At 38.5% G+C, this 72,089-nt stretch overlaps 1 long non-coding RNA gene and 1 other non-coding gene across 4 annotated transcripts; both read left to right on the plus strand.

Annotated features, from left to right (window-relative positions):
- The first annotated feature begins 22,130 nt into the window (after nt 1-22,130).
- On the plus strand, nt 22,131-26,172 carry LOC112790751 (uncharacterized). Of its 3 annotated transcripts, XR_011879964.1 has the most exons (6): nt 22,258-22,545; nt 22,635-23,171; nt 24,187-24,324; nt 25,168-25,190; nt 25,488-25,615; nt 25,715-26,172. It is a non-coding gene; the product is annotated as an uncharacterized lncRNA (long non-coding RNA). The 3 variants fall into 3 exon arrangements; XR_011879965.1 differs by lacking the exon at nt 25,168-25,190 and having other exon boundaries at nt 22,404-22,545; XR_011879966.1 differs by lacking the exons at nt 24,187-24,324; nt 25,168-25,190; nt 25,488-25,615; nt 25,715-26,172 and adding an exon at nt 23,387-23,849 and having other exon boundaries at nt 22,131-22,545.
- A 21,328-nt stretch (nt 26,173-47,500) lies between these two features.
- Nucleotides 47,501-47,608, plus strand: LOC112793769 (small nucleolar RNA R71). Its single transcript, XR_003198465.1, has one exon. It is a non-coding gene; the product is annotated as a small nucleolar RNA R71 (small nucleolar RNA).
- The last annotated feature ends 24,481 nt before the right edge of the window (nt 47,609-72,089 follow it).

Raw genomic sequence — 72,089 nt, forward strand, 5'->3', positions numbered from 1 at the left:
ATCAAGTGGCACGCCCTTGGTCATGTTTCCTCGGCGTGCCATGCCTAAAATCCAAAGTGGCACGCCCGTTGATCTTCTTCCTTGAAAATTTGTGCTGGCGTCACACGCCTTCGATCTCAAGTGGCACGCCCTTGTTGGGGTTGCATTCTTCTACACTGGACCAGTGAACTGGCATGCGACACCTTCGATCTCAAGTTGCACGCCCATTTTGGTGTTGAGCTCTTCAAGCTTGGCATGCCACGCCTAGAACTCAAGTGGCATTCCCAGAATATGAACAAGTTTGGCGTTCCACGCTCCGAACATCAAAGGGCACGCCTATTGTGTTGAACCTTCCACTCCCCTCTGCTTAATTGAACGGGCATGCCACGCCTTCCATTTGGCATGCCACGCCCCTTGTAAATGATAGGGTTGGCGTGCCACGCCCAGCCTGGCATGCCACGCCCCTTGTGGGTCTTTAAGGATGCTCTCTGGAATGTATAGTTGGTGTGCCATGCCTGGCTCTGGCGTGCTATGCCCATAGTAAAGCTTGTTGTCCCTTCTCTGGAGTTTATAGTTGGCGTGCCACGCCTGGCCTTGGCATGCCACGCCCATTATGCTTCATCTCCTTGGCGTTCCATGCCCATTGAAAGCTTCATATACTCTCCTCTAGAATTGTTAATTGGCATGCCACGCCCTGTAGCTGGCGTGCCACGCCCATATAAACTCTTTCACTTTGCTCTCTGGACTTGTTAACTGGCGTGCCACCCCCATTGAAAGCTTTATGGACTCTCCTCTGGAATTGTTAACTCACGTGTGATGCCCTGTAGCTGGCGTGCCACGCCCATAAAAACTCTTTCACTTTGCTCTCTGGACTTTTTAACTAGTGTGCCATGCCCATTAGCTTGAATTGAATGGATTTCATCATATAAACTCACACTTATTCACTAAAAATAGCATACTTTTGTGTTTGATCCCTAAATTGAACCTAAATGTGAAAACATACATTTTTGTGCTAAAATTGAGCAATTTAATCCCACTTTTATTCCATTCGATACCGTGATATGTTTGTTGAGTGATTTCAGGTCCTAGAGGCAAGAATGGTTTGGTAGAAGTGGAATAAACCATGCAAAAAGGGAGAAAGCATGAAGAAAACAAATGAGAAAAGCTCAGCCATGCGTGCGTACACACAAGAAGGATTTAGCTAGTATGCGTGCACACAACCCACTGTGCATACGCACAGGATGATATTTAGCAAAGTGTGCGTACGCACAGGTACCAGTACGTGCCTTCATTAAAAATGCACGTGCACTCGCGTTTTGGGGCTCTTTTTGGCCCATTTTTGATGGCTTGAGGCTGAAATCAAAGGCTATATCAAGGGGGCAACATCTCATATGAAGGCATTAGCTTAGAGAGCCATCTTAGATTAGGAAAAACACATAGTAGGAGTAGGAGTAGTGTAGTATAGTTTTAGGTTTTCTCTCTTAGGGTTCTTAATTAGGGTTTTGTAGAATTTTATACTTCAAGTTGATTTTAGATTCTAGCAATTTCATTGTAAGTATTCCTTTAATTTCTCTTTCAATTACACTACTTGTTCTACACTTTCATATATTTTACTCTCTTTTGTCAACATTTACATTGTCTTGCAATTTTGATTTCTAGTTGTTTACTTTGATGTTTGATGGCTTTTATATGTTTGTTTGAGTTGCCTTTATTGGTTTTGATCATTTATGGTTCATAGCTTTTACCATTTTCCCAATTTTGCCATGTTTTATGTTTATGCCCTCTATGTGTTTGATAAAATGACAATCTTAGTTATGGGGTAATTTCCACCCATTAGCTTGTGAAAAATGAGTTTATGGATTACTAGAGCCATAATGTCCAACATTTAGTGATAACTCTTGGGTTGTTAGTTGTTATTGTTTCCACTAATGCTAGCTTTTTACTAAGGTAATTAGTAAGTTAGCTAGGACTTGTGGATTGATAACAATTATGCTCACTTGACTTACTCTCCGATGTGAGGGTTGACTTAGTGAGATTAATCCATCATAATTATCATAGTTGTGGTTATGGCAAGGAAGGAATTCCGTTACTCATCCTAAGTCAAGGTTTCTTTTATGTTTTGAACCACCTCTTTCATCACTTTATAGCTTTACTTGTCCATATTACATACTTAGTTCTTTTATTCCTTTATTAGTTTATTAATTGCAGTTTTGCCTTATTCTTTATTCTCTTTATTGTTTACTTTCTTACCATTCAAAACACCCCCTTTGCTTCCTTCACAACCAAAATTGTGCCCTTGTTGGCATTAGTTCCTAGGGAAGACGACCAAGGAGTTGAAATACTCTCGGTTTATATTTGCTTTGGATGTGACAATTTTTATAGTTTGATTAGGATCAATTGTCGGGTTAGGACTATACTTACAATGCCAATCCTATTTTGATGGAAAATTCCTAACTTATGCAATTTGGTCTTTGTCAAATTTTGGCGCCGTTGCTGGGGAGCTAGCGTCATGAGTGCTATATTTTGGTTGTTGTAAATATGTCCATAGTGTGAATCAATACTTTTTGGATTGTTTGCTTGTTTTTTCTTGTTTTGTTTATTAATGTCTTTAGTTTTTATTTTGTATTTTTCTTTATGAGTTATCACCCTCTTGGTTTGGAGTTTGGTTGTGATCATTTTGTAGGGTTTGATAACTTCAATTGTAGATTGCATCATGGGTTTGGAGCATCATTTTTGGGAGGAGAAACCTCCTCCATATTACAATGAACCATACCCTCCCCAATATGCATACCCAAACCAAGGATATGGTGGATTTTACTATGACTATACACCTCCACCACCATATACCTATGACCTCTACCCTCAACACAACCATCAATCACCATATTTTCAATCACTACACCACCACCACCATACACCTTCTTGCACACCACCTCAAGATACTCATCAACATGAACTACCTCCCACATATACAACCTTCCTCCCAAACAATGAACCTCATTTTTCACCATAATGTGAAGCTTTCCCACCCTTGACTCAAGACCTTCAAGCCTTTATGCAAGAGCAAGAAGGATTTCAAAAGACGCAAGGGTAATTCATGGCTACCATAGCCGAAGCAGTGAACCGCCTAGTCTTACTTCGCTCATTCGATCAAGACACTTCTCTTAAGGAATGTGAGGGATCAACTAAAGCTTGTATTAAAGAGGAGGGCAATGAGCCACAAGGGGAAGAAGAATGGTTAGAGCTTGAAGTGCAACAAGATGGAGAAAGTGAAGTATGTGAATCGGAGGAGGGAAAGGAAGATATGAGGGAGATTGATCAAGATGAGGATTCCATCATAAATGATATTTTGTCCTCCTTGAACAATCCCCTTAATGATCCTCATGAGCCTTCCCCCATTGATTTTGAGAGAAACATTGAGGTAGACTTCTCACAACCTCCTTGTTATGATTTGAGTGATGGGGAAGAGGAAGTTGGTGAGGAAGCAATTCCGGTCCAAGAACATATTGAGTGGGTGGCAATTTCACCAATGAACTTCATTGGCCCCCATCAATATGCTATTTTGGAGACAGATTACCAACTCAAGGTCTTTCTTGGGTTGGTACATGGTGGAGAAAGAGGTATTGGTTTCCAAAAGAATCCAAGGCTCTTCAAGAAGTCTAATTTAAGCTTTGGGATTCAAGCATGGTGTGAAGGACAATTGGGTGATTTCTGGAGAATGTTAGGTTGCTACAAGGGTCATTTGAATGCTTGTCCATCTGTCTTGGAGCATAGAAATCCACAAGAAGGTGAGCGTATACCTATAATATGGGATCCCAGAGGAGCCTCTAAGTGCAAGCTTGGATGGAGGTTCAAGGAGGAGTGGAAGCGCAAGCCACCCTAATGAGAATATCCTCAACAAGTCCAACTTAAGGACTATAAATCGAAGTGCTAGGTGGGAGACACCCCGCCATGGTAACATCTTTCTTATCCTTTCTCTTTGTTTATAGTCTTGGTTTATTACATTTTTGTTTATCTTGGTTAGCTTAAGTTTAGTTTAATTTTGAGTTTAGATAGGTTGAATTGCAAATGGATCATGATTTTGTGATGTTTTAAATGTTTTGGGGTTGAAATATTGATTGAGCTAAGGCATAACACCTTAGAGCTAATGTTTTGGGGGCATTCTGCAATTTAGATTTCTTGCACTTAAAATTCTGTTATTCAATTTCCACCCAAATCATCAAATATTCGCTTGACTATACTAATCACCATACTAAAGTTGCTTGATCCATCAATCCCTGTGGGATCGACCTCACTCCGGTGAGTTTTACTACTTTATGCGACCCGGTAAACTTGCCAGTTAGTTTGTGTGGAATCGATTTTCACTCATCAAGTTTTTGGCGCCGTTGCTGGCGATTGATTTAGATTGACAATGATTAAGTAGGTGATAATCTAGATTAAGCATTTTTCTTTGTTTTTGTTTAGCCTGTTAACTATTTGTGATTTTGTTTCTGCTAACTCTAATTTTACTCTAGCAAAAGAGTGCTCCGTTTTGGTTTTTGGTTTGTTTGTGTTGTATGCGAGGAGGGAAAAGAGGTGCATCCACCTCTTTTGATTCTGAACCAGAGAGAACCTTCTTGAGATTGAAAAGAGAAGCAAGAGGGAAGGGAGTGATTGGAGAAGAAAAATCAAAAGAGGAAGATCAAAAGATGGAGGGTAACCTCCCTAATCTACCAGAGGATGTAGCTAACAACAATGGCCAGTCTCAAAGGAGAATTTTAGCCTTTTATACTTTTCCCAATCCAAGAAACTGTGGTAGTAGTATCGTTACCCCAAATGTTCATGCAAATAACTTTGAGTTGAAGCCTCAACTCATTACTTTGGTGCAAAATAACTATTCTTATGGAGGAGGTCCTCTTGAAGACCTAAATTAACACCTATCAGTCTTCCTAAGGATGTGTGAGACAGTTAAGACCAATGGTGTGCACCCAGATACTTACAAGTTGCTGCTATTTCCATTCTCTTTAAGGGACAAGGCATCCCAATGCTGGAGATATTTCTGAAGGAGAGCATCAACAATTGGAAAGATTTAGTGAGTAAATTCCTAGCCAAATTCTACCCACCTCAGAGGATCATTAGGTTGAAAACAGAAGTGCAGACTTTCACCCAAATAGATGGAAAGTCACTTTATGAGTCATGGGAGAGATACAAAACCCTAATTAGAAAATGTCCTCCTGAAATGTTTAGTGAATGGGACAGACTTCAAAATTTCTATAAAGGCTTGACTCTAAAAGCTCAAAAGGCCTTGGATTACTCTGCTGGAGGTTTACTACAGCTAATGAAGACAGCTGAAGAGGCTCAAAATCTAATAGACACAGTGACCAACAACCAATACTTCTATGCTCATCAAAGGCAACGCCAACAAGCTCCAAAGAGAGGTGTACTAGAACTTGAAGGTGTGGACACTATCTTGGCACAAAATAAGGTGATGCACCAACAAATCCAACAGCAAATGGAAATGATGGCAAAGAGGATAGATGGCCTTCAACTAGCTGCAGTCTGTGATGACTGCGCATCATGTACCCTTTTTCTTATCTAAAAGAACCATAAAAAGAGCATAATTTCATTGAATCAATGCAATTTCATGAACCAAATGATATATATTATGGTATATTGCTTTGAAATGGGTTTGTGCTGAAATTTAGGTGAAAAGAGCAACAAAAGGGAAAGGAAATAACAAATAAAGCTGAGCATGTGAAGCTGAGCGTGCCACTTCAAGCTTTGGGCGTGGCATGCCAATCTTTTGAACCAACTCTCAACAATGGGCATGCCACTTGAAGCTCTGAGCGCGGCACGCCAGGCCAACATTCCAGCAAAGAAGGTTGAAGAATTTTACATGGGCGTGCCACTTGGTGCTATAGACGTGGCATGCCAAGCTTGTGAAGCCAAGATTTCAAAGAGGGAGTGCCACTTAGTGTCTTGGGCGTGGCACGCCATGCTTAAGTTCCAGAGGAGTTATTTTGAGCCCCACTATGGGCGTGGCACACCAAGAAGTGGCGTGGCACACCAAGGCATATGCCAGCCTAACCTCCTCTCATTAAAATGAAGATATCTTGAGCTACACAACTCCAAATGAAGTGATTCTAGTTCCATTAGAAAGTTGACATCCAAGGCTTTTCAACCATATATAATATTGCATAGTGGACATTCATTTTGAGGCCCAACAAACTCCATACTTTCAATGTTGCAAAGTGGGTCATACTCCAAAGGGCAAAATCAAGTGGGAATGGCACTTAGAACCACACGCCAACTTCTTCTTGCAGCCCCTAACCTTCAACCAAGCCCACTCCAACTCCCATTCAAGCCACAATTGTCAACCAATCAAGGCCACAAGAAGCATCTAGAATATTTTATTTTCATTTCATTGTAATTTACTTTTAATTTCATTTAAGTTTGTAATTTAGGAGAGCCTATATAAATGCCTTAGTTTCATAGAATTAGAGAGCTATCTATTAGGCTGGACATATTTGGTGGAGCGAGTCTTCGGGCCCTCCTTCCCACCATTCTCTTCTCCTCTTCCATCTTCTTACTTGTAAATATTTTAGTTATGAATTACTAACTCTTTTCATTGGGAAAGAGAGCTCTATTATTTTTCAATAGATTGATTGTTTTTATTCTTCTTCTTCTCTTCATCTCTCTTTGATTTACTAGAAGGGATTTCGTTATTCATTCTAGCATTCAATTATCTAGGAAAAGAGATTAAATGTATTTGGGTTTTATGGGAACCTTGGAAGAGGAATCATAAAACCATGCCTGAAATCCTTTCTCACACTTGAGTAGGATCTGGGTTTTGGTGTTTGGATATGGTGACATATAATCCTCCCTCTACTTGGACGTATGAGGATGTGTGGTATAATCAGGGACCAAGCATATCTCTCTTTATGAACAATTAGACCAAAGAATTGGCTATTGATCAAGATTTGAGAAATTGAGTCACCAAGGGATTGGGGCTCAATCAATCATGATTGCCAAGAGGTCGATGAGTTACATGATTGAAGAAGATATAAGCTGGAATTGATCCAAAGAGACAACATCTCATGATCTCAATGAATTTTCCAGTTCTTATTTACCACTTTCTTTATAGCTTGCTTTTACATTCTACAATTCCCGATTTCCATTTACAATTAAGTCATTTATGATTTTGCATTTTACATTCTGCCATTTCTGTTTACGCACTTTATTGCTTTCCTTTACAGTTAGCTGTTTACATTTCTGCCATTTATAAATCTACAATTACAATCTATCTGTCCCGCTTAACTAATTCATCAATTGATTAAAACTGTTCAAATTTACCAATTTCTGTGGATATGATCCCACTCCACTGTGGGTTATTACGTGACGATAATTTTGGTGCGCTTGCCAAAAGAGTGGATTCATAATCAAAAATTTTATCGGGTGTGAATCCAAAACTCCATCAAGTTTTATGGTGCCGTTGCCGGGGATTAATTGTGATTAACAAACTACCGGTTGGTTGATTATCTATATTAGACACTTTTCTTTTGTTTTTGTTCATTTAAGTTCTTTTAATTTTCTATTTTCTTTTACTACTAAGGTGTTTGTGTTATTGCCTCACTAAGAATCCCTCATCTGTGACAATGGGGATTTCAATTTCTTTTGGTGACTATTGTTTGAGACAGAGCATGTTGCAAGTAAAAATGGAGTTTACCTCATCTTTTGATCAATCATATCATATGGGATATTTCCCACCACCATAAAATGATTCAAGTCATTATCCTAATGGAGGCTGGGAATTACACCAAGAAATAGTAAATTATAAGCAATCCACCCAATTGGGATATGCTCCAGGACCACAAAATGATCAATCAAATTTCATGGGAAACTTTCCACCACCACAGAATGACTCACGTTATTATGCTCATGGTTGGTGGAAGTATCAAGAACATGAAATGGGGTGCTTCCCAGAGCATAAATTGGTCCATATTTTGATCACTACTCAACTTGTGGCTGGGGAAGGAAATTTAATGCTGCATGCCCCATTCATCAAGAACCATCACCCAGTAATTGTCTAACCTATGCACCTCCATAAACTTATCAAAAACCTTCTCTAGCATTTGTATTAGAACAACTTTTCCAAACTCAAGCCTTAATTGTCCATCTCATTGAGTCCTTAATGGATAAGTTCTTAAGGGAAAAGAATAGAGAAAGGATTAGATATATGAAAATCTCAAGGAGAAATCAAGAAGAGTACGTGAGACAAATGGCACAACAATTTGTTGATGAACCAACCAATGTCTTCCCTTGGCCAGGGGAAGAATATCATGCCATTAGCTCAAGGAGTGGAGAAGTGCTTAATGAGGGTGAAAAAGAGGAATTAGTAGAGCAAGAGAAAGATATCCTTATACCAAGTAAGCCACCATTCCAAAAGGTTCATGAAGAAGAGGACACTCCAACCATCCCACAATACCCAAGTGTTAAAATCAAAGAACTGAAGGCAATCAATAAAAGCACCAAAAAGAGGATTGTGAGCAAGGAACAAAGGACTATATGCATGAAGAACAAAAGGTCAACTACAAACAATCTAACCCCAACTCCAACAAGCAAAGCAAATCAAGAAAACAACAAAAGAAGGCTTGCTAGGAGGCACTCAAAACAGGGGAACTCAACTTGCTCTTCTCTTCCCTTGAGGTCATTCCTCTTAATAAACTGGAAGAAGAGGAAGAAAGTTGAGAACAACATGTCAAGCTAATGACATTAAAAGAGCGCTTGTTGGGAGGCAACCCAACCATAGGCAATATTTTCTTTCTTTACTTAGTTTACTTTCAATAATTTGACATATGATTGCATTCTAAGTTTGGTGTTGCCATGCAACAATTTGAATTTTAATCTTCACTGGGTACTTGCTTCATTCTAGAATGAAAGTGTCATGCTAAGTTTGGTGTTGCCACTTACCTTTCATGCAAAGTACCATGCATACACCACTTATTAATGTAATTATATTATCTTTGTTTTACTTCTTGTGCCCTTATTGTATCCTTAACTCTGCTTGTTTGAGCACATGCATCACTCATATTTCATTGTTAAAGACACTCATGAACCATCAGAAACCCTATCACCACTATTTTAATTGTTGCTTGAGGACAAGCAATCATTCTAAGTTTGGTGTGGGAAGGGAAAGAATATGAGGAAATGACAACAATAATGAAGATGAACTACAAGGTGGTAAAGTTCCTTTTCCTCTTATTTGTTTCCAGTATTGTAAATTACATGATTGTCTTCTATTTCCTTGTATGCATGTGTGATTTCTCCTTTCAATAAGCATAGCTTGATTGTTGAATTGTAACATGTGCTATGACACTATGACTACCATCTTGAGTCTTGTGAGTTCAAAAGCAAATAAGTTTCATGATCATAAACAAACAAGGTAATTAAAGAAGAAGTTAGCATGAGCTTATAAGTATTGGGAAGCTAGCATGACTATTGTTGCTCAATTGCATTTGAATTTGTTTAGTTGAATTTTTCATCTAGGACATTTTATGAAATTTTTGAAATCATGAAAACCTTGAAGAAGCAAAATACAAATGAGGCAAGAAAAAGAAAAGGGAAAGAATGAGAAAGCTGAAGGCTCTGAGTACCAATGACAATTCATTTGTTAAGTACTTGTGGTGTTTATGTATCAAGCAAAAAACTTGAAATTAAAACACTTAGAGTCAAGGCTAGGCTCAAGTTCAAAGCACTTCCTCAAAGCTCAAGGCTCTGAGCATCAATGATTAGAGAGTAAAGAAAAGAAACAAATGAGCAAAATAAGTCCTCTAATTAAATGCTTGTGGTGCTTATGTATCAAGTGGTAATACTTGAAAACAAAGCATTTAGAGTCGTAGCTTTCAACACATGGTGCAAAGCACCCAAGAAGCTAAGCTAAGAAAAAAATGAAAAGCTTGTTTCAAGGAAGGAACATAAAGAAAAAGATTTCATAAAATGAGCTTGATAGAAGCATCAATCATTTGAATCTATTTTGTGATTGTAGCATGCATAAGAAACTAGCCAACCATGAACATAAAAATTGCTACTCTTCTCACCTTGGTTTGTCAAACTTTATTGCATGATTCTTTATTTGCTTGAGGACAAGCAAAGTTAAGTTTGGTGTTGTGATGACTGCGCATCATGTACCCTTTTTCTTATCTAAAAGGACCATAAAAAGAGCATAATCTCATTGAATCAATGCAATTTCATGAACCAAATGATATATATTATGGTACATTGCTTTGAAATGGGTTTGTGCTGAATTTTAGGTGAAAAGAGCAACAAAAGAGAAAGAAAATAACAAATAAAGCTGGGCGTGTGAAGCTAGGCGTGCCACTTGAAGCTTTAGGCGTGGCACGCCAAGCTTTTGAACCAACTCTCAACAATGGGCGTGCCACTTGAAGCTCTGGGCGTGGCACGCCAGGCCAACATTCCAGCAAAAAAGGTTGGAGAATTTTACATGGGCGTGCCACTTGGTGCTATGGGCGTGGCACGCCAAGCTTGTGAAGCCAAGATCTCAAAGAGGGCGTGCCACTTGGTATCTTGGGTGTGGCACACCAGGCTTAAGTTCCAGAGGAGTTATTTTGAGCCCCACTATGGGCGTGGCATGCCAAGAAGTGGCGTGGCACGTCGGGGCATATGCCAGCCTGACCTCCTCTCATTCAAATGAAGATATCTTGAGCTACACAACTCCAAATGAAGTGATTCTTGTGCCATTAGAAAGTCGACATCCAAGGTTTTCCAATCAATATAACATTTTATAATGGACACTAGAATTGAGGAAGATATTAACCCCAAAAACACAAGGAGAAAAACACATCACTGCAGAATTACCAGCCTAACCTCTTCATATTCAATGTAGCATAACATCAGTTGTAGAAGTTCAAATGAGATGATCTTGGTGGTGTTAGAAAGCTGACATCAAGAGCTATCTAACGATATATAACACTCTATGGTGGACGTTAAAACTGAAGGTAAAAATTCCATTATTTCAGCGGTGCAAAAGCTACGCATGCCACTTGATATCGAAGGCATGGCACGCCAGCTTTATTTATATAATGAGCGTGCCACTTGGAGCCTTGGGCGTGGCACACCTGTTCAAATGGCCAGAGTGGAGATTTTGGTACATCAATGAAGGTGTGGCACGCCAGTTGCACAACATATGGGGCGTGGCACGCCAGAAGTGGGCGTGGCACGCCGGGCTACTTGACAGACTGAACTATTTAAATGGGCATAACTTGAGCTATAGAGGTCCAAATGAGTTGATTTCAAATGCGTTAAAATGATGACATCAAGGGCATTCCAACAATATATAATAATTTATATTAAACTTTCATTTTAAGGCCCAACCAACTCCATACTTTCAACGTTGCAGAGTGGGTCATACTCCAAAGGGCAAAATCAAGTGGGAATGGCACTTGGAACCACACGCCAACTTCTTCCTGCAGTCCCCAACCTTCAACCAAGCCCACTCCAACTCTCATTCAAGCCATAATTGTCAACCAATCAAAGACACAAGAAGCATCTAGAATAGTTTATTTTTATTTCATTGTAATTTGCTTTTAATTTCATTTAAGTTTGTAATTTAGGAGAGCCTATATAAAGGCCTTAGTTTCATAGAATTAGAGAGCTATCTATTAGGCTGGACACATTTAGAGGAGTGAGTCTTCAGACCCTCCTTCCCACCATTCTCTTCTCCTCTTCCATTTTCTTACTTGTAAATATTTTAGTTATGAATTACTAACTCTTTCCATTGGGAAAGAGAGCTCTATTATTTTTCAATGGATTGATTATTTTATTCTTCTTCTTCTCTTCATCTCTCTTTGATTTACTAGAAGGGATTTCGTTATTCATTCTAGCATTCAATTATCTTGGAAAAGAGATTGAATGTATTTGGGTTTTATGGGAACCTTGGAAGAGGAATTATAAAACCATGCTTGAAATCCTTTCTCACACTTGAGTAGGATCTGGGTTTTGGTGTTTGGATATGGTGACATATAATCCTCCCTCTACTTGGACCTATGAGGATGTGTGGTATAATCAGGGACTAAGCATATCTTTCTTCATGAACAATTAGACCAAGGAATTGGCTATTGATAAAGATCTGAGAGATTAAGTCACCAAGGGATTGGGGCTTAATCAATCATGATTGCCAAAAGGTCAATGGTTGCATGATTGAAGAGGATATAAGCTGGAATTGATCCAAAGAGACAATATCTCCTGATCTCAATGAATTTCCCCCTTCTTATCTACCACTTTCTTTATAGCTTGCTTTTACATTTTACAAATCCTGATTCCCATTTACAATTAAGTCATTTATGATTCTGCATTTTACATTCTACCATTTCTGTTTATGCACTTTATTGCTTTCATTTATAGTTTAGCTGTTTACATTTCTGCCATTGATGCACGGGAAACTTGTCTCTCAACAAATCTGCCTTCAGCAAGTATACCGAATTGTCGTCAAGTAATAACTCACAAAAGAGTGAGGTCAAATCCCACAGAGATTAACGGATTAAGCAATCAATGGTTAATTGATTATCTTAGTTAGACGAATCATTAAGGAGTGATAAGTCCAAAGAAATGTAAATGGCATAAAAGTAAAGAAAGCAATATAGTGCAGAAAAGTAAAATGGCAAGGAAAGTAAATGTAAGAACTAAAAATAAAATGAACATTGGGATCAAGAGATATTGCAATCCTTCGGATCAAGTTCATTCTCATCTCTTCCTCAATCAATGCATTCATTGATCTCCTTGGCAATCTTAAGTGATTGGATCCCAATTCCTTGGCAATCCAATCTCTCTAAGCTTGAACAATTTCCCAATTCCTTAATTTAATTGCTCATGGGAAGAGATGAAGTTTGGTCACTGATTATACCACACACATTCATAGATCAAAGTATTGGTAGGATTAAATGTCACAATATCCATCCAACCCCCAACCTAATCCAATGTGAGAGAGCATTTCTAGCATGATTTCCTCATTCCTCTTCCAAGGTTTCGAGGAAATCCAAGTATGAGCAATTTCTTTTCCAAGACAATTACCCAATTTGATGAAAATCGAAAGCTTTCTAGTAAAATCAAGAGAAAAGAAAGAAGAAGAAGGATAAGAACTACAATTGATCCATTGAATCACAATAGAGCTCTCTAGCCCAATGAAAAGAGTTAGTTAATCATTGCTCTACTAAAATAGAAAAGAAAGAAAGTGCAGAAAAGTAAAGATGAAGATGAAAACTAAAATTGAAACATCCAAGTTCATAAATGAAAATTACAACTAAAAGAGACTACTCCTAATGAAGAAAGAAGAGAAAAAGAAGAAGAGTGATTGAGGGGAGGGGTCCGAAGACCCACTCCCCTTGGAGTGTGCCAATTCACAGAAGTTTGAATTGGTCTTCACTCTCTCCCCCTTCCTTTAATTTCCTATCCAGTCTCTTCTGAATGACTTGAATGTAAAGACTAAGGCCTATATATAGGCTCTCCTAAATTACAAAATGAAATTAAAAGCAAATTACAAATAAATGAAAATTCCTATTCTAGATGCTTCTTGTGGCCTTGATTGGTTGACAATTGTGGGCTTGCTTGCTTGAGCTTTGAAGTGGACTTGAGAGAGAAGTGAATCAAGTTGAGGTCCAGGTGCTTTGGCTTTATTGCTTCCGTTAGCCACACTAACGCTACAAGTGTGGCGATAGTGCTAAAGTTATTGTGGCTAATGTTGCACTTGTTACCCAGTTGGTGTTTTTGAGGCTTAAAAGATGCCTCTTGTTTGTGATTCAATTTCATTCCCACTATAAACTATTATATATTTTTGGAAAGCTCTAAATGTCAGTTTTCTAACGCAACTGGAATCACCTCAATTGAACCTCTGTAACTCAAGTTATGCTCCTTTGAAGTGGACATGGTCGCTGGCATAGTCGCTAGCGTTACTGGAAAAAGTGAGTCACAAAAACGCTAGCGATCAGGGGCTTAATATTGCCAGGTTCTGGAGCTCAAACTTAATGTCCACCCCATACTATTATATATTGTTGGAAAGCCCTGGATGTCTACTTTTTAACGCTTTTGGAAGCGCATAATTTGGAGCTCTACAGCTCGAGTTACACTTCTTGGAAAATGACGAGGTCAGCTGGCCTTACTACAGGTTGATACCATGTTCATCTTTGCACTTTCAAGGCAGGTTTTCTCCCTCAAATTCAGTGTCCACCATGTAGTGCCATATATTCTTGGAAAGCTATGGAATCCTACTTTTCAATGCCACTGAAATCATCTCAATTGGAGCTTTGTGGCTCAAGTTATTCTTGTTTGAAGAAGGCATGGTTAGGCTGCCAGGTGAGACTTTTGCCCACGTTAACTACCACGTTAATATAGTTAACGTGGCCATTAATGTGGGTCATTTTGCTTCACAAACGTTATTGGAGATCACCTTTTCCACTAACGTTGGCATCTCCCTTTTCTTCCACGTTAATGTAACTAACGTGGAAGCTAACGTGGGTCTTTCTGCTTCGCAAACGTTAGTGGCACTCACTTTTTCCACTAACGTTGGCGTTTCCCTTTCCTTCCACGTTAGTTTCCATATTAATGTAACTAACGTGGAAGCTAACGTGGGTCTTCTTGTCCCTCGCTAACGTTAGTGGTGCTTACTTTTACCACTAACGTTCCGTGCTCTCCTTCTTCAAAGTTAATGCCATTAACTTTCTCACTAACGTTGGGGCTTCTCTTTTCCTCCACGTTAATGGCCACATTAGTGGCACTAACGTAGACACTAACGTGGCTCTTCTCTGCTTCTTGTTACCTGAAATCAATCAAACAAAGTGCATCAAAGTCTTGCTCTTAATCATGGGATCATGCATCATCCAATTTATCATTCAATTCATGCATAATTCTCATGAAATCATTCAAAATTCACAATGTTTGATTGAATCAAGGTCTGATTTCATTTTTAACCAAATACTTGCTTATTTCCTAAGAAAATGCATGAAACCAACCTAAAGCATATAAGAAATGGCTAGTAAAACTAGCCAAGATGCCCTAGCATCACAACACCAAACTTAAATCTTGCTTGTCCCAAAGCAAGAAAAGAACTATGCACAAAGAATTCTCTTAATTGGAATGTATTGAAGAATTGCTTATGATGCCTTAGTGGGTGAAGTGAATAAGTGAGTGGGGTGAACTCTAATTTGTATGCTTATGCAAGGATTCTATTGCTCATTAGTCCTCACATTTTGGAAGTCTTAGATCTTAGGACTTTAATTGAAATGATATTATTGAATCCTCTTTATAGATTGTCACCTTGAAGCAGCACTTATTTTCTAGCATTTTTTTTCTTTGTGGAAATTGGCCTCGACTCTAGGTGTCATGTATCAAAGCGGCTTTTTAATATAAGCTTTCAATCAATACTCCCAAACCAGTTGGTCTAAGGTATTAGGTGTTGAAGCACCCCTTAGGATTTACTTGCTCAAGCCTCTCTCTTTGATACAAATTCACCACAAGCATTTAACTAGGATAATAACTCTTTGAGTTCTTGTTTCTTTCTTTTTCTTCCTAGTAATTGATGCTCAGAGCCTTGGGCTTGTTATTTGTTTTTCTTTTTCTTTTGTTTTCTTTTGTTACTACTTCTTGGATCAATAGATGTTTGAGAAATTCCATAATACTTCTCTAAACTTCATTTCCTGTCTATGAGCTCCCATGCAAGTTTTCACAAACATACAACCTCAATACACAATCATACAATCAGAACCTCCATTCCTCTTAATCTTTTGCTTGCCCCATGATTTATAAAATTCTTCAACACTTTCCTTTCAAAAGAATGATTTCTTTCATGCATTTTTAAGTATAATAGGTGCAAGCAGATTAAAGATGAAGGTGCAATGATAAGCAGTGAACCATGCTTATTACTAAAAGTAACATAACAGAACAGAGGTAGACCACAGAATTCAAAACAAGAGACATTCATGATTGCTATTAAGTATACTGGGAGTAAATGAGAAGGAAAGGAACTTTATAACCTTTGTAGCTCATCTTCGCCCTTGTTGTCCCTTCCTACAGACTTCCTATCTCCCTCCAATCAGCATCTTAGAATAAGTGTTTTGCTGGCAAGCAACAATAGGAGTAGTGGTGTTGAGATTGTGATTCAATCATGAATGTCAAAAAAGAGAAACAAGATATGAGTAATGCATAAAATTAAGCAAGCTTGGTTAAAAATGACACTACAGGCCTAAGAAGCAAAGGCATTATGATTGTACAAACAAGTAGTGTTACTGGATATATTACATAGGAAAATAAGTGGCACACCAAACTTAGTGTGGCACTTTCTCTTGGAATTGATACGAGTATCCAGAAAGATTGAAAGCAGATTGTTGCAGGACAACACCAAACTTAGAATGTGATCATATGCCAATTTTATTTGAAAGGGAGCTAACTAAAAGAAAGTGTTGTATTAATAACACAATTACCAAGAGCCAGAGCTGTCACGAACAGGGGCTTCTTGGTGAGGAATTAACACAAACAGTTAGAGGGCATAGAAAGCAAAGAACAAAAGTATTTACACGAACAAAACAAAACAAAAGAAAAATGTCTAATCTAGGAAATCAACCAACTGATAGTTTGTTAATCACAATTAATCCCCGGTAATGGCGCCATAAACTTGATGCACGGGAAACTTGTCTCTCAACAAATCTCCTTTCGGCAAGTATACCGAATTGTCGTCAAGTAATAACTCACAAAAGAGTGAGGTCGAATCCCACAGAGATTAACAGATTAAGCAATCAATGGTTAATTGATTATCCTAGTTAGATGAATCATTAAGGAGTGATAAGTAACAAAGAAATGTAAATGGCATAAAAGTAAAGAAAGCAATATAGTGCAGAAAAGTAAAATGGCAAGAAAAGTAAATATAAGAACTAAAAATAAAATGAACATTGGGGATCAAGAGATATTGCAATCCTCCGGATCAAGTCCATTCTCATCTCTTCCTCAATCAATGCATTCATTGATCTCCTTGGCAATCTTAGGTAATTGGATCCCAATTCCTTGACAATCCAATCCCTCTAAGCTTGAACAATTTCCTAATTCCTTGATTTAATTGCTCATGGGAAGTGATGAAGTTTGGTCACTGATTATACCACACACATTCATAGATCAAAGTATTGGTAGCATTAAATGTCACAATATCCATCCAACCCCCAACCTAATCCAATGTGAAAGAGCATTTCTAGCATGATTTCCTCATTCCTCTTCCAAGGTTCCGAGGAAATCCAAGTATGAGCAATTTCTCTTCCAAGACAATTACCCAATTGGATGGAGATCGAAAGCTCTCTAGTAAAATCAAGAGAAAAGAAAGAAGAAGAAGGATAAGAACTACAATTGATCCATTGAATCACAATAGAGCTCTCTAACCCAATGAAAAGAGTTAGTTAATTATTGCTCTACCAAAATAGAAAAGAAAGAAAGTGCAGAAAAGTAAAGATGAAGATGAAAACTGAAATTGAAACTTCCAAGTTCATAAATGAAAATTACAACTAAAAGAGACTACTCCTAAGGAAGAAAGAAGAGAAAAGGAAGAAGAGTGATTGAGGGGAGGGGTTCGAAGACCCACTCCCCTTAGAGTGTGCCAATTCACAGAAGTTTCAATTGGTCTTCACTCTCTCCCCCTTCCTTCAATTTCCCATCCAGTCTCTTCTGAATGACTTGAATGTAAAGACTAAGGCCTTTATATAGGCTCTCCTAAATTACAAAATGAAATTAAAAGCAAATTACAAATAAATGAAAATTCCTATTCTAGATGCTTCTTGTGGCCTTGATTGGTTGACAATTGTAGGCTTGCTTGCTTGAGCTTTGAAGTGTACTTGAGAGAGAAGTGAATCAAGTTGAGGTCCAGGTGCTTTGTCTTTATTGCTTCCTTTAGCCACACTAACGCTACAAGTGTGGCGTTAGTGCTAAAGTTATTGTGGCTAACGTTGCACTTGTTACCCATTTGGTGTTTTTTGGGCTTAAAAGATGCCTCTTTTTGTGCTTCAATTTCATGTCCACTATAGACTATTATATATCTTTGAAAAGCTCTGAATGTCAACTTTCTAATGCAACTAGAATCACCTCAATTGGACCTCTGTAACTCAAGTTATGCTCCTTTGAAGTGGACATGGTCGCTGGCATAGTCGCTAGTGTTACTGGAAAAAGTGAGTCACAATAACGCTAGCGATCAGGGGCTTAATATTGCCAGGTTCTGGAGCTCAAACTTAATGTCCACCCCATACTATTATATATTTTTAGAAAGCCCTGGATGTCTACTTTCCAACGCTTTTGAAAGCGCATCATTTGGAGCTCTACAGCTCGAGTTACACTTCTTGGACTGTGAAGAGGTCAGCTGGCCTTACTACAGGTTGATACCATGTTCATCTTTGCACTTTCGGGGCAGGTTTTCTCCCTCAAATTCAGTGTCCACCATGTAGTTCCATATATTCTTAGAAAGCTCTGGAATCCTACTTTCCAATGCCACTGGAATCACCTCATTTGGAGATTTGTGGCTCAAGTTATTTTTGTTTAAAGAAGGCATGGTCAGGCTGCCAGGTGAGACTTTTGCCCACGTTAACTACCACTTTAATGTAGTTAACGTGGCCATTAACGTGGGTCTTTTTGCTTCACAAACGTTATTGGATATCACCTTTTCCACTAACATTGGCATCTCCCTTTCCTTCCACGTTAGTTCCCACGTTAATGTAACTAACGTGGAAGCTAACGTGGGTCTTTTTGCTTCGCAAACGTTAGTGGCACTCACTTTTTCCACTAACATTGGCGTTTTCCTTTCCTTCCACGTTAATGTAACTAACGTGGAAGCTAACGTGGGTCTTCTTGTCCCTTGCTAACGTTAGTGGTGCTTACTTTTACCACTAACGTTCCATGCTCTCCTTCTTTAAAGTTAATGCCATTAACTTTCTCACTAACGTGGCTCTTCTCTACTTCTTGTTACCTGAAATCAATCAAACAAAGTGCATCAAAGTCTTGCTCTTAATCATGGGATCATGCATCATCTAATTTATCATTCAATTCATGCATAATTCTCATGAAATCATTCAAAATTCACAATGTTTGCTTGAATCAAGGTCTGATTGCATTTTTAACCAAATACTTGCTTATTTCCTAAGAAAATGCATGAAACCAACCTAAAGCATACAAGAAATGGCTAGTAAAACTAGCCAAGATGCCCTGGCATCAGCCATTTATAATTCTGCAATTACAGTTTATCTGTCTCGCTTGAGTAATTCATCAATTGATTAAAACTGTTCAAATTTACCAATCTCTGTGGATACTATCCCACTCCATTGTGGGTTATTGCTTGAAGATAATTTTAGTATGCTTGCCAAAAGAGTGGATTCATAATAAAAAAAATTTATTGGGTGTGAATCCAAAACTCCATCAGTAAGCCCAACAAGTCAACCAACATCTGTGTGGGGACAAAGTTAGGAGAATTATGAAGTGCAACAACCTAAACAAGCTCAGTATGTGCACAACCAAGGTTTTGGGTCAAATAAACTCCATGGGGACACTTACAACCCTTCTTGGAGAAATCACCCAAATTTGAAGTGTGAAGGGAACTAGAACGCATGGCAAAGAAATTCAAACCAAAACAACTCCCGCAACATAAACCACCATAACCATCAAACCACTGACAAAAACCCATATAGAAAACCACAAAATAACCAGCACCTATCCACTTACTATCCACCCAATAACCCCTCAGCTAACCACAATAATTTTCATCCACCATCTACTTCTCACACTCAACAACCCCAGTAGTCCCAAAGAATCTCCAACTTGGAGATATTGATGGAGAAAATGCTAAAGAATTAAGAGATGACCAATAAGAATCATGAGACTTCAACGAGGAATTTAGAGAGACAAATTGAAAAATTGTCCAAAAATCAAGCTGAGAGACCAACCAATGCCTTCCCAAGTGATACCATTCTAAATCCCAAAGAAGAATGCAAGGCGATTCAACTTAGAAGTGGAAGGACATTGGAGAATGACAAGGTTGACAACAAGAAGCAAGTAGAGGAGGACAAGAATGACCAAGAGACGTCCAACAAGAAGGAAGAAGAGCCTCAAGTCTCAAAGAAAGGGAAGCAAGTCATAGAAGAGCAACCACAATTGTAGAAAAAGGTGGTGAAGCCTTACACTCCTCCTTTGCCATACCCTCAGAGGCTACAAAGAGAGCTCGAGGACCAATAATTTCCCAAATTCTTGGAGATTTTTAAGAAGCTGGAAATTAATCTTCCACTTGATGAAGCATTGGAACAAATGCCCTTGTATGCAAAATTATTCAAAGAACTCATTAACAAGAAAAGCTGGAATGAAAAGGAGACAGTGATCTTGACCCAAGAGTGTAGTGCTGTAATTCAAAAAGGTCTTCCACCAAAACTCAAAGATCCTGGGAGCTTCATCATATCATGCACCATAGGCAACATGACCTTGGAAAAAGCTCTCTGTGACTTAGGTGCGAGCATCAATTTGATGCCTCTCTCACTAATGAAAAAGCTTGTAATAGAGGAAGTTAAACCCACCAGAATGTCACTTCAAATGGCGGATAGATCACTCAAGATACCCAATGGGGTTGTGGAGAACTTATTGGTGAAGGTTGGGAAATTCATCTTCCCAGCCAATTTTGCTATTTTGGACATGGAATAAGAGGTACACAACTCAATTATCTTGGGGCGACCTTTCTTAGCCACAGCAAGGGCTATTATTGATGTAGAAAAAAGTGAAATGATCCTCAGGGTACATGATGAACAAATGATCATCAATGTCTTTAAAGCCATGCAATATCCCCCTGAGAAAGACAAGCATATGAGGGTGGAAATGATAGAAGAATTAGTGGAGGAGGTACTTGAAGCCAATGGTAAGGAGGAACAAGAAGAGAAAATAGAAGTAGAACAAGATGTCATAGAAGAAAGAGTAGCTAAGACAGAGGAGGTGCCAAAGCACGAGTTGAAGCCCCTCCTTCCTCATCTCAAGTATGCATTTCTTGGAGGAGAGGAGACCCTGCCAGTAATTATCAATTCCTCCTTAAACCTGGAAGATGAATCAAAGCTGATTGAAGTGTTGAAAGCTCACAAGAAAGCTTTAGGATGGACAATTGATGATATTATGGGCATAAGCCCTGCCATCTGCATGCATAAAATCTTGCTGGAAGAAGATTCAAGACTAGTGGTCCAACCTCAGAGGAGACTAAACCCAACCATGAAGGAGGTAGTCCAGAATGAATTGATGAAATTGTAGAATGCTGGGATCATCTATCCAATCTCTAACAGTCCGTGGGTAAGGCCAGTTCAAGTGGTGCCAAAGAAAGATGGAATGACTGTCATCACCAACAAGAAAAATGAACTCATTTCCACAAGAACTGTAATAGGGTAGAGGATGTGTATTGATTATAGAATACTGAATGAGGCTACAAGAAAATATCACTTCCCTTTCCCTTTCATTGATCAAATGCTTGAAAGATTGGCTGGCCATGCTTATTACTGCTTCTTAGATGGATACTCTGGATACAATCAAATAGTGGTGGATCCCAAGGATCAAGAAAAGACTTCCTTCACATGTGCATTTGAAGTCTTCGCTTACACACTACAAAAAAAGTGTATAAAATGGCATTAAAATTAGGGCAGTTTTATAAAACCGCCTTAATGTCCGTTAATTAGGGCAGTTTATGTGATTGCCATAATTCATTCCTTTTTCAATGGCGACTGTTAGTGATTCCCACGGTTTTAAAATTCCCTATGATTACATTATTAAAAGGAGAAACAAAATTTCAGCCTCTAAGATCTAAAGTTCCATCCAAATACATTAAGTTCTATCGGGTTTGCTCTCGCAGAAACGCCATTTTTGCTTTTTTTAGCTTCTCCTCCTCCGTCAAGATTTTCTCTAGATCTGCGAGCTTTTCCTCTTTCCTCAACTTTTTGCTTTGCTAGCTTCTCCTCATCCATTAACATGCCTTCTCCTCGATCTGTTTCTCAGTTTGCGTTCTAACTTCTCACTTCTAGATCTGTAACTAAATTCACATCCTCTGGTTCTAATTACTCCAATGATTGTTATATGTTAATTGTTCTAATTACATCCTCTCTCAATAATGATTTTGTTTTCAATTTGTATTCACTCTTAATTATGTTTCTAGCATTTCGTATTATTTCTAGCATTTCGTCTTTCATGCGGCTTTATTAATTGACTCGATGCTCCTTATCGCTTATTTCTTCCAAGTAATTTCATGGAAGTTCTATTTTGGTTCATTTCTTCTAATGTGTTGTTATCAAATTACCGAATTTAGGGTTTTCTTTTTCTTGATTTTGGTTTTGGTTCCATCGAATTTTGATTTTGGTCCACTCCCTGCGATTTTTAATTTTGTGATTGTGCCACAACTATAATTTTGGCTTTCAACTTTAATTTTGGTTCACTCGCTCATCGAAGCCACTCGCAGTAGCAAAGAATGGCAAAGCAGAGAAGGACATCTTTGATGGGAGTCTGAACTGCTCAATCTGAATGCAGTTGTCGAAGAGACCCGTGACAGTTAGTTTGTTCTGTTCTACATTGCTTCCTCATGTTAATGTTCACACCATTCAATTTTACGGAGCTGTTTTTTTTTGTTGGGTGTGCAGACACCGTGTGGTTGCAACTTTGTTTGAAGTGCTTCCAGAAGTGGATTGGGCAGGCAAAGCGGACCCGTTCGAACTGTCGCAGTCAGATCCCACCTAAGATGGCCGAAAACCCTAGGATTAACAACCATCTGACCATTGCTATCCGTTTGGCGAGACAGATGAAGGCCACAGGGATGGTGGGTGCGGTGGCGCAGCCCAAGGTGTATGTTTCTCGAGAAAACGATGACCTTCCAGATACTTTACCACTGAGCGGGCGAAGAAGACTGGCAAGGCCAACGTGTGCAGTGATAAGATTTTTGTGACGATCCCTTCAAATTTTTTGGATCCAATCACTGCTGTGTATGATCCCAGGAACAATCGTGGTGTTCTTGTTGGGGATACTTGGGAGGATGGAACGGATTGCAGGCATTGGGGCGCCCATTTCCCTCATGTTGCGGGCATTACTGGCAAAAATGGTTTTAGTTCTCAATCTGTATCACTTTCAGGTGGCTATGTTGATGACGAGGATCATGTAGAGTGGTTCCTCTACACTGGAAGGTAACTAACTGCTTTGCATACTCATTTGCTTGTTTTCTATGTCTCTATTAGTGGTGGAAAGGACCTTATTAGTGGCAACAAACACACCAACAAAATACATTCATTTCGAATTATGGTTCAATATAAATGTGCAAGGGTCTAACATGCTTAATTTGTGCTGCACTTTGTGTTTACGAGAGTGAAATTTTCAATTACTTGTTGATGACATGGAGCAGTATGAAGTACCTGAGCAAATTGAAAAAGGTGCTTTTGGCTCTGCGCTTTTTGTCAAGGATCAGCATGAGAAGAATGTGTCAAATTTGATGTACCTGATAACATAATATCATTTCAATTTATGATACCACAAGCAAACATTTTATTTAAATGTAAGTAAAAATGACAGAAAATTCTGATAGCTTGTTGTGGCCAATTTTGCAAAACTTGTTAAGAGAGAAAATAAGAATTTGAGAAAAGCTGCTGAAAGTGAAATGCGAATTGGTGAGTCCTCCAAGATTCTGATTGATGTGGTCACATTCAAACAAGAGGATTTTGTGGAGAGCTAGCATCCAGAACTCTATGATACTATTACTTAGTAAACTTTGATTTCGTATCATATAGTACTTAGCATTATTATGTTCAAAATGTTCTTTAAAATGGTTGGGTTGCATGAAATTAAATATATTTCACCTTGTGAAATAATTGAATGGTTGCGAGTGAGGTTCTAAGAGCACACAAGCTGCTGTTGCTGTTGAGTACTAATATTATTATCTGTCACTCCACTAGTACAATTCGAAAATATAGTCACCACCACATCCTGCAAATATTATATATATTCTTAAATTCAACTAATTAAGTTAAGTGCCTAAATAAGTAATAACCTGATGAAACAAATAAAGCAGAAAGGTAGCCAAGGAGATAGTACGGATACTGAAGATGAAGTTAAGCAGAAAAGGGATATTAAACTTAGGCCCTTGAATATATAGGTGAATTCTAATATGTCTATGCTTATGGTGTCTATGTAATTGTTGATTTTTAGGGACAATGTTGCTGTGTTGGGTCTCAAACCTTTGTACATGAGCATATCTATGATGAGTTCTTGGAGAAATAAAAGAAATATGCTTTGAGACGCGTTGTTAGTGATCCATTCAAGAAGGGTGTTAAACAAGGCCCTCAGGTGCTGCATGCTCTCTATTCTAATCTATTCACTCCTCTATTTTTAGAATAGATGACTCTGATACATGTAATTAATTGGGTGAAATTCAAATCTCAGATTGACACAAAGCAATTTGAGAAAGTGCTTAGGTACATAATAGGGGTGAGCACGGGTCGTGGGTATCCGATTACCCGTCCGAATCCAAACCGAACTAATTAAATTGGTTCTGGAACCAACGGATAATCGGGTCCAATTTGAACCAAACCAATGACTCTCTCTAGCAATTGGTTCGGGTAACAATTTTGGGGGTGCAAAACCGGAACCAACCCGTAGACTCGATTATATATTAATTAAATAAAAAAATTTAAAAAATATATATGCCTTTTAATATGTTTTGATTTTAATATCTTTAGTGTTTGATATGTTTGGATTTTAATGTGTTTAATTTTTAATGTATTTGGTGTTTAACATGTTTAGATAATTTCTATTAATATTACATGTTTATTGTACTTATAGAGAATTATTAAGATAAAAATTTTATTTTTTTATGAATTTCTGTTTCATCGGGTACCCAATTATCCGAACTGAACCAATCTGTTTTTAATCGGTTTGGTTTAATTCGGATACATACAAAAAAAATACAAATCCAAACTAAACCAAACCAATTACAATTCAATTAGTTCGATTTTAATTTAATTTTAAACCCGAACCAATTCAACCTGTGCTCACCATAGTACATAAGATCTGGAATTGAAAGCAATGCTACCCTTGAAAGTAATGTAGGTGCAAATGTGAATTAATTAATTGAATTTTCATGTAATAATTAAGCAATGCAAGAATATAATTATTACCTTCTTTTTGCAGTTTGGAAAGCATTCATACTCTTGGTCAGTGATGATGGGGTTTTTAACATTTACCATGTCGATGTTTGTGAAAAATTATGCTTGAAGATTTGATATAATTTTTGGCAAATTCTTTTATGTCTATAAGTTTAATGCCGAATTTGTTGAAGTTATCTTTTATGGTAAATTTTAAATATTTAAAAATAATTTATTTTTATATTTGTTAAATTAAATATTAATATTTATTCTTTTTTAGTAAATTAGACAATTTTCTATAGGCATCGTAGCAAACACCATAATTTTTATGGGAAGTTGAATATAATTTTCATTTATGAAATTTAGCTAAAGGTTCTCCCTCTTGAAAGTGGGGATCTGTTAGAGCTTCTATGGGACATCGTGAACCATTCAATTTCAGATTTGTTGCTGTTGGAAATGAAAATTGTTTTCCTCATCCGAAGTGCACTATCAAGGCAATCATTCTTTAATTTATTTTGCCTATGATTATTATTATTAGCTACTTTATTTATTTATCTTTTGTATTTATTTATTTATTTATTTTGACCGAGCAGAAAAGTACTTTAAGTTCTATGACTGAGTATTTGACAAGACATCAAGATCGGGTCCAAAGGTTTGATTATATTGCTTACTTTTTATTTCTTTAGTGGAATTATTATTTATGGATTCTTTATTTACATATATGCATTTGATAAATGAAAGATCAACTTTGTCTATTGGCTTTAAATGCATGTGTTTGTTGGTGAATATGCTGTTACGAATGATGATGCAAGAAATGAAACCCTTTTGGCTGCATTGGCTGAAGCTGCATTCCTCATTGGATTAGAAAGGAATATGTTAGGTGCCAATATAATACTTACTTCTTTTTTTTCTCTTTTTAAATTTTATTAATGTCTCATTGAGTTCATGAATCACTATTGGATGCGTGACATCCCTGCTAAGCTGTAACTGTTTAGCATTTCTCATTCTTGGCATTTATGATAAAATAAATATTGGAGATTTGATGTATCTATAGCTACATGTTATGTTATGGTTAGAATTAAAAAATTATATTATGTTTGATAGTTTGTTTGTATAGGACTTATTACTTTTAATTTTCAATACTAAAATATTATATATTATATTTATTATTTTATTTATGAGTTATATAACATTTTGTTTATGGGTTATGATTTTTTGTTATTGTAAAAATTTTAAACAAAAAATTATTTGTTTAATATAGTAAAAACAAGGATTGAAACTGTCTTTTTAAACGATAAAAAATGTCATTTTTATCCAGTAAAAAATATATTTTTAAACGATAAAAAATGTTACTGTTAGGGTTAAAACGGCGGTTCAAAAATGATATTTTAACCAATCAAAAGACAGTCTGTAAGGGTAAAAATGGCGGTTTAAACATACCATTTTAATTGACTAAAACGTCACTATTAAAGTAAAAATAGCGGTTCAAAAATGTCATTTTAACCAACCAAAATGTCACTCTGTGAGGGTAATAATGGCGGTTTAAACCGCCATTTTAACCCAACCTTAAACCGCCATGCGGTTTGAACCGCCGTTTTAACCCTAGAAAATTGTGGCAGTTTTTAGAAAACCGCCGTAATAACCAAAATGGCGCTCTGAATTACGATGCTTTTCGAAACCGCCGTACTTAGTAATAATGGCGGCTCAAACTGCCGTAATTGCCCTAAAAATGCCATTTTTACCAAATTTTTTTGTAGTGACAAGAGGATGCTTTTTAGGCTATGCAACGCTCCAGCAACCTTCCAAAGGTGTATGCTCTCCATTTTCTCTGACATGGTAGAAAAATTCTTAGAGGTCTTTATGGATGATTTCTCTGTCTTTGGTAACCCTTTTGATACTTGTCTGCAACATCTAACCCTTGTTTTGAAAAGATGCCAAAAAACTAATTTGGTGTTAAATTGGGAAAAATGCCATTTCATGGTACCAGAGGGTATTGTTCTTGTAGATAAGGTTTCAAGCAAGGGTATAGAAGTTGATAGAGCTAAAATAGATATCATAGAAAAGCTTCCTACACCTGTCAATGTAAAAGCAGTGAGAAGTTTTCTTGGTCATGCTGGATTTTACAGAAGATTCATCAAGGATTTTTCAAAAATAGCCAAACCACTAAGCAATTTGCTAGTCATTAACAATCCTTTTGTCTTTGATGATAATTGTAAGAATGCCTTTGAAACTTGAAAAAGAAACTCACTACAGCACCAATCATTACGCCCTCAGAATGAGGACTTCCTTTTGAATTAATGTGTGACGCAAGTGATGTTGCAATTGGTGCTGTATTGGGACAAAAGAAAGATAAGCTGCATCATGCTATATACTATGCAAGCAAGGTGTTGAATGAGGCACGAAAAAATTACACAACCACAGAAAAAGAACCTTTGGCAATTGTGTATGCATTTGACAAATTTAGACAATACTTGATTGGTTCAAAAGTTATAGTGTATACTGATAATGCTGCCCTCAAGTACCTTATGTCTAAATAGGATGCCAAGCTAAGACTTATTAGGTGGGTGCTTTTGCTACAAGAATTTGACATTGAAGTCAGGGATAGGAAAGGAAGAGAGAACCAAGTTGCAGACCATTTGTCAAGACTACCACAAGAGACTAACCAAGATAAACCACGGCCAGTGAATGAGAAATTCCTAGATGAACATCTTCATCAAGTCCAACAAGCACCCTAGTTTGCTGACATTGCAAATTACAAGGTGGGAAGAAAGATCCCTAAGAGTTCACCAAGCAACAAGTGAAGAAGCTGCTTAATAAAGCCAAGAAATTTATGTGGGATGAGCCCTTCCTATTCAAGAGGTGTCCAGATGGAATGATCAGAAGGTGTGTCCCGAAAGGTGAAATGAAAGGCATACTATGGCACTGTCATTTTTCAGCATATGGTAAACAATTTGGGCCAAAAAGAATAGTTGCTAAAGTCCTTCAAAGTGGATTCTATTGGCCAACCATATTCAAAGATGCTAGAGAATTTGTGCACCAATGTAATAAATGTCAACGAGCTGGAGGACAAACAAAGAGGAATGAAATGCCTCAAAACTTCATTTTGGAAGTAGAATTGTTTGATCTCTGGGGTATAGATTTCATGGGGCCCTTTCCCCTATCCTATTCCTTCAAATACATTCTGGCCGCAGTGGAATATGTCTCCAAGTGGGTAGAGGCCATCGTAACAACTACATGTGATACACCAATTTTTCTTCAATTTCTCAAGAGACACATTTTTACCAGATATGGGGTGCCTAAGGGTCTTATTAGTGATGGTGGTAGCCATTTTTGTAATAGACAAATGAAAAAATTGCTCCACAAATATGGGGTAATTCATAAAGTGGCCACACCATACCACCCTCAAACTAATGGGTAGGCTGAATTGGCAAATAGGGAGCTAAAGAGAATTTTAGAGAAGACAGTTGAGGTCACAAGGAAAGACTGGGCAAGAAAGCTGGATGATGCCCAGAGAACCGCATTCAAAACTCCAATTGGAAAGTCACCCTTTCAGCTTATTTATGGCAAATCCTGTCACCTTCCTGTGGAACTCGAACATAAAGCCTTCTGTGCCACCAAGCTCCTCAATCTTGACTCCCAAGCAGCAGGAGAGAAAAGGCTATTGAAACTCAATGAATTGGATGAATTCAGGTTGGAAGCTTATGAGAATGCTAAGATATACAAGGAGAGAGCCGAAAGATGGCATGACAAGAAAATCTAAAGAAGAGAGTTTGAGCTAGGATAACAAGTGCTATTATACAACTCTAGACTCAAGATTTTTCCTGGGAAACTCAAGTCTAAATAGACTGGCCCCTATCTGGTAACTAAGGTTTTCCCACATTGGAGCCTTGAACTTCTGAATGAAGCTACAAAGAATACATTCACAACAAATGGTCATAGAGCTAAGCATTACTTGGGAGGACCCTGGAACAAGGAGGAGAGCATTCATGAACTGAGTTGAACAACAATGAAGGATGTCAAGCTAATGACATTAAAAGAGCGCTTGTCGGGAGGCAACCCAACCAGAGGTAGTTTTCTTTTCTTAGCTATTTCAATAAAAGGGTTAAGTAGATTTATCTGTATTGCAAGGAGTTAAGTTTGGTGTTTCACACCAAAATAATTCAAGGGTGAAGGAAGGATGCTAAGTTTGGTGTTCCACCAAAGATCTTATTAAAACACATTTTAACCCTCAGCATGATCAGTCACTAGCTCCAAACAATCAGGAAAACTACTTAACCATTGTTTGCTTTCTAGTTTATAGTTTGTTTTTCTCTAATAGAAGCACAAGGTTTCATGTGTGTGATTAATCTGATGCATAACAGACAGTGGCAAGGAACCAAGTTTGGTTTTCACACACCAAAGTAAGTTCAAAAGCCTACCACCATGCATGCATGCTAACCATATTTCAAGTGCTTAGAGAACAAGCAACCTCCAATAACTTTGCAGGAAGTCAATCAATCTCTTGAAGGAATTATACACTATCATCCAAGGACACTAAGAATGATACAAAGGCTATGAATGATGTTGACAAAGGGAGAGCTAGAAGATGCCACCAAGAGGTTGTATTGTTACTTAATTCCCTCTAATTTGAAGTTCTCTAAATTTGAAGTCCAAATGTACCTTGCTTATTAGTTTAATTTGATTGCATTCTGTTTGATTACTGTCTTTCAAATATCATTTAAAGTGTTCTAGTCTGAGTGTCTGATTCATTTCCATCTGCTTGAATTCATGTCTTGTTCCCTTTTGCTTGAATAAAAGAAAAAAAATGTTGAAACAGAAAGTGAAATTGTCAATTTGATAGGAATGAGAATAAAGTTCAGTGGTGGTATATATGTTTGACTGTTTAAGCAAGCTCACTAATAAAGGATAAATATTAGAATGTTCCTTTATAGTATAAACTTGGTTGCTGTTTGTGAAATCTTAATGAATAAATATCCTTAGAAAGAAGAAAAGGAAGAAAAGCCAAGAATTGGCAACAAAAATGAAAGAAACAAAGAATAAAGCTAAACACCAATAGCTTGGACCTTAAGACATATGCCTGTGGTGCTTTTTGTGCTGGGATATGCTTGGACAATTAGGTTCTTAGGAGTATTTTAAAACTTGGTAACTTGGGTTAACTAACCCGAGATTATCAACCAAAAGTCCACTATCAAGAGCAACCTAGCTACAAAGCATTTAGTAACCCAAAGAGGTGTTGGGCATCAATGCTCTTAAGAAGAATTGTAAGCCAAGTGTCTGTGGTGAATATGTGTTGACTGAAAAACAAAGCTAAAAAGCTGCTGCAACACATGACACTAAGTTGCAATTGAGAATAAGTTTCTCAGTAGAAGAAAAACAAAAAAAAATCAAACACCAAGGATGGGTAAATAACAAGGTTCACAGCAGCAACCCATAGTTAACACTTAAAGGGACACTTCAAACCTGGAAACTAATAAAAGTAATGCTTCAAATACATTCTGCATGAAACCCCAAGAACTCAGGCTGAATGCTTTCAAATAAGGACAAGTATGCTTTTGGGATTTATTGTATATTCTCTTCTTTTTATCCTATTTTGTTTTCAGTTGCTTGGGGACAAGCAACAATTTAAGTTCGGTGTTGTGATGAGCGGATAATTTATACGCTTTTTGGCATTATTTTTAGGTAGTTTTTAGTATGTTTTAGTTACTTTTTCGTATAATTTTATTAGTTTTTATGTAAAAATCATATTTCTGGACTTTAATATGAGTTTGTGTGTTTTTCTGTGATTTCAGGTATTTTCTGGATGAAATTGAAGGACTTGAGCAAAAATCTGATTCAAAGGCTGAGAAAGGACTGCAGATGCTGTTGGATTCTGACCTCCCTGTACTCGAAGTGAATTTTCTAGAGCTACAGAAAACCAATTGGTGCGCTCTTAATTGCCATGGAAAGTAGACATCTTGGACTTTCTAGAAATGTATAATAGTTCATACTTTTCCTGAGATTTGATAGCCCAAACTGGCGTCAAAACGCCCACCAAAGACCCTTTTCTGGCGTAAAATGCCAGAACTGGCACCAAAGCTGGAGTTAAATGCCCAAACTGGCACCAAAGCTGGCATTTAACTCCAAGAATAGCCTATGCACGTGAAAGCTTCAATGCTCAGCCCAAGCACACACCAAGTGGGCCCCAGAAGTGGATTTTTGCACTATCTGTACTTAGTTATTCATTTTCTGTAAACCTAGGTTACTAGCTGAGTATAAAAACTACTTTTAGAGATTTATTTAGTATCTTTTGACATTCTTATCATCTTTTGTCTATCATATGCATTTATAGAGGCTGGCCTCACGACCATGCCTAGACCTTGTTCTTATGTATTTTCAACGGTGGAGTTTCTACACCTCATAGATTAAGGTGAGGAGCTCTGCTGTTCCTTATGAATTAATACAAGTACTATTATTTTTCCTTCAATTCATGCCTATTTCTTCTCCAAGATATACTCTCGTACTTAATTCAGTTAAGTCAAGACTGAAGGGGTAACCAGTGACAATCACCCATTATCTTCAGTAATCGCTTAGCCAAGATCCGTGTGCCTGACAACCACAAAGCGGTCTACATGATGTTCAACGTAGTCATTGGACGCCAGCTGGAGTATATTCTCTTGGGTCTCTAATCAATCATTGACATTGTCTCTCCTGACAACAGAGCATCTAAATCTAAGATTAGAAACTTCGTGGTATAGGCTAGAATAATAGACATCATTCCTGAGATCCGAAAAGTCTAAACCATGTCTGTGGTATTCTGAGTAGGATCTGGGAAGGGATGACTGTGAAGAGCTTCAAACTTGCGAATGTTGGGCGCAGTGACAGTGTGCAAAAGGACAATGGTTCTATTACGATGCTAGTAAGAACCGACAGATGATTAGCCCTGCGGTAGCTGTGCCTGGTATTTTTCATCCAAGACGAGAAATCTGACAGTTTATTAGCCATACAGAAACCGTAGCCAGACCATTTTCACTGAGAGGATCCTACAGCTTGCCATGGAAGGGAGCACGCATGATTGGATGAAGGCAATAAGAAAGCAGAAGTTCAGAGGCAACAAAGCATCTCCAAATGCTTATTTGATATTTCCACCAATAAATTACATAAGTATCTCTATCTTATTTTATGTTTTATTTATCTTTTAATTATCAAAACCTCATAACCATTTGAATCCGCCTGACTAAGATCTACAAGGATGACCATAGCTTGCTTCAAGCCGACAATCTTCGTGGGATTGACCCTTACTCACGTAAGGTATTACTTGGACGACCCAGTGCACTTTCTGGTTAGTTGCAACGGAGTTGTGAGAAGTGTGAATCACGATTCCGTGCACCAGTGCCACGCTCTATTTCAAAGAACACTACGCTCTCCATTGACGCGCACGCGTACAGGACGCTTACGCGTAGGGAAAGCATTTTGGAAGACCCACGCATACGCATGCAAGACGCGTATGCGTGGGTGTGGTCAGCGTTCTCAGGCCAACAGTGTTACGCTCTCTTTGAACGAGCGCCTACCATACTTTCAGAAATTGGAATTTGAATTTGGTCACCGACGCGCACGCGTTCAAGACGCGTACGCGTGGGTGTGACAATTGTGATGGTTTGCGCAAACGCGTACATGGAGTAGCAGTGTGGATTGGATAATTTGGAATCCACGCATACGTGTAGGTGACGCGTATGCGTGGGGAGAACTCGTGACGCGAGCGCTATGCTCATTTAGAGAGCGCTACCCAAAGACGCCCACGCATATATGATACGCGCAAGCATGGCAAAAATTGAAGATAGCGATGATGCGCACGCGTATGCTACGCGAACGCGTGGATGTGCAAAAATGGCAAGGGACGCGCACGCACATAGGACACGTATGCATGGGTGCATGAGCGCTGTGCTCTCTCAAGAACGCTGTGTTTTCCTGGAAGCAGCATATTGTACCTGTTAAGACTCATTCTGACTTGCTTCAACCAAGGCCAAAAAGCACAATCCAAGTACTTGATGACTAAAGTGAAAAGTGTATAAATAGACAAGAATTTGATTTCATTGGGGAGTTTTTTTTAGAGTTCTTTCTTTAGTTAGTTAGTAACTAGATCTGAGGGAGTGAAGGACCCAAATTGGGAAGCTCTGCACTCAATTTCAATTTTATTTTTTTTTTGTTCTTCATCTTCTGCAATTTTTCTTTTTCTATTTTGTACTAAGCAATGATGAACTAAACCCCAATTTCATTAGGGGGAGGAGTGATAAACCACTATTTTATGGTTTATATTGTGCTTTATTGAGTGGTTTTATCATGCTTTTCACCCACTTATTCATATGATTTGCATGTATTTACAATTCCTTCCTAAAAATATCCTATGATTAATAACTTGCTTCCTAAGGACCTTTTTGTTGTATATTTTTATCTTCCTTCATACCATTCAATGCCATGATCTGTATGTTAAGTGTTTCAGGCCTCATAGGGCAGGAATGGCATAAGGAATGAAGAGGAAGCATGCAAAAATGGAAGGAACACAAGGAACTGAGGAAATGACCAGCGAGAAGTCACGCGGTCGCATGGCTCACGCAACCGCGCGAAATAGAAGGAATTACCGTGACGCGCTCGCGTGCCTGACGCGACCGTGCGGATTGGAAGCTGCACGAACGACGCGAAAGCGTGGACGACGCACACGCGTGGTACGAGAAATGCTGAGTGACGCAAACGCGTGGACGACGTGGACACGTGACGAGCACGATCTGCAGAATTATAGAAGTCACTGGCACAGATTCCGGGCCACATTTCAACCCAGTTTTCAGCCCAGAAACACAGATTAAAGTCCGGGAATATGTAGAGACTCAGGACATCAATTCATTTAGATCATAATTCACTTTTCATAATTTAGATGTAGTTTTTAGAGAGAGAGGTTTTCTCCTCTCTCTTAGGATTTAGGATTAGGATTTCTATTAGGATTAGGATTGTTTCTTCATACCAGGTTTAATAATTTATATTTCTCTTCTATTTTTGTTTATTCTGAAGCTTTTATTTATTAATGACTTATGTTGCCAAATTGGCTTATGAACCATTCATGTTATGATTTTCTTAACTAATACACATTGAGGTATTTTAAACTTATATGTTATGGATGCTTTGGCTTTATCCAATTTATTTTTATTCGAGTATATTTTCTTCCTTTTTGGCTTTGGTTGATTAATTGGTAACTCTTGAGTTATCAAACTCATTGTTGACTGAAAATTGGAACTCTTCAAGAATTAATTCGAGTTCTAATAACTCTAGCCTTTCCCAAGGAAAGACTAGGACCTGAGGAATCAAAAATTAATTCATCCACTTGACTTACCTTCATAGTTAGAAGTTGACTTAGTGGGAGAAAAATCTAATTCTCATCACAATTGATAAGGATAACCGGGATAGGACCTCCAGTTCTCATACTTGCCAAAAGCTTTATTAGTTATTATTTTAACGACTTGTTATTTTACATTACTTGTTCAACCCTTTTCAAAACCCCAAAATATACTTTTCCATAACCAATAATAAATCATACTTCCCTGCAATTCCTTGAGAAGACGACCCGAGGTTTGAATACTTCGGTTAATTATTTTTATTGGGTTTGTTACTTGTGACAACCAAAACGTTTGTAAGAAAGGACTCTTGTTGGTTTAGAAGCTATACTTGCAACGGGAATTTATTCTGAATTATAGACCACGCAAAAGTTCTCTCTTCAAAATGGCGTCGTTGCCGGGGAATTGCAAACGTGTGCCTTATTATTGGTTATTGTAAATATTTTTCTTTTACTTGTTTATTTGTTTCTTCTCTTCCCTCCTCATTTCTGATAACTACTATGAATGCTCACCCCTCTCGCTTTGAGTTTAGTTCTAATTTTGTTGCAAGGAATGGAAGCTATAACAGGGCTATCCATCAAGGTCTAGGCAATCAAAGATGGATGGAGCCAAGAGGATCTGATCAACCCTTTAGGCAATAATACCCTCCTAGATATCACAGACAAGGACCGTTCTACAATGCATGCCAAACTAATAGATATGGTGGACCCCCTTATAGCTACCAACAAGCCCCACCCTGTGCTCAGAGACCATCCTCTCAACATAACTTCGAACCACCACACTCACACGCTTCTTTTCACCATTCACTACCACATGATCCTTATCCGCCCCAACGCCAATCCAATTACTCCCAAGAACCACCACTCCCAAGAACCACCAATTCCTTTATAATTCATGCAATTTTAGTTTTCTAGCCATTTAAGTTTCTGCACTTTTACTTCCCCGCACTTTAAGATTCAGTTATTTACATTCCTTGAAATTTAAGATTCGATTCTCTTAACTCCTTGCACTTTAAGTTTCAGCAATTTAAGCTTCTTGCCATTTTACTTTTCAAGCTCTTTACATTCTGCAATTTAGATTTCTTGCACTTTAAATTCTGTTATTCAATTTTCACCCAAATCATCAAATATCCGCTTGACTAGACTAATCACCATACTAAAGTTTCTTGATCCATTAATCCCTGTGGGATCGACCTCACTCCAGTGAGTTTTACGACATTATGCGACTCGGTACACTTGTGGTTAGTTTGAGTGGAATCGATTTTCACTCATCAGATACACACAACACTTTCCCCAAGGAAGGAATAACTTTGCAATGAATGAGGAGTCCTGATGGGTGAAAATTATATTTCCATACACACTCACCGACAAGTATACCAGGTCACATCAAGTAGTAATAACTCACAGGAGTGAGGTCGATCCCACGAGGATTGATGGATCAAGAAACTTTAATTAGGTGATAAATTTAGTTAAGCTAATAGTGGTGAATTGAGTGAAATTGAACTAACATGATATAAATTGCTGAATATAAATGGCAGAAACTTAAATGGCAAGAAAAGTAAATTGCATTAAATGTAAAAAGGGTTTTGGGTGAGAGAAAATTAAAGAAAGCAGTGAATCAAAGCAAGAATACGTGACAGAAAGAGAAATTCACTAGGGATTGGAGATATCATAATCCACAATGACTCAAATGGGTCTCAACTCCTTTCTCAATCATATGAGTAGGTCTATGGCGGATTGAAATTGATTGGATCCCAATTCCTTGGCACTCTATTCTCTCTAATCATAATCAATCTTGCCAATTTCTTGATCTAATTGTCATGAGAAGAGGTTAAGTGCGAATCTCTCATCCATGAGCCACACTAACTCTCATGATCTCAATTCCTTCCGAATGGTGTTGATCAAGAGAGTAGTGAAGGATAGAGGCTCAATTCTAATGCTCATGATTCCCCTTCCGAGGCTCACACAAGCATTCACATATTCAATCCCCCTTCCGGAGTGAATGAATCATCAATCAAATCAGAGGATATCCAATAGCTATTCAATTGAATTAAGAAGAAGAAGAAATTCACTAAATCATGTGAATCATAACAGAGCTCCTCCCCTATTGATTGCGGTTCAATGGATCATAGCTCTCAGAACAATTGCAGAAGCTTAAAATTGCATGAAAGTAAATTGAAAGCAATAGAAACAGAAAGGTAAAATTGACAGAAATGAAAATTACAGTAGAGATGTAAGAAATTGAAATTACAATCAAGGTAAACTGAATTCAAAATAGCTGAAATATAAAATTGCAGAAAAAGAAAAGTGTATTCTATTCTACTCCAACTCTTACTCCTACTGCTACTACTACTCCTAATGCAGCCTTCTGTCCTCTCAAAATCCCCCTTTTTCCTAATGAAACGAATGCCTTTATATAGGCTTTCCTAAACTACAAATTAAAATGAAGTTTAAAACAACTTACAATTAAATGATATTCCTATTCTAGATAATCCTTGTGGTCTTCATTGAGTGATCAGAATGGGCTTGCTTGCTTGTAGTTCAAATGGGCTTGGAATGAAGTTAATTTGAGCAGAAATTCACTTCCAGGAGAGCGTAGCATTCATTCGGAGAATGAAGCATTCTACCACCCATGCGTATGCGTGCTATACGTTTGCGCGTCCCTCGTGTCTTGGCTCATCGATGTGTACATGTCACCCACGCGTACGCATCCCTTGCAGCGTTTGCTTTGAGAGCGTAGCATTTGCGAAATGAACGCTCCTTCCCCGCGTACGCGTGGATTGCAAAATGTCAAATCCACGCTTTCCTTCATCCACGCAAATTCGTGCTTCTTCAAAAATGTCGCATCCACGCGTGCGCATCATGCACGTATGCACGTCGATGGCGAAATTTCAAATCAAATTTTCAGAAGCATTGCAGGCATTCATTCAAAGTGAACATAGCGTTCATTGATGATGAATGCTGATCTTCCTTCCACGCGTACGCGTGGATCTTCAAAAATATCATCATGCACGTAAGCGCCTTATACGTGTGCGCGACACTTGTGAACGTAGTGTTAATCAACTGAACGTAACGTTCTCCTGCACTTCTTCCTTCTTTGTTTCTTCCTCTCATTTTTTCACCTGTCTCAATCAAACATGCCATCAAAGCCTTGGCATAATCATCAAATCTTGCATCATTCATATTATCAAGTAAATCTTGCAAAAATCTCATGAAAATGCATAAAAATCAACAATGTTTGATTAATTTAAGACAATCATGAATTTCTCATCCAAGCACTTACTTCTTGCCTAAAAATGGATGAAAACCAAGCAAAAATAGATAAAAATTGCTAGTAAAACATGCACAAGATGACATGCCACCACAAAACCAATCTTAAACCTTACTTGTCCCCAAGCAAGAAAAGAATCATGCAGTAAAGTTTGACAATCCAAGGTGAGAAGAGTAGCAATTTTTATGTTCATGGTTGGCTAGTTTTCAATGCATGCAGCAATCACAAAAGAAATTCAAATGATTGATGTTTCTATCTAGCTGATTTTATGAAATATTTTCTTTCTATTTCTTCCTTGAAGCAAGCTTTTCATTCTCTTCTTAGCTTCTCCTTTTGGGTGCTTTGCACCATGAGTTGAAAACAAAGCTACGACTCTAAATGCTTTGTTTTCAAGTATTACCACTTGATACATAAGTACCACAAACATTTAATTAGAGGAATTCTTTAAGCTTATTTGTTTCTTTTCTTTAATCTCTAATCATTTATGCTCAAAGCCTTGAGCTTTGAGGGAGTGCTTTTACACTTGAGCCTAGCCTTGACTTTCTAAGTGTTTTGTTTTCAAGCTTTTTGCCTGATACATAAACACCACAAGTACTTAACAATTGAATTGTCATTGGTCCTCCGAGCTTTTAGCTTTCTCATTTTTTTTCTTTTCCTTTTCTTGCCTTATTTGCATTTGTTTCCTTCAAGGTTTTCATGATTTCAAAAATTTTATAAAATGTCCTAGATGAAAACTTCAATTAAACAAATTCAAATGCAATCGAACAACAATTACTCATACTAGCTGGTGCACGAAATTGTGATCTCAATGGCACCAACAACTTGGAACGTACAATTGTAATATCACTCTTTTTCACAACTTCGCACAACTAACCAGCAAGTGCACTGGATCGTCCAAGTAAAAAACCTTACGTGAGTAAGGGTCGATCCCACGGAGATTGTCGGCTTGAAGCAAGCTATGGTCACCTTGTAAATCTCAGTCAGGCGGATTCAAATGGTTATGGTGTTTTAAAAATTAAAATATAAATAAAACATAAAATAAAGATAGAGATACTTATGTAATTCATTGGTGAAAATTTCAGATAAGCGTCTAGAGATGCATTGTTCCTTCTGAATCTCTGCTTTTCTACTGCCTTCATCCAATCATTCATACTTCTTTCTATGGCAAGCTGTATGTTGGGTGTCACCGTTGTCAATGGCTACTTCCCGTCCACTCAGTGAAAATAGTCCTCTACGATTTTTGTACGACTAATCGACTGTCGGATTGCTCGTCTCGGATGAAAAATACCATGCACAGATATCGTATGGCTAATCAGCTGTTGGTTCTCGATCGTGTAGGAACAGGATTTATTATCCTTTTGCGTCTGTCACCATGCCCTACAGTCGCGAGTTTGAAGCTCGTCACAGTCATCCCATCCCAAATCCTACTCGGAATACCACAGACAAGGTTTAGACTTTTCGGATCTCAAGAATGCTGCCAATTATTTCTAGCTTATACCACGGAGGTTCCAATCTCAGATTCAGATGCCCCATTGTCAGAGGGGAGTTGATGTGAATCGTTGATTAGAAACCCAAGAGATATACATTCAAGCTTGTCTTCATGTAGAACAGAAGTGATTGTCAATCATGCATTCATAAGTGAGAATGGAAATGAGTGTCATATAATCATCACATTCATCATGTTCTTATATGCGAATGAATATCTTAGAATAAGAATAAGCATGAATTAAATAGAAGAACAATAGTACTTTGCATTAATACTCGAGGAATAGCAGAGCTCCACACCTTAATTTATGGTGTGTAGAAACTCCACCATTGAAAATACATAAGAACAAGGTCCAGGCATGGCCGTGAGGTCAGCCCCCAATGTCTAAGGACTACAATGATCCAAAGATATCTAATACACAAGTAAAAAGTTCTATTTATACTAAACTAGTTACTAGGGTTACAAAAATGAGTAAATGATGCAGAAATCCACTTCCGGGCCCACTTGTGTGTGCTTGAAGCATGAAAACTTATCTCTCAACAAATTTTCCTTCGGCAAGTATACCGAATTGTCGTCAAGTAAAAACTCACAATAGAGTGAGGTCGAAACCCACAGGGATTGATTGGTCAAACAACTTTAGTTGGAAGAATATGCTAGTTGAGCTAAACAGAATGTAGTTGATGTTGCAGGAAATTAAACTGCGGGAAAGTAAATTACAGTAAATAAAGTGCAGAATCTTAAATGGGGAATCGGAGAGATGAACATGGAAATAAATGGCAGAAAGTAAAGAGAATGGGTAGGATTAGAGATGGGGAATTCATTGGGCTCAGGAGATGTTGTATTCTCTGGATCAAATTCATTTTCATCTCTTCTTCAATCAAAGCATCTATTGATCTCCTTGGCAATCTTAAGTGATTGGGTTCCAATTCCTTGGCAACTCCATCTCTCTAAGCTTGAACAATTGCCCAATTCCTTGATTTAATTGCTCATGAGAAGAGATGAAGTGTAGTCAAAGTGTTGGGAGAATTACATGTCACTATATCCGCCCAGACCCCAATTTGGTCCAACATGAGAAAGCATTTCTAGCATGATCTCCTCATCCCTTTTCCAAGGCTCAAAAGAGATCTAATTATGGAGAGTTTCTTTTCCAACACAACTAACCAATTAAATTAAGATCGAAAGCTTTCTAGTAAATCAAGAGAAAAGAAAGAAGAAGAAGAATGAAAACTATAATTGATCCATCAAATTACAACAGAGCTCCCAAACCCAATGAAAGGGGTTTAGTGGTTCATAGCTCTAGAAATGGGAAATGGCAAAAAAGAATACATGCTTAGCTAGAAAAATGCAGAAAAGTAAATATACAGAGGGTAGTTCTCCAAAGTGCCAAGCTTCTCTATAGTTCAAAACTACTTCTATATATACTACTCTTCTTGATCTTCTAGTGAGTTCTTCGAGTCTTGGATGCGGGCCTTAGATCTTGAGTTGAAGAAGTTATAATCTTTAGTGTGCTCAGCTTGCAGAAAAGTGTGAGTTAGGCATGGGCGTTAGTGATGTTAACGTTAAGTGAGAACGTGGTTTCGAGAACGTTAGTGGCAATCACCTTTTTCACTAACGTTCCAACCTCATATAGTCCACGTTAAATTCAACGTTAGTAGCACTAACGTGACCACTAACGTTGCCTTATGATCCTTCGCAAGCGTTATTGGGAATCACCTTTTCCAATAACGTTGCCGTGTGCCCCTCTTTCCCCACATTAGAGTTCATGTTAGTATAACTAACGTGACTCTTAACGTGGGCATGCCTATCTTCGAGAGCGTTAGTGACACTTTCCTTTGTCACTAACGCTCGAAATGACCCTCCTCTCTACGTTAGAGTTCACGTTAACTAGGTTAACATGGCCACTAACGTGGTAGTGAATTCGATCTCCAACGTTAGTGACAAAGGTGAGTGTCACTAACGTTGGCTCATCAATCTCAGCTCCACGTTATCTTTAACGTTAGTGGTCTTAACGTGACCACTAATATGGGCAATGCTAGCTTGATCCAACGTTAGTGACAAAGGTGAGTGTCACTAATGTTGGCATTGTCTTACCTTCCACGTTAGAGTTCACGTTAACTAAGTTAACGTGACTCTTAACGTAGCCAATTGCCACTTTGTAGTGTTAGTGGTGTTCACGTTTACCACTAACGCTGTAGCTCCCTTTATCTCCATATTAACTACCATGTTAATGTAATTAACGTGGCAATTAACGTGGGTTTATAATGGCTTCGCAGGCGTTATTGTCGACCACCTTTCTCAATAACGTTGCAAGCTCATTCCCATTCCACGTTAGTGGTCACGTAATTAGATTAACGTGGCTACTAACGTGGTTCTTCCTTGCTTCCTTTGTCCTGAAATCAAGCAAATAAAGTGCATCAAAGCTCTAGCCCAAGTCATGAGATTATGCATCATCAATTTGTCATTCAATCCTTGCAAAAATCCCCATGAAATCATGTAAAATTCACAATAGTTGCTTGAATCTAGGTGTAAGTGTATTTTCATCCAAAACTTGCCTTATTAACTAAGAAAATGCATGAAACTACCCTAAAACAGTAAAGAAAAGGTCAGTGAAACTGGCCTAGATGCCCTGGCATCACAACACCAAACTTAAAGCTTGCTTGTCCCTAAGCAAGTACTAAAACATAAGAAGAATGAATGAAAGAGACAAGATGAACAAAATAAAAGTAAAATTCCTGGTTTATGGGGTTTCATGCATAGCAACTTAGGTTCATTCCTTTACTAGGTTTCAGGCCTTTATCATGCCCTTGAACACTTGTTTGATTGCATCCTTTGAGACTTCCTAATTATTGATCCTCCTTTCCCTTCCAGGATTTATTGCATTTCTTTTTAGGCTAAGTGCTCTGTAAGAGGGTGACTCTTTAAGATAAGCTTTCAGCCAACACTCCCGAACAAGTTGGTTCAAGGTGCTAGGTGTTAAGACACCCCTAAGGACTTACTCCCTCAAGTCTCTTTCCCCCATACATACACACCACAGGCACACGGTTTGTTATTTTTCTTTCTTGAGACCTTGGTGTCCAGCACCTCTTTGGGTTTCTATGTGCTCTTTAGCAAAGGTTGCTCTTGATAGTGGATTTTCAGCTGATAATCCTATATTAGTTAACCCAAATTACCAGGTGATGAGGCACCCCTAAGAGCTTATTCATCAAAGCATATCCTTTGCACATGAACACCACAGACACATGCCTCAATATTCAAACCCTTGGTGCCTAGCATTATTTTTCGTTGTTTTTCTTTTCTTTTCACTTTTATTGCTCTTTCTCTTTTCTTATCGGGATTTCATTATTTGGTTAGTCTCATAGGATGTCTTTCAAGCATAGGATTTAGGATAGATAGTTGCCTTCCTACCTTGTTGGTGAACCAACTTAGCTAATTAATCACCCTACCACAAACATTCAAAATTCACTTTACAAGATAACTCCACTCTTGTTCTTTTCTTAACAATTTCTTTTTGATTGGTTTAAAGGACAAGTATACATATAAGCAAGATGACTTTGAACACTAGGGACATTAGACTAGTGAGCATGGACCTAAGCAACAAAATTTTAAAGCATAATTGAAGATTCCTAAGCTAATATGGAAGCATGTTTTTTTCATACATGATTTTCCTTATTTAAAGCTTTGAAAAAGATAGAACAAAGAGGGAACTCCACCACCTTTCACTTATTGCTATGCTTATGTCCCTTTGTCTTGGGGTCCTCCTTGATTGCTTGAGTCCCCATTTCCTTTGCGCTTCCCGATCAGCTTTTTCCAGAAACCAACATCCTCCATCTTGTTCTTTAATGCTTCCTTTTGCTGTTTCACCTTTCCCTCTTCTTGTTCTGTTAAGTCCTTGCAAACTGCCTCATAACTTGGAATGGCAGGGTGCAAGTTATGCATATGCCCAGTCATATAAGTTAACTTGGCCTGAGTGTTTATGCTAAATTCTTCCTGACGTAGTTGCCTTCCTTTGTTGAGCACACTGAATTTGTTGAATGCTTTCATCTGGGCTATCTGGCGTTGGTTGAGGTCTTGAAGGCATTTGTCCTGGCTCTCTTGCCTTTTGGACACTTGATTGATGGCTTGGGTGAGCTGGGAGTAATGCTCCTGTTGCAACTCCATTTGCTGTTTCTGCCACTCTCTTTGTTGATCCATCCAACTAGAGAGTAGTTCTTCTTGACGATCCATCCTTTGAGCTTGGACATGTAGTTGTTGTTCTTGTCCCTCCATATAGCTACTTGCCATATACTCAATGGCTTTTCTGATGTGAAACAGATTTATATTGGTTGGATCATATTGTCATTCTTGCTGGTACCCTGTTTGTTTGGGTTCTTCTTGGTGAGGTTCTTCTTGGTGGGGCTCTTCTTGTGCAGTTCTTTTCCTTATCTGAGGTCTCCTTTGCTGTTGAGCGGGTGTCACATAGTTTATGTGTTGGAGCATGACTAACCTCCCAGGATTTACCCATTGTGGATTGTTGTCTTCGAATACAACCTTGGCTTTCATGCATAGTCTCAGGATGGTGCTGGGGTACCAAAGTCTAGCACCCGGATCATTCTTCTCGGCTGAATCTTGGATCCCTTCAGCTATAATTTCTTGCACATTAATGCTTCCACCCTTTACGAAGCAATGTACCATGGTAGCTCGAGCAATATTGACCTCAGAATTATTTGCGGCTGGAAGGATAGACCTCCTTATGAGCTCAAACCATCCCTTGGCTTCCGGGATGAGTTCTCCTCTCCTAATGAACTGCAGCCTCTTGTCTGAGTACCTTTCCCAATCAGACCCCATAACACATATATCATTCACGATTTCTTCAAGTTCATTTTCGTTTGGGGCATTGCTTATTCTTACTTGATAACTGAGTTCGTTGAAATGTGGCGAATTCAGCTGAAGAGTCCTTGTTTTAGCATTGGGGCTGAAGTCCACCTCTGTTCCTCTTATGTAACTTTTGAAGGTGGGGGCCCAAATACAGACTTCTTTGGCCATATTTGCATAGAACTCCTTGATGAGGTTTCCATTTATCTTTGTCTCTGGGTTGGTGAGCTTTTGCCAACCCCTCTGTGCAATCTTCTCTCTGATCTTTGGACATTCATCCTCGTTGAACTGGAATGTCAATTCTGGTAAGATTTTTTTGTTTTTGATCCGTTCATATTGGAGCTCATGGAAGGCGGTCTTGAATCTCCCGACATCGGAAGGAGGCTGCTCCATAGGCTCCTTCCCTCTTCTCCTTTTAGAGCTAGATGAAGCCATGAGTGATGGTTGGTATGTTTGCAGCTTACAAGATGTGGCTAGGAGGGTGTGTATGGAATTTTTGGTGGAAGATGAAGTGTGTGTGTTCAAGAGAAGGAAGGGAGATGAATGAGAATAACAAGTGTGTACGGAGAGGTTGTAGAATGGGGATCATTTATATAGAGGGATGATGGGTGTTTGAAAGGTGTGGATTGATAGTGTTGTTTTAATGACGGACAATTGGTGTTTGCCATTGGATGAGCACGAGGATCACCCCTTTTATGAGGGTCTTGGTTCGGTCTCCAAGGCTATCCAACTCCCAATGTTGCATGGTAACACTTCCAAAGATACTCCCCTTGAAGACAAGTGTGTAGTCTCCTTGGTATAGTGGCCGAATCTCCCTTCTTTGATTTTCCTATCAAGTACCACCAATACCCTTCTTGATTTCCTATACAAGACAAAAGGAATGCAAAATGGTTAATTGAATTTTTGGTGGGAAGAATTAAAGTGTGAAATACCTACTATTAAAATCTTTTTCTTTTCTTTTTCAAATAACTAAATGCTTTTCATGAATACAAATCAATCGACCACTCAATTTCCCATGCATGCAATCGTTAGTAACACCAAACTTGTTTGTGATCATATGGTGTAACAAGACTCAAAAAGAATCTCATACCATTGAGTGTGTTCAAGCCCTCTTGGTGTGCCTTGAACACCAAACTTATCATGTACTATATGCTGCATGTGGGGATTCTTATATTGTTGTCGAAGTTGATTTAGAATCCATAAAATTTGATTTACTACTACTATTAGAGATTAAAGAGAGAGTGTGTAGAACATGGGTTGCCTCCCATTAATCGCTTCTTTAGCATCATTAGCTTGACGTTTGGCCTTTGTCAGGGTGGTTGGTAGTGTTTCAAATCCTCCCCCCTTGCAAATAACCTGTTTTCATTGGCTTTGTTAAGAAGTTCCACATGTTCTAAGGACAAGATTTTGTTGATGGTGTATACTGGAGGTAGCTGAGATGGAATAGTGGGGAGATGGGGTGGTATGGATGGAAAGTAGGCAGAGACCACTTCATCTCCTGGAGAGAAATCTTCTGTAGGAATCTTCTTGTTTTTCCATCCCCTTGGGACCTTTTTTCTTGTGTCCCTTGATGTCACTTTGCTACTTGTGGTTTTCTCTTTGAGGAAAGTTTTGTTGCTTGTCTCATATGACTCTGGTGGGTCTGGTTCCTTTTGGGTTACACTTGGGTGTTGCTCCTTCTGATCACATTGGTTGTTAACCATAGGAGTTCTGTGGTGTGGTGCTTGTGCTCTCTTGTTTGGCTCTTCCATCAGCTCTTTCTTGTGCTCTTCCTCTGACTTTTTGTTATCATGATCTGCTTCTTGTGAGGGTTTGAAAACATTGAAGGTGAGCTGCTCATCATGTATTCTCAATACTAGCTCTCCTCGCTCCACATCTATAAGTGCTCTGGCTGTGGCTAAGAATGGCCTTCCCATAATGATGGGGTGACTGGAATTCTCTTCCATTTCCAGGATAACGAAGTCTGTGGAAAGGAAGTAGTTCCCAACCTTTACTAACACGTTCTCAACCACTCCTATTGCCAATTTTTGGGTTTTGTCAACCAGTTTGATGATTACGTCTGTGGGTGTTAGCTCATTGATTTGAAGCTTTTTCATGAGGGACAGAGGCATTAAGTTAATGCTTGCTCCCAGGTCACAGAGCCCCTTATCAATCATTGTCTCTCCTATAGCACATAGAATGTAGAAACTCACTGGATCCTTCTTCTTTATAGGTGGCTCTATTTGAATGAGAGCACTGCACTCCCTGTTCATCTTTATTGTTTGTCCACCCTTCAATGAACTCTTTTTGGCTAGTAGCTCCTTTATATACTTGATGTAGGAGGGCATTTGCTGGAGGGCCTTAATGAATGGTATATTTACATCAAGAGGTGCAAACACGTCGAGGAACCTTGAATACATTCTCCGTGCTACACCACCCTTGAGCCTTTGGGGAAAAGGTTCATATGGGTTCAGGATCTCCCTTTTCTTTAGCTTTTTCCTGAGTGTGGGTTGGGGTGCATAGTTTCTTTCTTCATGATTTTCCTTTGGACTGTCTTAGAGGTATTCTGTTTGTGTGTCCACTTCCTCAACACTCATCTCATCACTTGTGGTGATCATCTTGCATTCTTCCCACCTTACTTTCTTTGTTTCTCTTCTGGGGTTCTTCTCTGTGTCACTGGAAAATCTATCAGTGGGTTTGGGAAACTATTGAGATAAATACCCTACTTGGGATTCTAGTCTCTTGATGGTTTCCCCGTGGTTTTTGTTATTAGCTTGCACTTCATCCTTAAATACCTTGTTGTCTTGGACTTCTTTACATATGTCTTCAAGTAGAGCCTCAATCTTGGAAAGTCTATCCTCAGTTAGTGATGATGGGTTAAGATTAGGTGGTTGTTGATAGGATATGTGTGAGAGATATTGGTGATTTACATTATTATTGGAGTTGTGGTTGTAGCGTCTCTGGTCTTGGCTTTGGTCTTGTTGATTTCCCCACCCAAAGTTAGTGTGATTTCTCCATCCAGAATTGTAAGTTTTGGAGTATGGATCATGGATTTTTCTGGGTGAGTTCCCAACATAATTGGCTTGTTCCCAGTCACCTTCTTCTCCTATATTCACTCCTTCTTGAGTTGGTGATGAAGTGATGACTGCTGCAACTTGGTTTTCTTCCACCTTCTTGGTGAGATCTGCTAGCTGCTTGGTGATCATCTTATTTTGAGCCAGCAATGCATCCACGTGGTTCAGCTCTATTACTCCTTGAGTGTTGCTTCTTTCAGAGGCATAGAAGTAGTCACTCTCAGCTACCGTTTCAATGATATCTATGGCTTCTTCAATGGTTTTCTTGTTATTTAGAGATCCTTCTGATGAATGGTCTATAGCCTTCTTTGACTCATAAGAAAGACCTTCATTGAAAATGTGAAGTTGAACCCACTCATTGAACATGTTCGGTGGGCATCTTCTTGTTAAGTCCTTGAATCTCTCCCATGCCTCATAGAGAGTTTCACCATCTTGTTGCCTGAAAGATTGCACTTTAGCTCTCAGTCTGTTAATTCTCTGAGGAGGGTAGAATCTTGCCAAAAATTTGTTCACCACATCTTCCCAATTTGTTAAGTTCTCCTTCGGAAAGGATTCCAGCCACTTGGATGCTTTGTCCCTGAGTGAAAAAGGGAACAAAAGCAGCCTATAGACATCCGGATGGACTCCATTAGACTTCACAGTGTCACATATTCTCAGGAAGGTGGTTAGATGCTGATTGGGATCTTCTTGGGCACTTCCTCCAAATGAGCAGTTGTTCTGAACAAGGGTGATGAGCTGGGGTTTTAGTACAAAGTTGTTGGCATGTATGGTGGGCTTTTGGATGCTACTTCCACAGTTTTTTTAGTTTGGATTGATGTAAGAGCCTAGAACTCTCCTCTCTTGCCCAGCATGATTTGCAGGGCCTTCTATGGCATGGTTGTGAGCTTCTCCTTCATGATTGTTTTCCAAGTTCTCTTCCATGTTTGTTTCAAAGTACTCTTCCTCTTCCTCAGCACCAACAATTCTGTTCCCTCTTGTTTCCCTCCTTGATCTATGGAGGGTCCTCTTAGGTTCTGAATCAAAGGAAGTTGAAGCTCTGCCTCTTCTCCCTGTCATACAACTAACATAGCACACAGCAAGAGATAAAATGAAGTGATTATTCTTGTTAGAGTGATTGTTAGTATGAGTGGTGCAATTTATCAAACACTTAGTGGGTTAGTGAGCAGAATTGTAAGTAAATTCAAAGAAAAAGAAGATAACGAGGGGATAGGAGGTGAGGAAGAAACTAAATAAACTGAAGGTAAATGACTGAATAAAATATACAAACAAAAAAAATGCTCAATCTAGTGAACTTCCAACTTAATCATTGTTGATACAAAATCAATCCCCGACAACGGCGCCATAAACTTGATGCATGAAAACTTGTCTCTCAACAAATTTTCCTTTGGCAAGTATACCGAATTGTCGTCAAGTAAAAACTCACAATAGAGTGAGGTCGAATCCGACAGGGATTGATTGGTCAAACGAATTTAGTTGGAAGAATATGCTAGTTGAGCTAAACAGAGTGTAGTTGATGTTGCAGAAAATTCAATGGTGGGAAAGTAAATTACAGGAAATAAAGTGCATAATCTTAAATGGGGAATCGGGGAGATGAACATGAAAATAAATGGCAAAAAGTAAAGAGAATGGGTAGATTCAGAGATGGGAAATTCATTGGGCTCAGGAGATGTTGTATTCTCCGGATCAAATTCATTTTCATCTCTTCCTCAATCAAAGCATCTATTGATCTCCTTGGCAATCTTAACTGATTGGGTTCCAATTCCTTGTCAACCCAATCTCTCTAAGCTTGAACAATTGCCCAATTCCTTGATTTAATTGCTCATGAGAAGAGATAAAGTGTGGTCACTGATTATACCACATGTATTTCCAAATCAAAGTGTTGGGAGGATTACATGTCACTATATCTGCCCAGACCCCAATTTGGTCCAACATGAGAAAGCATTTCTAGCATGATCTCCTCATCCCTTTTCTAAGGCTCAAAGGAGATCCAATTATGGAGAGTTTCTTTTCCAACACAACTAACCAATTGAATTAAGATCGAAAGCTTTCTAGTAAATCAAGAGAAAAGAAAGAAGAAGAAGAATGAAAACTATAATTGATCCATCAAATTACAACAGAGGTCCCTAACCCAATGAAAGGGGTTTAGTTGTTCATAGCTCTGGAAATGGGAAATGGCAGAAAAGAATACATACTTAGCTAGAAAAATGCAGAAAAGTAAATATACAGAGGGTAGTTCTCCAAAGTGCCAAGCTTCTCTATAGTTCAAAACTACTCCTATATATACTACTCATCTTGATATTCTAGTGAGTTCTTCGAGTCTTGGATGTGGGCCTTAGATCTTGAGTTGAAGCAGTTATAATCTTTAGTAGGCTCACCTTGCAGAAAAGTGTGAGTTAGGCATGGGCGTTAGTGATGTTAACGTTAAGTGAGAATGTGGGTTCGAGAACGTTAGTGGCAATCACCTTTTTCACTAACGTTCCAACCTCATATAGTCCATGTTAACTTCAACGTTAGTGGCACTAACGTGACTACTAATGTTGCCTTATGATCCTTTGCAAGCGTTATTGGGAATCACATTTTCCAATAACGTTGCCGTGTGCCCCTCTTTCTTAACGTGGGCATGCCTATCTTCGAGAGCGTTAGTGACACTTGCCTTTGTCACTAGCGCTCCAAATGCCCCTCCTCTCCACGTTAGAGTTCACGTTAACTAGGTTAACGTAGCCAATAACGTGGTAGTGAATGCCATCTCCAACATTAGTGACAAAGGTGAGTGTCACTAACGTTGGCTCATCAATCTCAGCTCCACGTTAACTTTCACGTTAGTGGTCTTAACGTTATGACTAACGTGGGTAACGCTAGCTTGATCCAACGTTAGTGACAAAGGTGAGTGTCACTAACGTTGGCATTGTCTTACCTTCCACGTTAGAGTTTACGTTAACTAAGTTAACGTGACTCTTAACGTGGCCAATTGCCACCTTGTAGCATTAGTGGTGTTCACGTTTACCACTAATGCTGGAGCTCCCTTTATCTCCACATTAACTACCACATTAATGTAATTAACGGCAATTAACGTGGGTTTAAGATGGTTTCGCAGGCGTTATTGTCGACCACCTTTCTCATTAACGTTACAAGCTCATTCCCATTCCATGTTAGTGGTCACGTTAATTAGATTAACGTGGCTACTAACGTGGTTCTTCCTTGCTTCCTTTGTCCTGAAATTAAGCAAATAAAGTGCATCAAAGCTCTAGCTCACGTCATGAGATTATGCATCAATAATTTGTCATTCAATCCTTGTAAAATCCTCATGAAATCATGTAAAATTCACAATAGTTGCTTGAATCAAGGTGTAAGTGTATTTTCATCCAAAACTTGACTTATTCACTAAGAAAATACATGAAACTACCCTAAAACAGTAAAGAAAAGGTCAGTGAAACTGGCCAAGATGCCCTGATATCACAACACCAAACTTATAGCTTGCTTGTCCCTAAGCAAGTAATAAAACATAAGAAGAATGAATGAAAGAGACAAGATGAACAAAATAAAAGTAAAATTCCTGGATTATGGGGTATCATGCATAGCAACTTAGGTTCATTCCTTTACTAGGTTTTAGGCCTTTATCATGCTCTTGAACACTTGTTTGATTGCATCCTTTGAGACTTCCTAATTATTGATCCTCCTTTTCCATCCAGGATTTATTGCATTTCTTTTTAGGCTAAGTGCTCTGTAAGAGGGCGACTCTTTAAGATAAGCTTTTAGCCAACACTCCCGAACCAGTTGGTTCAAGGTGCTAGGTGTTAAGACACCCCTAAGGACTTACTCTCTCAAGTCTCTTTCCCCCATACATACACACCACAGGCACATAGTTTGTTATTTTTCTTTCTTGAAACCTTGGTGTCCAGCACCTCTTTGGGTTGCTAAGTGCTCTGTAGCAAAGGTTGCTCTTGATAGTGGATTTTCAGCTGATAATCCTGGATTAGTTAACCCAAGTTACCAGGTGATGGGGCACCCATAAGAGCTTATTCATCCAAGCATATCCTTTGCACATGAACACCACAGACACATGCCTCAATATTCAAACCCTTGGTGCCTAGCATTATTTCTCATTATTTTTCTTTCCTTTTCACTTTTATTACTCTTTCTCTTTTCTTATTGGGATTTCATTATTTGGTTAGTCTCATAGGATATGTTTCAAGCATAGATTCAGGATAGATAGTTGCCTTCCTACCTTGTTGGTGAACTAACTTAGCTAATTAATCACCCTACCACAAACATTCAAAATTCACTTTACAAGATAACTCCACTCTAGTTCTTTTCTTAACAATTTCTTTTTGATTGGCTTAAAGGACAAGCATACATATAAGCAAGATGACTATGAACACTAGGGACATTAGACTAGTGAGCATGGACCTAAGGAACAAAATTTTAAAGCATAATTGAAGATTCCTAAGCTACTATGGAAGCATCTTCTATTTCATACATGATTTTCCTTATTTAAAGCTTTGAAAAAGATAGAACAAAGAGGGAACTCCACCACCTTTCACTTATTGGTATGCTTATGTCCCTTTGTCTTGGGGTCCTCCTTGATTGCTTGAGTCCCCATTTCCTTTGCGCTTCCCGATCAGCTTTTTCCAGAAACCAGCATCCTCCATCTTCTTCTTTAATGCTTCCTTTTGCTGTTTCACCTTTCCCTCTTCTTGTTTTGTTAAGTCCTTACGAACTGCCTCATAACTTGGAATGGTAGGGTGCAAGTTATGCATATGCCCAGTCATATAAGTTAACTTAGCCTGAGTGTTTATGCTAAATTCTTCTCGATGCTGTTGCGTTCCTTCGTTGAGCACACTGAATTCGTTGAATGCTTTCATCTGGGCTATCTGGCATTGGTTGAGGTCTTGAAGGCGTTTGTCCTGGCTCTCTTGCCATTTGGACACTTGATTGATGGCTTGGGTGAGCTGGGAGTAATGCTCCTGTTGCAACTCCATTTGCTGTTTTCGCCACTCTCTTTGTTGATCCATCCAGCTAGAGAGTAGTTCTTCTTGACGATCCATCCTTTGAGCTTGGACATGTAGTTGTTGTTCTTGTCCCTCCATATAGCTACTTGCCATATACTCAATGGCTTTTCTGATGTGAAACAGATTTATATTGGTTGGATCATATTGTCATTCTTGCTGGTACCCTGTTTGTTTGGGTTCTTCTTGGTGAGGTTCTTCTTGGTGGGGCTCTTCTTGTGCAGTTCTTTTCCTTATCTGAGGTCTCCTTTGCTGTTGAGCGGGTGTCACATAGTTTATGTGTTGGAGCATGACTAACCTCCCAGGATTTACCCATTGTGGATTGTTGTCTTCGAATACAACCTTGGCTTTCATGCATAGTCTCAGGATGGTGCTGGGGTACCAAAGTCTAGCACCCGGATCATTCTTCTCGGCTGAGTCTTGGATCCCTTCAGCTATAATTTCTTGCACATTAATGCTTCCACCCTTTACTAAGCAATGTACCATGGTAGCTCGAGCAATATTGACCTCAGAATTATTTGCGGCTGGAAGGATAGACCTCCTTACGAGCTCAAACCATCCCTTGGCTTCCGGGATGAGTTCTCCTCTCCTAATGAACTGCAGCCTCTTGTCTGAGTACCTTTCCCAATCAGACCCCATAACACATATATCATTCACGATTTCTTCAAGTTCATCTTCGTCTGGGGCATTGCTTATTCTTACTTGATAACTGAGTTCATTGAAATGTGGCGATTTCAGCTGAAGAGTCCTTGTTGTAACATTGGGTCTGAAGTCCACCTATATTCCTCTTACGTAACTTTTGAAGGTGGGGGCCCTAGTACTATCTTCTCTGGCCGCATTTGCATAGAACTCCTTGATGAGATTTGCATTTATCTTTGTCTCTGGGTTGGTGAGCTTTTGCCAACCCCTCTGTGCAATCTTCTCTCTGATCTTTGGGCATTCATCCTCGTTGAACTGGAATTTTAATTCTGGCAAGATTTTCTTATTTTGATCCGTTCATATTGGAGCTCATGGAAGGCAGTCTTGAATCTTCCAGCATCGGAAGGAGGCTGCTCCATAGGCTCCTTCCCTCTTCTTCTTTTAGAGCTAGATGAAGCCATGAGTGATGGTTGGTATGTTTGCGGCTCACAAGATGTGGCTAGGAGGGTGTGTATGGAACTTTTGGTAGAGGATGAAGTATGTGCGTTCGAGAGAAGGAAGGGAGATGAATTAGAATAACAAGTATGTACGGAGAGGTTGTAGAATGGGGATCATTTATATAGAGGGATGATGGGCGTTTGAAAGGTGTGGATTGATAGTGTTGTTTTAATGACGGACGGTTGGGGTTTGCTATTGGATGAGCACGAGGATTACCCCTTTTATGAGGGTGTTGGTTCGACCTCCAAGGCTATCCAACTCCCAATGTTGCATGGTAACACTTCCAAAGATACTCCCTTTGAAGACAAGTGTGTAGTCTCCTTAGTATAGTGGCCGAATCTCCCTTATTTGATTGTCCTATCAAGTACCACCAATACCCTTCTTGATTTCCTATACAAGACAAAAGGAATGCAAAATGATTAATTGAATTTTTCGTGGGAAGAATTAAAGTGTGAAGTAGCTACTATTAAAATCTTTTTCTTTTGTTTTTCAAATAACTAAATGCTTTTCATGAATACAAATCAATCGACCACTCAATTTCCCATGCATGCAATCGTTAGTAATACCAAATTTGTTTGTGGTCATATGGTGTAACAAGACTCAAAATGAATCTCATACCATTGAGTGTGTTCAAGCCCTCTTAGTGTGCCTTGAACACCAAACTTATCATGTACTATATGCTGCATGTAGGGATTCTTATATTGTTTGTCGAAGTTAATTTAGAATCCATAAAATTTGATTTATTACTACTATTAGAGATTAAAGAGAAATGGTGTAGAACATGGGTTGCCTCCCATTAAGCGCTTCTTTAGCGTCATTAGCTTGACGTTTGGCCTTTGTCAGGGTGGTTGGTAGTGCTTCAAATCCTCCCCCTTGCAATGAACCTGTTTCCATTGGCTTTGTTAAGAAGTTCCACATGTTCTAAAGACAAGATTTTTTTGATGGTGTATACTGGAGGTAGCTGAGATGGAATAGTGGGGAGATGGGGTGGTATGGATGGAAAGTATGCAGAGACCACTTCATCTCCTGGAGAGAAATCTTTTATAGGGATCTTCTTATTTTTACATCCCCTTGGGACCTTTTTTCTTGTGTCCCTTGATGTAACTTTGCTACTTGTGGTTTTCTCTTTGAGACTCTGGTGGGTCTGGTTCCTTTTGGGTTACACTTGGCTGTTGCTCCTTCTGATCACATTGGTTGTTAACCATAGGAGTTCTGTGGTGTGGTGCTTGTGCTCTCTTGTTTGGCTCTTCCATCAGCTCTTTCTTGTCCTCTTCCTCTAACTTTTTGTTATCATGATCTACTTTTTATGAGGGTTTTAAAACATTAAAGATGAGCTGCTCATCATGTATTCTCAATACTAGCTCTTCTCGTTCCACATCTATAAGTGCTCTGGCTGTGGCTAAGAATGGCCTTCCTAGAATGATGGGGTGACTGGGATTCTCTTCCATTTCCAAGATAACAAAGTCTGTGGAAAGGAAGTAGTTCCCAACCTTTACTAACTCGTTCTCAACCAATCCTATTGCCTGTTTTTGGGTTTTGTCAGCCAATTTGATGATTACGTCTATGGGTGTTAGCTCATTGATTTGAAGCTTTTTCATGAGGGATAGAGGCATTAAGTTGATGCTTGCTCCCAGGTTACAGAGCCCCTTATCAATCATTGTCTCTCCTATAGCACAGGGAATATGGAAACTCCCTGGATCCTTCTTCTTTATAGGTGGCTCTGTTTGAATGAGAGCATTGCACTCCCTGTTCATCTTTATTGTTTGTCCACCCTTCAATGAACTCTTTTTGGCTAGTAGCTCCTTTATATACTTGATGTAGGAAGGCATATGCTGGAGGGCCTTAATGAATGGTATACTTACATCAAGAGATGCAAACATGTCGAGGAACTTTGAATACATCCCTGCTACACCACCCTTGAGCCTTTGGGGAAAGGGTGCATATGGGTTCAGGATCTCCCTTTTCTTTAGCACTTCCCTGAGTGTGGGTTTTGGTGCATAGTTTCTTTCTTCATGATTTTTCTTTGGACTGTCTTAGAGGTGTTCTGTTTGTGTGTCCACTTCCTCCACATTCATCTCATCACTTGTGGTGATCATCATGCATTCTTCCCACCTTACTTTCTTTGTTTCTCCTCTTGGGTTCTTCTCTGTGTCACTAGGAAATCCATCAGTGGGTTTGGGAAACTATTGAGATAAATACCCTACTTGGGATTCTAGTCTCTTGATGGTTTCCCTTTGGTTATTTATATTAGCTCGCACTTCATCCTTAAATACCTTGTTATCTTGGACTTCTTTACATATGTCTTCAAGTAGAGCCTCAATCTTGGAAAGTCTATCCTCAGTTAGTGATGGTGGGTTGAGATTAGGTGGTTGTTGATAGGATCTATGTGAGGGATGTTGGTGAGCTGCATTATTATTGGAATTGTGGTTGTGGCGTCTCTGGTCTTGGCTTTGGTCTTGTTGATTTCCCCACCCAAAGTTAGGGTGATTTCTCCATCTAGAATTGTAAGTTTTGGAGTATGGATCATGGATTTGTCTGGGTGAGTTCCCAACATAATTGGCATGTTCCCAGTCACCTTCTCCTATATTCACTCCTTCTTAAGTTGGTGATGAAGTGATGACTGCTGCAACTTGGTTTTCTTCCACCTTCTTGGTGAGATCTGCGAGCTGCTTAGTGATCATCTTATTTTGAGCCAGCAATGCATCCATGTGGTTCAGCTCTATTACTCCTCGAGTGTTGCTTCTTTCAGAAGCATAGAAGTAGTCATTCTCAACTACCGTTTTAGTGACATCTATGGCTTTTCAAGGATTTTCTTGTTTAGATATCCTCCAGATGAATGGTCTACAGCCTTCTTTGACTCATAAGAAAGACCTTCATAGAAAATGTGAAGTTGAACCCACTCATTAAACATGTCCGGTGGGCATCTTCTTGTTAAGTCCTTGAATCTCTCACATGACTCATAAAGAGTTTCACCATCTTCTTTCCTGAAAGTTTGCACTTTAGCTCTCAGCCTGTTAATTCTCTAAGGAGGATAGAATCTTGCCAAAAATTTGTTCACTACATCTTCCCAATTTGTTAAGCTCTCCTTCGAAAAGGATTCCAGCCAATTTGATGCTTTGTCCTTGAGTGAAAAAGGGAACAAAATCAGCCTATAGACATCCGGATGGACTCTATTAGACTTCACAGTGTCACATATTCTCAGGAATGTGGTTAGATGCTGATTGGGATCTTCTTGGGCACTTCCTCCAAATGAGCAGTTGTTCTAAATAAGGGGATGTGTTGGGGTTTTAGTTCAAAGTTGTTGGCATGTATGGTGGGCTTTTGGATGCTACTTCCACAGTTTCCTGAGTTTGAATTGATGTAAGAGCCTAGAACTCTCCTCTCTTGCCCAGCAGATTTACAGGCCTTCTCTGGCATGGTTGTGAGCTTCTCCTTCATGATTGTTTTCTAAGTTCTCTTCCATGTTTGTTTCAAGGTACTCTTCCTCTTACTCAGCACCAACAATTCTTTTCCCTCTTGCTTCCCTCCTTGATCTATGGAGGGTCCTCTCAGGTTCTAAATTAAAGGAAGTTGAAGCTCTGCCTCTTCTCCCTGTCATACAACTAACATAGCACACAGCAAGAGATAAAATGAAGTGATTATTCTTGTTAGAGTGATTTTTAGTATGAGTGGTACAATTTATCAAACAATTAGTGGGTTAGTAAGCAGAATTGTAAGTAAATTCAAAGAAAAAGAAGATAACGAGGGGATAGGGGGTGAGGAAGAAACTAAATAAACTGAAGGTAAATGACTGAATAAAATAAACAACCAAAAGAAAAATGCTCAATCTAGTGAACTTCCAACTTAATCATTGTTGATACAAAATTAATACCCGGCAACGGCACCATAAACTTGATGCATGAAAACTTGTCTCTCAACAAATTTTCCTTCGGCAACTATACCGAATTTTCGTCAAGTAAAAACTCACAATAGAGTGAGGTCAAATCCCACAGGGATTGATTGGTCAAACAACTTTAGTTGGAAGAATATGCTAGTTGAGCTAAACAGAGTGTAGTTGATGTTGCAGGAAATTAAATGGCGGGAAAGTAAATTGCAGGAAATAAAGTGCAGAATCTTAAATGGGGAATCGGGGAGATGAACATGGAAATAGATGGCAGAAAGTAAAGAGAATGGGTAAGATCAGAGATGGTGAATTCATTGGGCTCAGGAGATGTTGTATTCTCCGGATCAAATTCATTTTCATCTCTTCCTCAATCAAAGCATCTATTGATCTCCTTGGCAATCTTAAGTGATTGGGTTCCAATTCCTTGGCAACTCCATCTCTCTATGCTTGAACAATTGCCCAATTGCTTGATTTAATTGCTCTTGGGAAGAGATGAAGTGTGCTCACTGATTATACCACATGTATTCCAAATCAAAGTGTTGGGAGGATTACATGTCACTATATCCGCCTAGACCCCAATTTGGTCCAACATGAGAAAGCATTTCTAGCATGATCTCCTCATCCCTTTTCCAAGGTTCAAAGGAGATCCAATTATGGAGAGTTTCTTTTCCAACACAACTAACCAATTGAATTAAGATCGAAAGCTTTCTAGTAAATCAAGAGAAAAGAAAGAAGAAGAAAAACGAAAACTGTAATTGATCCATCAAATTACAACAGAGCTTCCTAACCCAATGAAAGGGGTTTAGTTGTTCATAGCTCTGGAAATGGGAAATGGCAGAAAAGAATACATGCTTAGCCAGAAAAATGCAGAAAAGTAAATATACAGAGGGTTAGGCATGGGCGTTAGTGATAATCTTTAGTGGGCTCAGCTTGCAGAAAAGTGTGAGTTAGGCATGGGCGTTAGTGATGTTAACGTTAAGTGAGAATGTGGGTTCGAGAACGTTAGTGGAAATCACCTTTTTCACTAACTTCCAACCTCATATAGTCCACGTTAACTTGAACGTTAGTGGCACTAACGTGACCACTAACGTTGCCTTATGATCCGTCGCAAGCGTTATTGGGAATCACCTTTTCCAATAACGTTGCCTTGTGCCCCTCTTTCCCTACGTTAGAGTTCACGTTAACTAGGTTAACATGGCCACCAACGTGGTAGTGAATGCCATCTCTAACGTTAGTGACAAAGGTGAGTGTCACTAACGTTGGCTCATCAATCTCAGCTCCACGTTAACTTTCAAGTTAGTGGTCTTAACGTGACCACTAACGTGGGCAATGCTAGCTTGATCCAACATTATTGACAAAGGTGAGTGTCACTAACATTGGCATTGTCTTACCTTCCACGTTAGAGTTAACGTGACTCTTAATGTGGCCAATTGCCACTTTGTAGCGTTAGTGGTGTTCACGTTTACCACTAATGCTGGAGCTCCCTTTATCTCCACGTTAAGTACCACGTTAATGTAATTAACGTGGCAATTAACGTGGGTTTATGATGGCTTCGCAGGCGTTATTGTCGACCACCTTTCTCATTAACATTGCAAGCTCATTCCCATTCCACATTAGTGGTCACATTAATTAAATTAACGTGGCTACTAACGTGGTTCTTCCTTGCTTCCTTTGTCCTGAAATCAAGCAAATAAAGTGCATCAAAGCTCTAGCCCAAGTTATGAGATTATGCATCATCAATTTGTCATTCCATCCTTGCAAAAATCCTCATGAAATCATGTAAAATTCACAATAGTTGCTTGAATCAAGGTGTAAGTTTATTTTCATCCAAAACTTGCCTTATTCACTAAGAAAATGCATGAAACTACCCTAAAATAGTAAAGAAAAGGTCAGTGAAACTGGCCTAGATGCCCTGGCATCAGTGATTGGGCTGAGCATTGAAGCTTTCACGTGTAGAGGTCTTTCTTAGAGTTAAACACCAGTTTATAACTTGTTTCTGGAATTTGACTCTAGCTTGCAACTTGTTTCTGGCATTTAATGCCAGAATAAGGTAGAAAGCTGGTGTTAAACGCCAGTTTGTATCATCTAAACTCGGGCAAAGTATGGACTATTATATATTGCTGGAAAGCCCTGGATGTCTACTTTCCAACGCAATTAAGAGCGCGCTATTTGGACCCTTGTAGCTCCAAAATTCCATTTCGAGTGCAGGGAGGTCAGAATCCAACAGCATCAGCAGTCCTTTGTCAGCCTTTGAATCAGATATTTACTCAGGTCCTTCGATTTCAGCCAGAAAATACCTGAAATCACAGAAAAATACACAAACTCATAGTAAAGTCCAAAAATGTGAATTTTGCTTAAAAACTAAGAAAAATATACCAAAAACTAACTAAATCATACTAAAAACTATATAAAAATAATGACAAAAAGCGTATAAATTATCCGCTCATTACTAGCCTTCCAATACTTGTATGCCCATGCTAAGTTCTTCTTTAATGGCCTTGTTTGTTTATGATCATGATGCTTAGTTGTTTTGGAACTCACAAAACTCAAGTTGGTAGTCATAATGTCACAGCAACATGTTACAATCTAGCAATCAAACTATGCTTATTCACAATACACATGCATACAGAGAAGATAGAAGACAATCATGCAATGTAAAGTGCTGGAAATAAGTAGGAGGTAAAAGGAGCGTTACCACCTTGTAGTTCATTTTCACTGTTGTTGTCCTTTTCCTCCAATTCTTCCCCCTCCCAAGCCAAACTTAGAATGCTTGTTTATCCTCAAGCAATAATTAAAATAGTGGTGATGGGGTTTATGATGGTTCATAAGTGTCTTAAATAATAAACTATCAGTAGTACATGTGTTTAAGCAAGCAAAATTAAAAACAATAGAGACATTTTGATTGCAAAAATAAGAATGTGTGCATGATACATTGCATAAAATATAAGTGGCACACCAAACTTAGTGTGACACTTTCACTTGGAATTGATGCAAGTATCCAATAAAGATTGGAAACAAATTTTTGTTGCATAGCAATACCAAACTTAGAATGCAATCACATGTCAATTTATTTGAACTAAAACTAAACAAAGGAAACTGTTCTATGCTAATACACAATCATCAAGCGAAGAATTTTTCACAAGTAAGGATTTCTTGATGAGGTATTAACAACAACAGTTAGGGAGCAAAAATAAAAGAAAGTATCAAAAATAAAAGAATTTGTCACAAGTAAGGATTTCTTGGCATCTCACTTTATCCTTTGAAATTCAGAATGATTGGTATCTATAGGAACTCATAATTTCAGATAGTGTTATTGATTCTCCTAGTTCAATACGTTCATTCTTGAACACAGCTACTTTATGAGTCTTGGCCATGGCACTAAGCACTTTGTTTTCCAGTATTACCACTGGATACATAAATGCCACAGACACATAACTGGGTGAACCTTTTCATATTGTAACTCAGCTTTGCTAGAGTCCCCAGTTAGAGGTGTCCAGAGTTCTTAACCACACTCTTTTTGCTTTGGAGCACGACTTTAACCACTCAGTCTCAAGCTTTTAACGTGGACCTTCATGACACAAGCACATGGTTAGGGACAACTTGATTTAGCTACTTAGGCCTAGATTTTATTTCCTTGAGCCCTCCTATCCATTAATGCTCAAAGTCTTTGATCTTTTTACCCTTGCCTTTTGGTTTAAAGGGCTATTGGCTTTTTTTGCTTGCTTTTTCTTTTTCTTTCTTTTTCTTTTTTTTTTGCCAATTTTTTCTTTTTTTTTTGCAAGCTTTCTTATTCACTGCTTTTTCTTGCTTCAAGAATCAATTTCATGATTTTTTATATTATCAATAGCATTTCTCTTTATTCATCATTCTTTCAAGAGCCAACAATTTTAACATTCATAAACAACAAGGTAAAAAATATGCACTGTTCAAGCATTCATTCAGAAAACAAAAAGTATTGCCACCACATCAGAATAATTAAACTAATTTCAAGATAAAATTTGAAATCCAAGTACTTCTTGTTCTTTTGTAATTAAGCATATTTTTCATTTAAGAGAGGTGAAGGATTCATGGAATTATTCATAACTTTAAGATATAGACACTAGACACTAATGATCATGTAATGAAGACACAAACATAGATAACACATAAAGCTCAAAACCAAAAACAGAAAAATAAATAGACAAAGAGATTAAGGAATGAGTCCACCTTAGTGAGGGTGGCGTCTTCCTCTTGAAGAACCAATGCTGCTCTTAAACTCCTCTATGTCTCTTCCTTGCCTTTGTTGCTCCTCCCTCATAGCTCTTTGATCTTCTCTAATCTCATGGAGAATGATGGAGTGCTCTTGGTGCTCCATCCTTAGTTGGTCCATGTTGTAACTCAAGCCTTCCAAGGAGGTGTTGAGTTGCTCCCAATAGTTGTGTGGAGGAAATTGCATCCCTTGAGGCATCTCAGGGATTTCTTGATGAAGATCCTCCTCATGCTCTTGTTGAGGTCCATGAATGAGGTCTCTTGTTTGCTCCATCCTTTTCTTAGTGATGGGCTTGTCCTCTTCAATGAGGATGTCTCCTTCTATGTCAATCCCAGCTAAATTGCATAGATGACAAATGAGATGAGGAAAGGCTAACCTTGCCAAGGTGGATGACTTTTCAGCCACTTTGTAGAATTCTAGAGGTATGATCTCATTAACTTCCACTTCCTCCCCAATCATGATACTATGGATCATGATGGCCCGATCCATAGTCACTTCAGATTGGTTGCTAGTAGGAATGATGGAGCATTGGATGAACTCCAACCATCCTCTAGCCACAGGCTTAAGGTCCGGTCTTCTCAATTGAACTGGATTGCCTCTTGAGTCTCTTTTCCATTGAGCTCCTTCCATACATATGTCCTTGAGGACTTGGTCCAAACTTTGATCAAAGTTGACCCTTCTAGTGTAGGGGTGTACGTTTTCTTGCATAATTGGCAAGTGGAACGCCAACCTTACATTTTTCAGACTGAAATCTAAGTATTTCCCCTGAACCATTGTAAGCCAATTCTTTGGATTCGGGTTCATACTTTGATCATGGTTCCTGGTGATCCATGCATTGGCATAGAACTCTTGAACCATTAAGATTCCAACTTGTTGAATGGGGTTAGTAAGAACTTCCCAACCTCTTCTTCGGATCTCATGTCGTATCTCTGGATACTCATTTTTCTTGAGCATGAAAGGGACCTCAGGAATCACCTTCTTCTTGGCCACAACTTCATAGAAGTGGTCTTGATGGACCTTTGAGTTGAATTTCTCCATCTCCCATGACTCGGAGGTGGAAGCTTTTGCCTTCCCTTTCCTCTTTCTATAGGGTTCTCCAGCCTTAGGTGCCATAAATGGTTATGAAAAAACAAAAAGCAATACTTTTACCATACCAAACTTAAAAGGTTTGCTCGTCGTCGAGCAAAATAAGAAAGAAAAAAGGGGAAGAAGAAGAAAAATAGAGGAGATGGAGGGAGAAGTGAATTCGGCCAAGATGGTGGAAAGGTGTATGTGTTGTGTGAATATGAAGGAGTAATGAGGGGTTTATATAGAGGAGAGGGGAGGGTTAGGATTCGGTCATTAGGGTTGGGTTTGGGAAAATTGTTTGAATTTGAAAGTGAGGTAGGTGGGGTTTTTGGGGAAGATATATGGAGGTGATTGGTGGGGAGGTGAGGGGGAAGAGTGAATGAGTTTATTGGTGAGGAGTATTTGTGGAAGAGTATTGTGGGAGGGTAGGTGGGGATCCTGTGGGGTCCACAGATCCTGAGGGGTCAAAGATGTATCATCCCTACTCCTATTAGGCGTGTAAATGCCCTTACAGTACAATCTTGGCATTTAACACCAGATTGCTGCTTGTTTCTGGCGTTAAACGCCAGCTTTTATTCCTTTCCTGGCGTTAAACGCCAGGCTGCAACCTGTTTCTGGCATTTAACACCAGTCTGGTGCTTGTTTCTGGTGTTTAACACCCAGAATAGTGTCAGACTGGGCGTTAAACGCCCATTCTGCTACCCTTATTGGCGTTTAAACGCTAGTAAGTTGCTCCTCCAAGGTGTGCTATTTTTAATGCTGTTTTTTATTTTTTTTCTTTGATTTTTGCAATTATTTTTGTGACTCCACATGATCATGAACCTAAAAAAAAAAGAAAATAACATAGATAAATAAAATTGGGTTGCCTCCCAATAAGCGCTTCTTTAATGTCAATAGCTTGACAGTGAGCTCTCATGGAGCTTCACAGTCTTTCAGATCATTGTTGGGACCTCGCAACACCAAACTTGGAGTTTGAATGTGGGGGTTCAACACCAAACTTAGAGGTTGGTTGTGGCCTCCCAACACCAAACTTAGAGTTTGAGTGTGAGAGCTTTATTTGACTCTGTATTGAGAAAAACTTTTCATGCTTCCTCTCCATGGTTACAGAGGAAGATCCTTGAGTTTTAAACACAAGGTAGTCCTCATTCAATTGAAGGATCAACTCTTCTCTGTCCACATCAATCACAGCTTTTGCTGTGGCTAAAAAGGGTCTTCCAAGGATGATGGATTCATCCTCATCCTTCCCAGTGTCTAGGATTATGAAATCAGCAGCGATGTAAAGGCATTTGACCTTTACTAGCACGTCCTCTACCTGTCCATAAGCCTTTTTCATGGATTTGTCTGCCTTCTTTAATGAGAATTTGGCAGCATGTACCTCAAAGATTCCCAGTTTCTCCATTACAGATAGTGGCATTAAGTTTATGCCTGACCCCAGGTCACACAGAGCCTTCTCAAAGGTCATGGTACCTATGGTACAGGGAATTAAAAATTTACTAGGATCTTATTTCTTTTGAGGTAGTGTCTATCTAACCAAGTCATTCAGTTCATTGGTGAGCAAGGGGGGTTCATCCACCCAAGTCTCATTACCAAATAACTGGCATTCAACTTCATGATTTCTCCAAGGTATTTAGCAACTTGCTCTTCAGTGATATCCTCATCCTCTTCAGAGGAAGAGCACTCGTCAGAGCTCATAAATGGCAAAAGAAAATTCAATGGAATCTCTATGATCTCTGTATGAGACTCAGATTCCTTAGGTTCCTCAAGGGGGAACTCCTTATTGGTCAGTGAATGTCCCAGGAAGTCTTCCTCACTAGGACTCATTGCTTTTCCACTTTCTCCAGGTTTGGCCATGTTACTCACAGTTATGGCCTTGTACTTTCTGTTTGGATTCTCTTCTGTATTGCTTGGGAGAGTACTAGGAGGAGTTTTAGTGACTCTTTTACTCAGCTGGCCCACTTGTGCCTCCAAATTTCTAATAGAGGATCTTGTTTCATTCATGAAACTTAGAGTGGCCTTAGACAGATTAGAGACTATGTTTGCTAAGCTAGAGGTGCTCTACTCAGAATTCTTTGTCTGTTGCTGAGAGGATGATGAAAAAGGCTTGCTATTGCTAAACCTATTTCTTCCACCATTATTAAAGCCTTGTTGAGGCTTTTGTTGATCCTCCCATGAGAAATTTGGATGATTTCTCCATGAGGGATTCTAGGTGTTTCCATAGGCTTCACCCATGTAATTCACCTTTGCCATTGCAGGGTTCTCAGGATCATAAGCTTCTTCTTCAGAAGATGCTTCTTTAGTACTATTGGATGCATTTTGCAATCCATTCAGACTCTGAGAAATCATATTAACTTATTAAGTCAATATTTTGTTCTGAGCCAATATGGCATTCAGAGCATCAATTTCAAGAACTCCCTTCTTTTGAGGCATCCCATTACTCACAGGATTCCTTTCAGAAGTGTACATGAACTGGTTGTTTGCAACCATGTCAATGAGTTCCTGAGCTTCTGCAGGTATTTTCTTCAGGTGAATAGATCCACCTATAGAATGGTCCAATGACATCTTAGATAATTTAGACAGACCATCATAGAATATATCCAGGATGGTCCATTCTGGAAGCATGTCAGAAGGATACTTTTTGGTCAGTTGCTTGTATCTTTCCCAAGCTTCATAGAGGGATTCACATTCTTTCTGTTTGAAGGTTTGAGCATCCACTCTAAGCTTACTCACCTTTTGATGAGGAAAGAACTTGGCTAAGAAAGTCGTGACCAGCTTATCCCAATAGTACAGGCTATCTCTAGGTTGAGAGTCCAACCATGTTCTAGCTCTGTCTCTTACATCAAAAGGGAAAAGCATAAGCTTGTAGACCTCAGGATTAACTCCATTGGTCTTAACAGTATCACAGATCTGTAAGAATTCAGTTAAGAACTGAAAAGGATCTTCTGATGGAAGTCCATGAAACTTGCAATTCTGTTGCATCAGAGAAACTAATTGAGGCTTTAGCTCAAAATTGTTTGCTCCAATGGCAGGGATTGAGATGCTTCTTCCATGGAAGTTGGAATTTGGTGCAGTGAAGTCACCAAGCATCTTCCTTGAATTGTTGTTGGGTTCGGCCATGTCTCCTTCTTTTTCGAGATTCTCTGTAAGGTTTTCTCTGGATTATTATGCTTTAGCTTCTCTTAGCTTCTTCTTCAGAGTCCTTTCAGGTTCAGGATCTGCTTCAACAAGAATGTCCTTGTCCTTGCTCCTACTCATATGAAAAAGAAGAGAACAGAAAAGAGAGATGAATCCTCTATGTCACAGTATAGAAATTCTTTATGTGAGTAGGAGACGAAAAGAATAGAAGAAGGAGAAGAGAAAAATTTGAACACAGAGAGAAAGAGAGGGTTCGAATTCTAAGATGAAGAGAAGTGTTAGTAAATGAATAAATAAATAGAAAGAGATAGAGGAAAATTTGACAATTAATTAAAAAGGAAAAGGAAAATATTTTTGTTTTTATTTTAAAATATAGTTAGAATTTGAAAATAAGGAGAAGAAATAAAATTAAAATTAAAATTTAAAACAATTAGTTAATTAAAAAGAATTTTGAAAAAGGGTGAGGTGATTTTCGAAAATTAGAGAGAGAAAAGTAGTTAGGTGGTTTTAAAAAAGATAAGAAATAGTAAAACAAACAAAAAGTCAATTAGTTAGTTGAAAAAGATTTGAAAATCAATTTTGAAAAGATAAGAAGTTAGAAAAGATTTTTCAAATTAAAGTTTGAAAAAGATATGATTTGGAAAAGATATGTTTGAAAAGATATGATGGAAAAGATATGATTGAAATTTATTTTGAAAAAGATTTGAAAAAGAAATTATAAAAAGATTTGATTTTGAGAATTAAAATCGATTACTTGACTAACAAGAAACAAAAAGATATAATTCTAGAATTTAAAGATTGAATCCTTCTTAACAAGAAAGTAACAAACTTCAAATTTTTGAATCAATCGCATTAATTGTTACTAAAGTTTTCGAAAATTTTGAAATAAAATTAAGAAAAAGATTTTGAAAATCAATTTTTAAAATTTTCAAAAATAATAAAAAATGAAAAAGATTTGATTTTTGAAAAAGATTTTGAAAAGATTGGATTTTTGAAATTGAAATCTTGACTTGACTAACAAGAAGCAACTAATTTTAAAAATTTTTGACTATGTCAACCCAAAGATTTTGAAATTTATGAGAGAAATAAGGAAAAGATATTTTTTGATTTTTTTGAATTTTTAATGATGAGAGAGAAAAACACAAAAATGACTCAATATGAAAATTTTGGATCAAACCTAATGATGCATGCAAGAACACTATGAATGTCAAGATGAACACCAAGAATACTTTGAAGATCATGATGAACATCAAGAAATTATTTTTGAAAAATTTTCAAGAAAAGAAAACATGCAAGATACCAAACTTAGAAATTTTCAATGTTTAAACTCTAAGGATCCAAGAATGCATATGAAAAACAAGAAAAGACACAAAACAATAAAATGTAAAGATCATACAAGAAGACTTACCAAGAACAACTTGAAGATCATGAAGAACACATGCATGAATTTTCGAATTTTTTTTTAGAAAAATTAAAAAGATGCAATTGACACCAAACTTAAAAATTGACACTAGACTCAAACAAGAAACACAAAATATTTTTGATTTTATGATTTTATATTTTTTTGTATTTTATTTTATTTTATTTTATTTTTTTGGATTTTTCGAAAATTATTTTTAGAAAAACAAAAAAGAAGAAAATTTTTTGAAATATTTTTGAAAACTTTATTTTGAAAACAAAATAAAGGTTGAAACAAGAAAATTACCTAATCTGCGCAATAAGATAAACCGTCAATTGTCCAAACACGAACAATCCCCGACAACGGCGCCAAAAACTTGGGGCACGAAATTGTAATCTCAATGGCGCCAACAACTTGGTACGCACAATTATAATATCACTCTTTTTCACAACTTCACACAACTAACCAGTAAGAGCACTGGGTCGTCCAAGTAATAAACCTTACGTGAGTAAGGGTCGATCCCACGGAGATTGTAGGCTTGAAGCAAGCTATGGTCACCTTGTAAATCTCAATCAAACGGATTCAAATGGTTATGGAATTTTAATAATTAAAATATAAATAAAACTTAAAATAAAGATAGAGATACTTATGTAATTCATTGGTGGGAATTTCAGATAAGCGTCTGGAGATGCGTTGTTCCTTCTGAAGCTCTGCTTTCCTACTACCTTCATCCAATCCTTCATACTCCTTTCTATGGCAAGCTGTATGTTGGGTGTCACCGTTGTCAATGGCTACCTCCTGTCCTCTCACTGAAAATGGTCCTCTACGATTTCTGTACGACTAATCAACTGTCGGATTGCTCGTCTCGGATGAAAAATACCATGCACAGATATCATATGGATAATCAGCTGTTGGTTCTCGATCGTGTAGGAATAGGATTTACTATCCTTTTGCGTCTTTCACCACGCCCTACAGTCGCGAGTTTGAAGCTCGTCACAATCATCCTACCCCAGATCCTACTCGGAATACCACAGACAAGGTTTAGACTTTTCGGATCTCAAGAATGCTGCCAATTGATTCTAGCTTATACCACGGAGGTTCCAATCTCATATTTAGATGCCCCGTTTTTAGAGGGGAGCCGATGTGAATCGTTGATTAGAAACCCAAGAGATATATATTTAAGCTTGTCTTCATGTAGAATGGAAGTGGTTGTCAATCGTGCGTTCATAAGTGAGAATGGTGATGAGTGTCACATAATCATCACATTCATCATGTTCTTATGTGTGAATGAATATCTTAGAATAAGAATAAGCATGAATTAAATAGAAGAACAATAGTACTTTGCATTAATACTCGAGGAACAGCAGAGCTCCACACCTTAATCTATGGTGTGTAGAAACTCCACCGTTGAAAATACATAAGAACAAGGTCCAGGAATGGTCGTGAGGCCAGCCCCCAATGTCTAAGGACTAAAATGATCCAAAGATATCTAATACACTAGTAAAAAGTTCTATTTATACTAAACTAGTTACTAGGGTTACAAAAATGAGTAAATGATGCAGAAATCCACTTCCGAGCCCACTTGGTGTGTGCTTGGGCTGAGCATTGAAGCTTTCACGTGTAAAGGTCTTCCTTGGAGTTAAACGCCAGTTTGTAACTTGTTTCTGGCTTTTGACTCTAGCTTGCAACTTGTTTCTGGCGTTTAACACCAGACTAGGGCAGAAAGCTGGCGTTAAACGCCAGTTTGCATCATCTAAACTCGAGCAAAGTATGGACTATTATATATTGCTGGAAAGCCCTGAATGTCTACTTTTAAATGCAACTGAGAGCGCGCCATTTGGACTCCTATAGCTCCAAAAATTTCATTTCGAGTTCAGGGAGGTCAAAATCCAACAACATCAGCAGTCCTTTGTCAGCCTCTGAATCAGATATTTGGTCAAGTCCCTCGATTTCAGCTAGAAAATACCAGAAATCATAGAAAAACACACAAACTCATAGTAAAGTCTAGAAATGTGAATTTTGCTTAAAAACTAATAAAAATATACTAAAAACTAACTAAATCATACTAAAAACTATATAAAAACAATGCCAAAAAGCGTAGAAGTTATCCACTCATCACTAGCCTTTCAACACTTGTATGCCCATGCTAAGTTCTTCTTTAATGACCTTGTTTGTTTATGATCATGATGCTTAGTTGTTTTGCAACTCACAAAACTCATGTTGGTAGTCATAATGTCACAGCAACATCTTACAATCTAGTAATCAAACTATGCTTATTCACAATACACATGCATACAGAGAAGATAGAAGACAATTATGCAATTTAAAGTTATGGAAATAAGTAGGAGGTAAAAGGAGCGTTACCACCTTGTAGTTCATTTTTACTGTTGTTGTTCTTTTCCTCCAACTCTTCCCCTTCCCATACAAAATTTAGAATGCTTGCTTATCCTCAAGTAACAATTAAAACAGTGGTGAGGATAAAAATAAAAGAAAGGATTTCTTGGTGAGGTATTAACAACAACAGTTAGGGAGCAAAAATAAAAGAAAGTATCAAAAACAAAAGAATGACTAAAACCAAGAGAAAGAAAAAGTGCCACACCAAAAGAAAGATAACATTGCAGAGGCATTATGATTATACAAACAAGTGGTGTTGCTGGACTCATTGCAAAAAAAAAAATAAGTGGCACACCAAACTTAGTGTGACATTTTCTCTTGAAATTGATGCAATCTAGAAAGATTGAAAACAGACTGTTGCAGGGCAACACCAAACTTAGAATGTAATAATATGCTTAATTATTGAAAATAGACAAAGCAAAGAAAGGAAATGTTACCTATGGTTGGTTTGCCTCCCAATAAGCGCTCTTTTAGTGTCATTAGCTTGTCATGTTGTTCTCAACTTTCTTCCTCTTCTTCCAGTTTGTTAAGAGGAATGACCTCTAGTAGAAGGAAGAGCCAGTTAGTGCCCCCTTTATTAGCTTCTTCCCAACAAGCTTCCTTGTGCACGAAATTGCAATCACACTTTTGCAATACGCACAACTAACCAGCAAGTGCACTGGGTCGTCCAAGTAATACCTTACGTGAGTAAGGGTCGAATCCCACAGAGATTGTTGGCTTGAAGCAAGCTATGGTTATCTTATTAATCTTAGTCAGGATACCAATGGGATTCTTTAGCCTCGATTGTAAAATATAAAAGAGCATGAAATAAATACTTATTATGCAGTAATGGAGAATATGTTGGAGTTTTGGAGATGCTTTGTCCTCTGAATTTCAGCTTTTCCCTTGTCCTCCTCTTCACACACGCAAGGCTCCTTCCATGGCAAGCTGTATGTAGGGCGTCACCGTTGTCAATGGCTACTTCCTATCCTCTCAGTGAAAATGGTCCAAATGCTCTGTCACAGCACGACTAATCATCTGTTGGTTCTTGATCATGTCGGAATAGAATCCATTGATTCTTTTGCGTTTGTCATCACGCCTAGCAATCGCGAGTTTAAAGCTCGTCACAGCCATTCAATCATTGAATCCTACTCGGAATACCACAGAAAAGGTTTAGACTTTCTGGATCCTCAAGAGTGGCCGCCAAAATGTTCTAGCTTATACCACGAATATTCTGATTAAGGAATCTAAGAGATACTCATTCAATCTAATGTAGAATGGAGGTGGTTGTCAGGTACACGTTCATGGATTGAGGAAGGTGATGAGTGTCACGGATCATCACCTTCTTCATAGTAAAGCGCGAATGAACATTTTAGATAGGAACAAGCTTGTTTGAATGGAAAACAGAAATAATTGCATTAATTCATCGAGACGCTACAGAGCTCCTCACCCCCAACAATAGAGTTTAAAGACTCATGCCGTCACAAAGTATATAATTCATATCTAAAATGTCATGAGATACAAAATAAATCTCTAAAAGTTGTTTAAATACTAAACTAGTAACCTAGGTTTACAGAAAATGAGTAAACTAGGATGGATAGCGCAGAAATCCACTTCTGGGGCCCACTTGGTGTATGCTGGGGCTGAGACTTAAGCTTCTCACGTGCCTGGGCTGTTTCTGGAGTTGAACGCCAGGTTGTAACCTGTTTCTGGCGTTGAACTCCAACTTGCAACCTGTTTCTGGCGCTGAACGCCAAACTGCAACATGAAACTGGCGTTGAACACCAGCTTACGTCATCTATCTTCGTGAAAAGTATGATCTATTATATATTGATGGAAAGCCCTGGATGTCTACTTTCCAACTCAATTTAGAGCACGCCAATTGGACTCCTATAGCTCGAAAAAAACCATTCCGAGTGCAGGGAGGTCAGAATCCAACAGCATTCGCAGTCCTTTTTCAGCCTGAATCAGATTTTTGCTCAGCTCCCTCAATTTCAGCCAGAAAATACCTGAAATCACAGAAAAACACACAAACTCATAGTAAAGTCCAAAAATATGAATTTTGCCTAAAAACTAATAAAATTATACTAAAAACTAACTAAAACATACTAAATTCTACATGAAATTACCCCCAAAAAGCGTATAAAATATCTGCTCATCACAATACCAAACTTAAACTGTTACTTGTCCTCAAGCAACTAGATAAATAAAATAGGATAAAAAGAAATCAAGAAGCAATAATATCTCAGAGTTTTAAGTGAAGCTCATATTCTAATTAGATGAGCGAGACTAGTAGCCTTTTGCTTCCGAATAGTTTTGGCATCTCACTTTATCCTTTGAAATTCAGAATGATTGGCATCCATAGGAACTCAAAATTTAGATAGTATTATTGATTCTCCTAGATTAGTATGTTGATTCTTGAACACAGCTACTTTATGAGTCTTGGCCGTGGCCCTAAGCACTTTGTTTTCCAATATTACCACCGAATACATAAGCCACAGACACATAACTAGGTGAACCTTTTCAGATTGTGACTTAGCTTTGCTAAAGTCCCCAATTAGAGGTGTCCAGAGTTCTTAAGCACACTCTTTTGCCTTGGATCACAACTTTAACCACTCAGTCTCAAGCTTTTCACTTGGACCTGCATGCCACAAGCACATGGTTTGGGACAGATTAATTTAGCCGCTTAGGCCTGGATTTAT

Source organism: Arachis hypogaea, chromosome 3 (assembly GCF_003086295.3).
Source record: "Arachis hypogaea cultivar Tifrunner chromosome 3, arahy.Tifrunner.gnm2.J5K5, whole genome shotgun sequence".
NCBI classification, from domain to species: Eukaryota; Viridiplantae; Streptophyta; class Magnoliopsida; order Fabales; family Fabaceae; genus Arachis; species Arachis hypogaea.